The sequence below is a fragment of the Hydra viridissima genome, unplaced genomic scaffold (genome assembly GCF_058129835.1).
Source record: "Hydra viridissima isolate aposymbiotic clone 2 unplaced genomic scaffold, HvirCarnegie_v1 scaffold_15, whole genome shotgun sequence".
Lineage (NCBI taxonomy): Eukaryota > Metazoa > Cnidaria > Hydrozoa > Anthoathecata > Hydridae > Hydra > Hydra viridissima.
Genome location: NW_028324314.1, coordinates 6,818,474 through 6,890,562, shown reverse-complemented (window position 1 = coordinate 6,890,562; position 72,089 = coordinate 6,818,474). Strand labels below are relative to the sequence as shown.

The 72,089-nt window shown below is 28.3% G+C and overlaps 2 protein-coding genes and 1 pseudogene across 12 annotated transcripts in view; all 3 read left to right on the top strand.

Annotated features, from left to right (window-relative positions):
- Nucleotides 1–5,179, top strand: part of LOC145193303 (PRELI domain containing protein 3A-like) — a 6,466-nt gene extending 1,287 nt beyond the window's left edge. The window contains exons 3-5 of the mRNA XM_090073176.1: nucleotides 2,489–2,815; nucleotides 2,957–3,059; nucleotides 4,758–5,179. Coding sequence (XP_089929302.1) covers nucleotides 2,489–2,815; nucleotides 2,957–3,059; nucleotides 4,758–5,132 — 805 coding nt within the window. The 3' untranslated portion in view covers nucleotides 5,133–5,179. The remainder of the gene's footprint in view (nucleotides 1–2,488; nucleotides 2,816–2,956; nucleotides 3,060–4,757) is intronic.
- Nucleotides 5,180–15,089: 9,910 nt separating this feature from the next.
- On the top strand, nucleotides 15,090–70,773 carry LOC149878407 (GATOR2 complex protein WDR59-like). Of its 11 annotated transcripts, none has more exons than XR_016447505.1 (25): nucleotides 16,613–16,775; nucleotides 20,594–20,643; nucleotides 25,985–26,117; nucleotides 39,393–39,481; nucleotides 40,571–40,651; nucleotides 42,799–42,925; nucleotides 43,391–43,507; nucleotides 45,212–45,289; nucleotides 45,530–45,680; nucleotides 46,129–46,211; nucleotides 48,492–48,771; nucleotides 50,586–50,707; nucleotides 57,566–57,732; nucleotides 57,908–58,018; nucleotides 58,168–58,333; nucleotides 60,496–60,568; nucleotides 63,752–63,818; nucleotides 64,014–64,083; nucleotides 64,206–64,315; nucleotides 68,305–68,505; nucleotides 68,604–68,730; nucleotides 68,859–69,028; nucleotides 69,580–69,722; nucleotides 69,856–69,963; nucleotides 70,078–70,343. XR_016447505.1 is itself a non-coding variant. In XM_090072451.1 (25 exons), exons 1-24 carry the CDS (start codon nucleotides 16,647–16,649, stop codon nucleotides 70,215–70,217), a joined length of 3,015 nt encoding a protein of 1,004 aa, XP_089928577.1. In that variant the 5' UTR covers nucleotides 16,619–16,646; the 3' UTR covers nucleotides 70,218–70,254; nucleotides 70,385–70,503. The 11 variants fall into 11 exon arrangements, 5 of the variants coding, with proteins under 5 accessions (XP_089928578.1, XP_089928577.1, XP_089928576.1 ...); XR_016447504.1 differs by having other exon boundaries at nucleotides 16,616–16,775; nucleotides 57,571–57,732; nucleotides 70,078–70,773; XM_090072451.1 differs by lacking the exon at nucleotides 60,496–60,568 and adding an exon at nucleotides 70,385–70,503 and having other exon boundaries at nucleotides 16,619–16,775; nucleotides 57,571–57,732; nucleotides 70,078–70,254.
- Nucleotides 28,320–31,730, top strand: LOC145184238 (uncharacterized; annotated as a pseudogene).
- Nucleotides 70,774–72,089: the final 1,316 nt, after the last annotated feature.

The following is a 72,089-nucleotide window of genomic DNA, read 5'->3' as shown; positions in this document are numbered from 1 at the left end:
ATTATGAAAGGACACTGCTATTTTGTGAAAGGATACAAATGATAATATTGAATGGACTCTATTGATTAGTGAAAGGCTAAATTACTTTAAAAAGTAAAAAGAGAGTTATGGAACAAGTATACAGTGAAACGTCATTAATGAATTAGGTAGCAATTGAAAAACTCAAAGAAGCATATTTACCTTATAGGAAAATGTTTCTTTATCTAGTTTTTTTCTTTATAAATTTGATTTCACAAATGAAACAAAGTCAGTTGCCAACAAAGAAAACATTCTCCTATTATTGATTATACTATGTAAAAAAATTTTATTTTTGTTTTATCCTTGGGTTGATAGTGTGTTTTTCTACCTCATTTTGCAAAAAAAAAATAGAAAATAAATGTTGTTCCTTAAAAAGAATAATTTGTATTGAATAATCAGTATTCTTCTAGAATATTCCTGATCTATTAGAATTGTCTAGATGAACTAAGAATTTTCCAGATTATTCTAGAACTTTTAAGAACCCTTTAAACCTCAGAGAAATCATACTCCCAATCATCAGAGGAATCCATACTCCCGATCAAGAACATATCAATGAGTTGATCAGAGATCTTGGTATCACAAAGAGCTTTTAATGTAGAGACTCAAGCAACAGAATTTGCTAGATAAAAATGTCCACATATCAGGTCAGAAAAGGCGTCACCAGGATTTTTCAAGCTTTTTCACTTGTCAAGATGAGCTTTGCTTTTGCCAAAATGTGACTGGTCTGTTTGAGGCACTTGGAATTACTCCCAAAGAGTGGCAGTTCTTTATAGACAGCTCATGCAGAAGCCTCAAAGTAGTGCTACTTCGTAACAGGAATAAGTATCTATCTCTCCCCCTCACTCACTCTGTCCAGCTCTATGAAGAATACAAGAGTGTTAAGATCTTGTTAAATGTCTTGGGAGGTTATTGGAGACTTTAAAATGGTGGCTTTGCTGATGGGTCTCCAAGTCAGCTTTAAAAAATATCCTTGTTGTATTTGCCTTTGTGACAGCAGGGGTGCAGAGGCACACTATTTCAAGTGGGACTGGCCACTGTAGACAGAGTTAGTTACGGAACAATAACATCAAATGGGAGCCATTGTTGGACCCCATTAAAGTACTGTTTCCTCCACTCTTGTTAAAACTAGGCCTTGTGAAAGCTGAGCATGGGAGCATACTCGGAGGAGCAAGGGGAGCACTTCCACCAGGATATGTTGAACTTTGAACTCCATTACCAAGGGTCTTATACTGAAAATATGATGGGGGTCTATATTTTGGGGCTGGTTTGTGAAAGTAATCTACAATATAAGTGTAAATCTAGAAAAACTACTCATTTCTAATGTTTTCATTGTATCACTTGTGACATTTCAACTCAAGGACAAAACTTTTTTTACACAGTGTTATAACATGGTAAATATGAATAAAGCATGTTAGTTTCAGGGTGAAAAGTAATTTTCTTTTTTACATCAAATACCTAAAGCATTTGGAAAATAGTGATGTAAGTAGCAGCAAGTGAGACTAGAAATTCAAATTAAGATATGAGAGGATCTCCAACGATAAATTGTTTTGATGGCAAAATTGATGAGTTTATCAAAGGAAGAAAACTACCAAGGGATAGAATAGACAAATAATTTGCTAGGAATACCCCCTTATACAGTATCATTCAAAATTAATCATGTAGTCAGCATGCATTCACCAGACTCTAAATAACTTTGAAATATTTAATAGATTTTCAAATTGTATCATTTGTTACAGCATTAAGTGGAATGTATAATTTGTTTTGATAACTAAAAGCTTTGAGAAATTACAAAAAGACTACAATTCAAAGCATTGTAGAAAAGTATAAAAAAAACTTGAAAATTGAAGCATCTCCCAGGACTAGGGTTTTAAATGATTGTGAAGAAAGGATTTTAAATGATTGTAAAGAAAGGCAAATGTTATAGAAAATAAAGTAACTAATTCTTTAATACAAAAAGCATCAAGATGATTGGTTTAATGTAGAGATTGACAGCTCTCAACTTTTCAAATGCAAATATAAAAATATAGTTTAAACAAACACTTACCAAGTTTAATTCCTGATACAGCTCTCATCCCAAATCTATGATTAATTATTCTAAAAGTTAAAAAATATTAAATATCTGTAAAGTTGTGGTTTTTAGTCACATGACATATAAAAGTTAGTATTATTATTGTAAAAGTAATCATAACTGACTTTACCATAACAAGGCAATGCGGGCATTATATTGCTATAAATTAGAAGAATTTTTCGAAAGTTCGGGGACATTGAAGAACCCCTAAAAATTTTTTAAACATTCCAAATTTTTCTAAAACACCCAGAAAATAATTTTTAACACTTTCTTAAAGATCTATTATTGAAAATTGTTATAATAAATGTTAAAAAATGGAGTTTTATATTATTTTTACTTCTTGTTTATAGTCTTTGATAATTTTAGATATCCTTTTTTTTATCTCCCTTTTCTTTTATACAGCCATCCATGGAAGCAAGTTACTGAAGCTGCATGGCGAAAGTATCCTAATGAGTTGAACCCAAATGTATTGGCAATTGATGTTTTGGATAGAAAAGTTTCTGAAGATGGTAAATTGGTCACAACAAGAATATTTGGAACACAATGGATTTTTCCAAAAGTTATAACTTCATTATTAGGAATGCCTGAAATGTGTTATGCAATAGAGTCTTCAGAAGTTGATATGAAAAAAGAAAAAATGACTTTAAAAATGATCAATTACACATTTTGGGGAATTCTAGCTGTTGAAGAAAAGTTGGTTTATCAGCCTAATAAAGAAAATCCAAATGAGTAGGACTAAAGCTATATAAAGATTTTTGTTAAAATTTAGAATTAGATTTTTATAGAAAACCTCTAGGGAAAATTTTTTTTTTTAAATTGTGGTTTTTTAAGTTGAACTTATAAATTTTTTTTTTTTTTTTTTTGTCTCAGGACTCACTTAACTCAAGGAGCAAAAATTCAAATCAATGGTCTTCAGTTTGCTAATTATTTTGAAGGAATGATTGTGAAAAACTTTGAGGCAACTTCTATCAAAGTGAGTATTTTTTTAAAGAACTTTTAAGCAGAAAGTTCTTTTGATCAAAAGGAAGAAAAATATTTTTTAAATAAGTAGTTTATATACTTTAGTTATCTCTAAATAGACTTATTTTCATATCTAGCTAGTAATTAAATATATTCAAAGGATATTCATATATATCTATGTTAGTTGTACAGTATTTATTTTTGATTGTATAAGATATATGATTTTAAGGTGAACAAAATAATAAGCAAAATTTTAATCTGTTTTCAAATTACAAAGAAAACCTACTAAAAAGTATGTAATTGTAGGAAAATCCCACAATTCTCTTAATGTTAGTTATGTAAAAATTTTAAACAAGTTAAAAATAATCAGACTATAGACATTCTTTTTTGACAATACAGAAAAAATTATAATATATTTAATGAATTTTTAGAGGTTGAAAATTCATATTCAGCTTAAAGCTTTATCAGAATTGATCATTAATTGGGCAGCTTACAGGAAGTGGTACTGTGCCACACCTTAGTATATACTCAAATAATGAAAATGCAGATGTTGTAGAATTCTTTTTCTTAAACTTTTTGTTAATTATCAATATTTCGAAACTATAAATAGCTTTAGCCATGGATCTTGCATGATGGTTTTTTGAATTTCAACCCTCTTAACTCCACAAGAATGGTTATTAGTAATTAACGAAACTATATAATCACCCCTAAGTAAATCTTGAAGCCGCTCATTAGCAAAACTTCCTATAAGCTTTAATGCATTTACAGCTGCTTCATGTGATATACCAGTATTGTACTTAAACATATTTAGCTGTGCACTCACTCAATTTATAAGATTCCAATCTTGCAGCATTTTTGAAACAGCCAATGTCTGAGCCTCCCCTGTGCTTGCAGGTACTTTTGAAACATCTAGAAGTTTTAATTTAATGAATGGTATGTAAATTAGATATAATTAGTCAATTTTATCTAATTTACAAACCATTTTTTAAATTAAACTTATCTGACACGCAAAATTACAAATTCATTTGGTTTTTGAAAGTCCTGAGAACAAATATTTTTACTTCAAATCTGGAAAGTTTTTTATGCAAACAACCTTTTGTTTTTAATTCTTTGTCTGCAGTGAGTTGTAATCATTTTTTTTCTCGTATTAGAGGTTAAAAAAGGATTCAATGGCTGACTTGGATTGACATATGATTTACACTTTTTTCTTAGTTTAATACTGTCGGAATATCAAATATCGGAACTTATTAGTAGTGCCCACTTCTGTCGAAATATCAATCAATTTTCGTTTAACTCATAGTTAGACTTTAGCTTCCTTTTAAATTATTCTCTAAGATCAAACGAAAAGAATCACTGCTCACTTGACCTACTGAAAGTTTGAAACCGGAGTAAACATTATTAACCGGAAGAAACGTTATTAACCATTTCTTAATGCAAAAATATTATGGTAAAAAACATTTATGTAAATATTTAATGTAAATATTTAATGTTATATGTATTACATATAAAATTACATCATATGAATACATACATGTACGCATTATAGATAAATATAATCATATGATTTAATTTTATATTTTTAAATTGCTATAGTTTGTGTGCGTGATTGCGTACGTGTGTGCATAGGTGTATAGTAATACTTATTCAGGTCTAATGTAAAAGTTTTATTGTTGTTGCAATATTTTAAAAAATATGATTTCAATTTTTGAAGGGAAGAACTGCATTGGAACAAGTTTTACAAAAAATAAAAATTGAAAATATCTTCCGAAGTCTGGCGAACGAAATTGAAGAATTATCTTTGGATATTGATAAAGCCGCAAGTTTTATTGATGAAGAGTTAAAAGTTTCAGAACGTATAAAAGAATTAACTGATGATCTTGATAAGGCTTCATCTATTATAAATACTGAAATAAAGCATTTCTCATCTAAAATCCAATTAGATTTGAAGCATCTGTTAAATAACTTAAATGCGGATTTACGTGAAATTCAGAAGACAGTTCTTATTCGTGATAATAAACAACATGGTAGTTTAGTAACTGCTGTTCAACAAGCTGGAATTACTGCAAAGTCAAATAGTAACAATTGATATAACAAGTTCATTTTACTTTTAATATACTGATTGCGTCGTTGTAATCTGTTTCTTTTTTAAATTTATTTATACTGTTTCGGCTGTTTGCCTTTAATTTAATAAAGCAACTAAAACTGCCGTACTATCGTCGTTATTGTCATCATCATCATCATCATCATCATCATCATCATCATCATCATCATCATCGGCTGTTACATTTATAAAAAAAGCTATACTGATACACATTAAGTCACCCAGAAATTTGAGCTCTTCGAAGTTCGTCGACTATTGTATTACGTCAACCTAAACCTGAAAATTTTGAAAGAAGACTATTGTATTACGTTAATCTTGGTACCTGGAAATTTTGAAAGAAGGAGAATCGAAAAAATAACGAGAAAACTTTGTCTTTCTAATGTTACTATATTTATTTATTGATTTCAAAACTGTGAAAGCAATGTACTTAATAAAATAAAGTGTACCGTGAGTCAAACAACAAGGTACTTTTTTAGTCAAAATATCATTCCTATAAGCTAAAGCGGTTTTTCATTTATATTGTATTTTGTGTTTCACTTGTCTTATCAGATGAAGTATCGTTAAAAAATACAAAAATAATTTCCAAATTAAAAGGTCCAAACGATATTTCGACCTTCGTGCTCACTGGGATACTAAGTTACATGTTTTACAAATAAACTCTGAGACGAATGCGAAGTTCATACTGGTAATTCTATATGCCTTTTCTTTATGCCGGATCACTCTATTTTTCCCATACCACAGGAATATGCGGAGAAATCGAACGTAAAATAACCTGATGAAGCAAAAATTAAAGCTAGCTATTGAAAAAACGATAATATCTGGAGACAAGAGGTGTGCATTTTTTTAAACTTGGGTAACTGTACTTAAAATCTTCCCAAACTTATCATAAATAACATTTCAAAAATCCGATAAAGAGATAAACAACAAGTGAATCTTTCAGTAAAATAAAAGAAATGTTGTGCACAGATCAATGCCTTGATTTCTATGATGTTAAGAAACTCGTAACAATCTAACTCAACGCGTGCAAACCAGGTATTGGAGTAATTATAGTTCTTAATGAAAAACTAATAACATTTGCATCAAGATCAATGCGCTTTTGACTTTACATACTATAAAATTGTCAAGTCTATTATTTATATATTTGAGTAGCTTTTCTAATATGAAGCTCACTCTACAATTAGTAAGAATTTTGCTACTACAACTTTGAGGTGAATAAACGAATTTTGTAACATTAAAAATACCAGTATTCGGGATTGGATTCTCTACCCTTAAAAATAGCCAGGTACGAAATACCTCACTATTACAAGTCTGGACTGCAAGCTAGCCACTCCAAAACTTCAGTATTAACATTATTTAAGTATTCAGTAATAATATGTGCTGTATGTGGTCTAGCATTATCCTGCATAAGAAGGAATCCATCTCCAATGTACGGTATAAAAGGTACCACAAGAGGTTCTAAGCCATATATCGTTTAGAAGCCAGACGTCCACCATCAACAATTTATTATTTTTTTTGTCCTAACAATGGTTTTCCTCGCAATATTTGGGATGCCTACTGCGAAATTGTTGCGAATGGGCCATTTTTTTGCATCCAGTGACAATTTCTTGCTCGGCTGTCCCATTGCAGAAATAATATTGAAATTTCGTAAAAGTTTTCTGCTGATCAAGGAAAAAATTAACCATTTTTAGGTCTATACAAACAATGCAGTTGAGTTACAGATATTTAATCAAGTTAAGCACCATTTTAATGTCATGACAAGCCACTAGAAAATGACCAATTTAGACAAAATCGAAAATATTTCCATTATACAAAAGGATCTCCATTCTGTTGCATTATAAATGGAAATACACAGCTATGATAGGAGATCTGAAATATCATAATAGAAAACAAATAAATTAACTTCTTAAGTTAACAAAGGTTTCCCCTATTGTTCTAAAGTAAAAAACTTTTGCGAAGCCGTTAAGAAGGTTCTTTTCCTTTAACCAATAGGCTAATTGTTCTTGTTAAATGTGACAGTAATAATTTAGTTATTGTAAAGGAGCATATCGGAAGTGGCATTTGTTATTTAATTATTGTAAATGAGTTTTGTTAAATAAGGTATAAATTAATTGTTGTCATTATGTTAATGGTTAGTTTATTAGTGCGTGCTCTCCACAGACCTCTTTTTTTATTATATTCTGTTGGTGGAGCAGCTTCGGCACAACTCTTCTATTTTGTACTAGTTTAAATACATAATCTCTCCAAAGTAAAAGGAGCAGTTTCAATCCTATCACTTATCACATTATCACCTTTTCTTTATGCCGGATCACTCTATTTTTCCCATACCACAGAAATCTTTTGTAAATACGGAAAGTTGTAAATATTACGTATTATTTTTTTCTTTACTCATATATATATATATATATATATATATATATATATATATATATATATATATATATATATATATATATATATATATATATATATATATATATATCACGAGTGTAAATGTAAATAATTTTATATTATAAATAAATCAGAATAAAATTAAAAAAAAAAAGGAGCAGTTTTCAATCCTTGAGATTTTACGGTTCGGCTGCTTGCTAAGACAGTCACTAAGGAAAAAAACTTTCACATCTGATAACTTTGTTCTTCTATCAGGCACAATTATATATATATTAACTAGATGTCTAACTTCACAAAAATTCCGTAAGAAAAAGTGAAGCAAGTTTTTAATGCCGGTAGCCGTGTTATTTAAACTGACAATAATACATTTTTGCTTTGATTTATCATTGTGTAATTTTAGGCTGGCAAAAAAAACATGGGCTGGCAAAAAATTTGCTTCACTGTGGAAGCGCGAGTTAGATATCTTGTTAATATATATAATTGATCTGGCATGATAGTCACCGAAACCTTCAGTGGCTTCCTATTACCATGGCGCACAGTTGTTAGAATGCATAAAAAATGTGTCGAAACTCCAAGAAACTGAGATTTGCAACAGTTTGTAAACTGATGTAAATTTTTTCGTTATGATTAGAAAAGCCAAGGAAAACCTTTTTTTTTAAAAAATGACCAAAAAAAATTTTATATTCGCGAATATAATGTATAATTTCGGAATGCTTTTTTCGAAAAATTTACAAAAATCTGAAAAAACTTATATAGTAATTTAAGAATAGTTTGTCCGAAAAATCCATTTAGCCGCTAATGAATTTTTTAAATCAAAATCAATTTCAAGTTATGATGACAAATCTTGACATTTTGAAATATACTAGATTTTTGGGAAGACGATGCTTTCATTTGCATGTGTTTGGGAGCATTGAAAATTGGATGTTTTTAATTCCTCTGTTACTTTTCGGAATATTAATAGTGAAATATCCTTTATTTTAACATGCAAGTCAGTTTTTATTATCAATTTTTTAGTTTTTTGAATCATTTGATTGCTTATATTTTGCGCGTTTTGGTCATTTTGTAAGCACTGATATCAGCACTAAAGCTAGGAATTTTCGTGCCATTGTTTAATAAAATCTTTCGGTCATTTTTTTTTAAAAAAGGTTCTTATTATTAAATTATTTAAAAAAAAATTTATATTATCAAAATATGAAGTGATGATATTTCTTGAATGTAACATATTAAAAAAATTTGTAAACGTTTTTATACAAAATTAAATGTTTATGCAATACAGAAACCCGGTTTCTCTCCTTTATTATATTACTAATCTCTCCTTTATCGTAATCCAAGGTTAAATACATAATATTATAGATTTTACCAATTATATTTCAAAAGGGAGTTTTCTAATTATGTACACTTTTTAGACCCAATAATGAATGATAAGTATCTTGGTAAATTTTTAAATTTGTGTGAAAGAAAGGGTGAACACACCGCTTGCGTAAAAGACTAAATAATAATAATAATAGTATTAACAATAATAATAATAACTAGCAATAAGCAACCCGTAATACGGGTTATGGTCGGTCTGTTAATTTTTAGTGGCTGTTTTCCAAAATTTAAAGTTGCGAAATCTTAACTAATAACCTTTTAGAAAAACCCCTTCAAATTAAAAAAAAAGTCTATATGTAAGAATAAAATGAAAAGGAAGGAGGAAGTTAAATAAGTTACAATTATTTAACATGTTAATTTATAGTGGCCGTTTTAACAAATTAATTTGTAGTGGCTGTTTTCCACAATTTAAAGTTGCGAAACCATTACTAATACCCTTTTAGAAAAACGCCTTCATAATTAAAAAATTAAACCATCTGTAAAATTAAAATAAAAAGTATGCGGAGGTAAAATATTTACCAATTATTTAACATTATTTGAGAAATTTAAAACTGACATATGTCATATCAGTGTAAGGCAGAACCATTTTCCTCGACATTACTAAGTGCAAAACTATACGTTTTTAGTTACTGACAGAAAATAATAACACTTCATCATGCTTTAATTTGACGAAAAAAGCTAAATTTTTGTTATATTTTTTATAACATGAACTTTAATTAATAAGAGTAATATAAAGCGAACGTTAATTATACATGAATTATTAATTTTTTGGTATCCCCATGATACATGTTTCTTTAAAAAAGGAAATTGTCTTTAAAACTTTAAATGCACACAACTAAATAAATTAAAAATAACTGAACATTTGACCATTACTATTTATTGCACTAATCTGACCATTTTTATATATGGCCTCTTTGTTTCAACAGTTTTTAATAAACAGTAATTAGCTACCATTTACTAAAAATTCCTTTTGTTACTCGAAATTTAATTCTCTTAAATATTTTGACTCTAATAAAGGACCTCCCTTCCCCGTTTTTGCCTTAATGTTGGTGAAGAGAATAGAGCTATTTTTATTAAGAGTAATCAAGTTTTTGATGAAGACCTTTTACCAGAATAATAAAATGTGAAACAATGATTTAAGAATTTAACATATATAAGAATTTTTCTTTCCTCAAAATTAAGCTAATTAATTAGTTAAACACCTTATAAGATTTAAGTAACTCGATATTTGACAAATGCGCAAAACTGCAATATTCACCCCCCGTTTAAAAAGATCCCCTAAGTTACGTACAACAAATATTATTAGGCATAAAATAGAGAAAATTAAAAAAAAATTGAACTAATTGCATCTATTTATATCATTTTAACTGACAAAAATTTACAATAAAAGGTAATCAGGTTTTCTTTTTATAAATCGTATAAATGCATATAAAAACTGAAAATCGATTTACCTATTTATAGTAACCTATTTTGACATGGCAGTTAATAAAAACATTTATCGAAAATGTAACTATAAAATCTGTTTCGAAGTGCAAAGGATTAACAATACTAAAATAAATTTTTTTAAAAAAAAAAATCAAATTAAGATATAAACTGCATTTTTAGCATAATGTTGTCTTGGCTTTTAGTAAATAAATAAAAGCAGTAAGTTCCATTTATGAAACTTCCTATTATTCATTTTTAACAATAGACACCAACGTGAAGGTAAGCCAAGCAGTCTATCAACACAAAACATCACAACAATAACACATAAAAATAGAATATTTACACCCTTGATCCTAAAATCCAGCGAAAATAACAAACCAAATTAAAATATGAAAGGCAAAAGTAGAAAACCAATTTAAACTTAACTATATATTTATCTTTTTACTAAACATGTAATTACATAAAAGTATATTTGTTTTTATATTCAATATTAGTTATTCAATTACTTCAAATTTAGGACATGAAAACACCCTAGATTTAAAGATCAAGGTTGCATACTCTCCCATACACATTACGATAAACATTAACAGACATTATTATGTTTCCAGAATAATTAAAAAAGGCTAGACAACACAATCTAGCTCTAAAGCAGTAAAACCGCCTGACACTAAATGCTGCCAAGTCACACCTCTCCTATAAGTACACCACTTGGCTGGCAAGGTTATTAATCTTGCTCAATATAATGCCAACTCACACCACTTTGAAAACATGGAAACAACATAATTTAAACATATATACAGCTATAAACAAATATGGTTTCATATAACACATATAAACATATTAAATGACAGGTATATTTATCAAAAACTATGAAAAAAATATTTAAGTAATAAAAAAAATATAACATTATTTGTGTAACACTTTTCACCTACCATACCTTGAATGAGATGTTTATCAATTTTGAAAAACAAACTATTAAATGCCCTAGTTCTTGAACATGCAACATATAGTTGACCATGAGATAACACGGTTTTTTGAGATATACCCCAACTCTATCAAATATTTGACCTTGACTTTTATTAATTGTCATTAAATAAGCCAATCTGACAGGAAACTGACGACGTTTCAGAACAAAAGGTAAATTAGAATCTGATGGAGCCAACTGAATTCGAGGAACAAAAACCCATTTACCACCAGAAACACCTGTCAAAACCTCTGCATCAATATAATTATTTTGAAGAGCAAACTTTCATTCGAGTACCATTACATAACCCAGCTTTGAGATCTAAATTTCTAAGTGGTAAAATTACACAACCAATTTTCAATTTTTAATAATGAGGTAGCATACCTGAAGGAGTTAAGCTGTTCAAAAACTCAACAGGAAAATTATTTCTTTCATTAAGGTCATCAGTATCAATTTGATCAGCACTTAAATAAATTTTGACCTCACCCGGCAGACATTCAAGCACTTCTTCATTGATAATGAATCAACATTAGTTGGTGTTAAAATCACGCGTTTAGAATAATCATTTTGACCAGCATCTCCAAAACTCTTTTCAACAATTGATTCATTATCTCTAATAATGCACTGATTTGGTATTTCAATGCATCCTTTAAAAGGATCCTCCTCTTTGACAGGTATTGTTCCATTCCCAAGTTTTAGTAGCCATTGGGAAAATTCACCTTCCCCATCTTGTACTCTCATATTTTCAGTTAATGCAAACTTCTGCACCCATTGCCAATGCAAAGATAATTTTACACACAATTCTACTATTTCAGTTGGTTGTGTTTATACACAATTCTACTATTTCAGTTGTTGAACATTTTCATCAAAATTTTTTAGATTTAAGCAAATAAACTCATCAATAACAGGCAGATTGTAATCAGTCAGCATTTTACCACTTTGATTAACAATCTTTTCAATTTGATGAAGAGTAGCTTGTTCAGCTATTAGAAGTGGGATTGAGCGGTGAATGAAATCTTCCATCATAAAAGCTTTGCATGTATTCCAGAGATGTAAAGGATTGTCAGATTCACAAAAGTTCAAAATAATTGAAAACAACTGTCTAATTTGCTTTGGCGTACGTGTTAAAACCGCCTCAGAAAGAGTATTCTGCCATTCAGTGTCATCTTACAACAATTCTTTCAAAACACATGCTTCACGAAACGTTTCAAGGACAATACCATTAACAGTACGCACATCCATCCTCCCAAGATGTTGCTCCTTTTGCTTGCAAAAGTAACAGTTTAAGAAAAAACAATTCTCCAGCTGGATTAACTTTATTCATTCTTACTATCACCTTATTACCACCCCTTTGTCTAACCTTCCATTTACAATGTTTATCATCAAATATAAAGTGAAAAGGAATGTCTACATAAGAAAAGCAATGTGCTCTTTCATTTTCAGTATTTAACTTAAACCATACCGTTAAGTGCGTATCACGTTGAGCTGCTCGATCTAAAGCCATTTGTTCTGCTTCTTCTCTAAAATACAATAATTGATTTTCAGGTAGATGTTTACCAAGTCACAGCACTTTGAAAACACAGAAACAACATAATATAAACATATGTACCAACTATAAACACAATAAATGTGTTTAAATATGTATATAAGGTTAAATATATTCCTTATATACATATTTAAACACATTTTTAAAACAATTATATAACACATATTAACAGATACACAAACAGTAAAAAAACACTTTACATTATTATAAAAACATTATTATAAAAACACATTGATAAAACAACTATAAAGCACTTATTACCACATACACATACATATCAGAAAAGCATATATACAAACAATAAACGTGTGCAAACAAAAATTTTAAAAATGATGCGAGAAAATTTAAAAAGATACAAAATATATATTTACAAACAATAATCGGCGCTACTCGACTTTCTCCCCCCCCCCCCCCCCTAATTTTATGATTGATTCTGATAGAGAATTTTATGCTGATTCATAAAAATATAAAAACATAGACCTGAAAATCAACGGAAAGTGCTCTAATTCGAAGTCAAAGTTGTAAAAAATCCCATTAAAAACCCTAATATTCGCCATTTTGAAAATAATAACTTAATGAACTTAATAATAATAATAACTTAATAATAACTTAATGAAACAAAAGCAATACATTAATAGCATGGTTTTTACGTTAAAAAAGTTGTTAAAGTATGTTTATCTAGCGCAATTTTTTGTGGCAATGAAAATAGCCGTTTTTTAATTATTAGAGAATAAACTATTTTGCAAGTAATTTACTTTTGTAATAAATTTTAAAAAAGAATTCAACAGATTTTTTTCCTAAAAGAAGAACTTTTGAAACTCAGTTGTTCTATCACATGTAAAATTTAGAAAATGTAACCTTCAAACCGTTTTTTTTAATAAAAAAAAACCAGCGTACGATACAATAATAATTATTCATCAATTTTTCTACATTCTCAAATTCTACGTTCAAACTTTATTTGAAATCTTCTATTAATTTCATTTCCTTATAACACTTTCGTTACCATACATTAAAATAATAATGCAAAGGCTTATGGAAACCAGGTTTGTTTATTGCGCAATGTAACGGTAATTAATTTTTGTTGAAAATGAAAGCGTTTAAAAAAAAAATGGCGATTATTAGGGTTTTTAATGGGATTTTTTACAACTTTGACTTCGAATTAGAGCACTTTAATAATAATAATAATAATAATAATAATAATAATAATAATAATAATAATAATAATAATAATAATAATAATAATAATAATAATAATAATAATAATAATAATAATAATAATAATAATAATAATAATAATAATAATAATAATAACAATAATAATAATAATGATAATAATAATAATAATAATAATAATAATAATAATAATAATAATAATAATAATAATAATAATAATAATAATAATAATAATAATAATAATAATAATAATAATAATAATAATAATAATAATAAAACCGTTTGATTTTTCCATTAAAAACGAATAGTAAAGAACAAAGTACAAACCTCTTTATCCGTTTCAAAATAAATTTTCTGAAATTTATTAAAATAGAACTCTTTATGCGTTCAAAACAGCAAAGCCTTTGGTGTGTTTAGTTTGCATTCGAACATAATTTTTTTTTTTTTTAAAAAAAATGTATTTTTCCTTTGAAATAAGATACTATGTTATCAGCAAGTTTTCTTAATGTTAATCTAGCTACACTTTCATGTTTAGTATCACAATTATAAATTTTGTTTACTATTGATTACTATTTTACCAAAATAGTTAGCATAAAAACTTATTCAAACTTTTTACAGAAATTTTACTTCAACTTTCAATTATTCTATCAAAGTAAATCTCAGCTTTTATCTGATCAATCTGAAGCTTTTTAACAATTTCAATTGTTTTATCACCATAAATTGAGCTTTCTTGTTGCAAGACACTTTTTTTAATAGTGAGAACAAGATCTAAAAAACATATTCAAAAAGAGCCGCATGCGGTGAGCTAGCCACAATGGCATTCCAAGAGCGACTCCTCCTCACCCTGACACAACTATGTCAACAGAAAAACTAACCCATCAAACTATATTAATTAACGCGTTTAATTTAGGAAGTTATTGAAATAATTGATCTATGTTTCCTGAAAATATATAATTTAACATAATATTTCAATAACTCTAAGATAATATTAACTTATTTGAGTTGTGTAGAAACGAACATTTTAATCAAATTAGTTAAACATGTTCAATTATACCAAATCATTGTTTGTAATAGAGTCCACTTTTCCAGATGTTTTTTAGAGGGAATTTAAGTGTCCGTGGATAGATTGTGAAGCTTGCTGGCTGAACCTATTGAGAGCTGAGTTATAGAAAGTGAAGAAAATAATCAAATGATTAAATGTACATGGATTTGAAGTGCTCACACTTTTTTCCAAGTTTAGATAAGGTTATATGAATGCTTAGTCTGAAAGTCAAGCAAGTATATAAACCAAAACAAACATCACGTACATCATTTTCCCAAATTGCTGCAATAAATGCATAGTGACCAATCACTCTCCTTTAGAGAGAACAGTCCTCCTTTTATATGTTTCCTAAAAGTGTTAGCAAAGTTTTCTTAAAAAAGTTTAAAAATATTTTTATTATCCATATGTTATATTATAGGTATTATTAGTATTATTGTTGTAATGCTTCTTTTATATGCTTTTTTTTTTAAATTTTTTTGTTCTCCTTATATAAAAAAATAGACACCTTAACAAATGGGATTAGCCTATATTCATTTTCTTCCATTTGTTATTCTAACTTATCAATATGATTTAGCAACTGTTTCCATATAATGCTGATAAATTATCCTGAATGTAGTTTTGGGCACTTAACTTTACCTTCTCTATTCCATTTTCTATAATTAGCAGTAATTTTATTTGTTCACTTTTACATCTCTATAAATAGCTTTTTTATTGACTCAGAGAAACATAAAATTTTTTAGGAAGAGCAAATCAGATTAAACTATCAATATCATTAAAGTTTAATACCTTTAAATAAAAGTTTAAGAACAATTATTTAAAAATTTCTAGCTACAAACTAAGTTCCCAAACTTAGTTGCAAACTGAAAATGTAAGCATTTTTTCAAATTGAACCCATGATTGAATATAAGTTTCGTGGATTAAGGATAAAATTTAACTTTGGAGCATTCATACTATAAACATGGGAAGGCTATGAATAATGCTTGCAAGTTTTATACATACTGTAAAAAATTCCATATCAAGTTTCTAGATTGATTAATTAAATTACATTTCCCTTAATATCATGATAAAAGTTCTTTTCGCATGTTTTAACATATTTATTAAGGTATAGATGTGTGACATTTGTAAATATCCAAATAGATTTTGTGCAATTAACTACCTGTTTTTTCAAAAGTGTATTTTTAACATTTATATACAATAAATTTGTGAGATCATGCTTTATCCAAAAGTTTTGATATAAAATAATTGTGTGTGTTTATATATATATATATATATATATATATATATATATATATATATATATATATATATATATATATATATATATATATATATATATATATATATATATATATTTATATAAATATAAAATATCTATGTATTTTTTTTTGCACAATGAAATCAGAAGAACTTTTTTGGTGCTTTCATAGCTTTTTTAATGTTGCTTTATCCATAATTTATATATAGCATTAGTTGTAATATGTGTTTATACTTTTTTTAAGTTTAATTTTATAATGTTTTTATTTGATATATTAGTTCCAAACCTTAACAATGTTTTAAACTTACTCATAGCATCAGGAAATAATTATAGTAATGTCATTGAATAGAGATTTTGAGGATTCAATTGATTTGGCTTCAAGAACTAGTGATAGAAATAAGATGTTTTCTGTTGAGGGAATTAATTCAAGAAGGTTTACATCTTTAAATTATGAGGATTGGAATGTAAGTGTACTATTCAAGCATTACTACATTAAATACATCGGGTGGTCCTAAAAATTTTTTTTTAGTAACTTTCTGCAATTTGAACTCAGTTATTTGGCTAACTTTATAAATGCATCTTTTGGACAAATTTTGATGCAAATTTATTCATATTTAGAGGTTGCACAACACTCTTGACTAAATAAATTCTGTATTAAAATAGTGCACATATGCAACAACTGAACTGAATAGTCTATATACAAAAACTGAACTGAATAGTCTATAACACAATCAGTTGTGATACAATTCCTAACAAAATACAAAATCTATTACAAGAATATTTTTCATTTAAAAATTAACACAGTCATTGCAGTGAGGTGGTAAAACAGGGCAAAAATAAGGAAAAACAGTTTCTGCTATTTCATGATTGTCTATCATCAAGTCAACTAACTTTTAAATTCCCTGATTACGTAAAAAGCTGGACTAAAGTCTGTCAGACTACAGTAACAATTTTTTTTGAAATCATTTTGAGAGATTTCTGAAATAATAGCTCATTTTTCTGGAACTTATATAGAATGTTCTTGTAAGAATACTCTTTGCTCCTCATCATTGGTGGCGAAGGCATTGAAATCCTAAAATAGTTTGACTCCACTTAAGCTGTGTCACTCATTCATCACAAAAAGCAAAGCTAGCATCCAAAGAAGTCACAATTTATTTCACTGTTATGAATTCTTGTATCAACTTTGGGTACTATTTGTTCCATATATCTATTGGCTGAGAAGATACACATCAGGTAAGTCAAGAATACTGGTAGTCATAAAAAGCTCAGTGATTTGTCTGCATAAATGAACTTCTTATTCATTTGCTGTGGTAGGCCTTCTCAACCTACCTTTTACTGTAATTTTGTAACTGTCAGCATTTATTTTCGCACTTTAACATTTGAATTAAAGAAGATAATACAAACTGTCACTTAACTTAGGTACTAATAATAACAACTGAATTCTAATATATTTAAAACAAACAAGTAAGTTGCAAGTCATTTTTTAGAGTTGTGATAGATACAAGAGTTTCAAACCAAGCATAGATGTAGATGTACAACACAAACAACATCTTATCAACATTGTTTCCCTGAGCTTGTGCTGCAGCTGCTGGATAGCATTTCAGTTAGTTACCTGTGACATCTTTAGTCAGGATGACTTGTTTTTTACTGTTACTGAAAATATTTTCCATTTGGTTTTCTTTATATGACCGTTTGGTTTTATTTCCTTTTGGTTCTCTTTATATGAACAATGTATCACCTTTATATGACTCTGCATCACATTTCTCAGTGTATGCTTCATCCATGTTTTCTTTACTGAAGAACAAATACATCAGTTTATCATTTTTGATTTGGCTTTTTATCTTTGTTTTTCTTTAGTTGCAGTTTATTAGTTTTTTGTTCTTATCACTTTATGCTTTCTTTGTTTATTCTACTCATGAAGCCTTCCTTGCTAGTAACTTTGACAATCAAAATTATCTGTAATTTTTTTTGCATCCTGACAGGATATGTCAAAAACTATTGAACATACAGCTGAACAGAGTTTTGTTTTCAGCTTATTTTTCAGTGCTTTGGTGTATTGCCTTTTTAAGACATTACTACTTAGCATGAAATTTTTTTTATTCTGATATCTTTAACTAGTAAAAGTTGTTCCTCCAGATTTCCTAAATATGTCAATCAATTCTGTAACAGTTTGAAAAAATGAACAGTTTGTATAAGATTTCTTTTCACGTTTTTATGATGAAAGAAGAAAACTGTTTTTTAGTACTTATGTGTATAAAGGCTTAGTTCATTTACCCAATCAGCCTAATTTTTGTTAAAAACCTTATTTTCAAAATTGTATTGTTTTTGTTGTCATAACTTTTATATTCCGTGGCTGAAGCTCATTTAAAGAAACAAATGCAAATAGAGTTAAAGGAGAAATCAGGTTTTTAATCTATTAATCCAGTGGATTAGACTGTCTTCTCTGCACTAATAATCTGGTATATTGTTTAGATACTGACAAAAGACTATTCAAATAATTAGGACCCTATAGCTACTTTGCTGCAATTACAAAGTAAAAAGGTAAACTGGCTCTAGAACTTATCATCAACACTAAATCAATTTTTATATTACAACTTTTTAACTTCTATCTTCAGCAAATCATTAACCTAAAAATATCTTATTCTCATACTTAATTTCAGATGAAAGCATAAGTAAAAAACTAAACATAACTTAAGCATTATGAAAACAGAGCCTACAACATAGACAATATTGTCATGTTAGTAATATTAGGTATTAGCGTCTTTCTTCACACTTATGAATTAACTTCAAGGTGATTGTTTAACCTCTAAATCAATCAAAGTTAATCAAATTTTCACAAAATGTTCTTTCATGTAATAGTTTATATCAATATATATGTAACCTTATTCTTTACCATGCTTATGTGGACCACCCTAAGATGCAGGGCTAAAAAAATATGTCCAATTACCAATCAAATATTGTCCAACATTAAAAATTTAGTAACATAAAACACACAGGCCAACAAAAAATTATTGTGCTAATATTGACAGTTTTTCTTACATGATTTAAATGTACTGAATTTTAATCTTTATTTATTGCAAACTACAGATTTTTTGTGATTTTTTGCAAAGTGTTGGTAATTTACAAACAGTTGTCTAACATCATGTGTTTTTTGGTAATGATCTTTGTCTTAATATCTTCATTAAACCACTCCCCTTGCTGTAAGTTTTATAAAACAGTAAACTTGCTATTTTATAAAAGATATATCTAAAACTCCTGCTTTTTTATCTAATCACAAACCTGGAAATGCTGAAACTATGTTCTTAAAGAAACGCTCTCAGTTCTCAGTGCCTTATTAAATTGTTTCATAGAGCCAATTTTAAAATGGTGTGGTAGAAAAACTTTTTTTTTTTTTGTGAAAAATTGGTTCATTCTCAATTTTTGGCATGCCTACTGCAAGATTGGCATGAATAAACCATTCTTTTTATATCTAGTGCTGATTTCTTGCTCAATTATCTCACACGCAAAGATAACATGGATATTCAGTATATCCATGTTATAACATTGGATATTTAGTATATCCAAGTGGTCAATAATGTGGTTTGGTGATTCTTGCTAAATCACTCCAAAACCTAGACCTTTTCTTTTTCATTTTTTCCAATCACAAAGAATCTTTTCATAAATATGGCATGATGAAGCCAAATATTTGTCTTGATCACCAATCTGAAGATTGAAATAAGAACTATGCACTAGTTTTACAAAGTTGGTAGTGTTTTTTTTTTGTTGGACAAATGTAACAGCTGCAACACATGTAATAGAATAAGTTAGGATTGTGTCTGCACTTATATCTTTTTGAAATGTTATTACTACCTTTTTGTAATTATTATATGGAAATGCCTATAAAAAAAGCTAATTTTTGAAAAATCAACAAATTAAATATTTTAAATATTTAATTTGTTGATTTTTGAATGCCAACAAAAAATCTACTTAGATTTGAAATAAATGTCAAAAAGTACATAAAGTTCAGTTTAAAATATCTCATGCAATGGAAAAAGTTTTTTTTTTTTTGTCCTGTGATATTATATTAATATGATAATATCATATTATTCTAAGATCTTAATATCAATATTAATACAATATCATGATATTGTAAAGTATTTGGTCAGCCTATCTATATACATAAAACATTTTAAACAAAACAGTTATAGTCTTATAGTAAAATCTAAAGTCTAAGTTGTATAACATTTTTTAGACTTTTTCGATGGTTTGTAGCTAATTTTTTTTATTCTATTTTTTTATCTAGGCTAGCTGTATGGGTGTGAACAGAAGTGGGAAATTAGCTGTCTTAGCAGCGTATTCCTTTTTTAAACTTTTTTATGCATTTTGATGTGTTTGAATGTGTTTTTCTTAAACTATTGATTTCTTGGATACATTTACTTGTAAATCTGAATTTAGATAGTCTGAAAGGTTGTTCATACAAAATCATTAGGAAAAACCATTCTTATTCAAATTACATGAATTGTTTTGATAATAATAAATATATTTAACAAATATATTTAACTAATTATTTTTACAAATGTGAAAACCTGTTCTTGTAGAGTTTATAAAGGCTTATGAACTGATTTTAAAAATGGAAAAGTCCATTTTATTAATTTATTGTACTCAGTAGCAGTCTGGGCCTTTCATACGTAAATGAGCATTTACTTTCTTATTATAATATTACACGATATGGTTTACTTTATAATATCTTAAAGCTTAAAATAGATAACTTTTGTGATGCCGTAAAAAAGTCAACAGAATGCGGACCAAAGGAAGCTATAAATATAGACGTGACGTTTTTTGGACATTATAAAAAGATATATAAATGTAAAGGGCTGATGTTAAGAGACAGAATATATTTTGTATCAGAAAATCTGAGTATTCGTTAACGACACAACAATGGCGCTACGAGTAGGATCTGATTTAACTTTAGATGATCCAGACAATGCAGAAGCCTGGATTAGATGCTTTTCAGCTACTGCACGATCAAAAAAACTAACAGATGAGGCAAACGGTAATCGCGATATAACTGATTTATTTCTGTCAAAAGCAGGTATTGATGCAATTAAAAAGATTTCGCTTATGGTATATCCGGAAGAATTAGAAAGGATGATGTTTACTGACATTAAAAATGTTATTATGTCCTATTTAAGACCTCAAAAAAGACTAATCATTGCTGAAAGAGTCCGATTTTTAGCTCTAAAACAGCAAAGCAATGAAAACATTGTATCATATGCACAAAGATTACGCGAAGCATCACGTTTTTGTAACTTTGAAAAATTAGGAAAAGATGGCCAGACTGCAGAAGATGATCTTATTCAAATGAGACTAATTGATGGGTTGCATTCTTCTGATCAGAGAATTAAAGCTCTTGAAATGTTACAAAATGGTGAATATCCTAAACTAGGATCTTGTGTTGATTTCATCAGGCAGCTAGAACAAATATCCTCTTTTAGTGCACAGAACAACATTGATGATGTAGAACCCCTTTCAGTCAACCATATGGATAAAAATAAAGATAAACCAAATCAATGTAAATACTGTGGTCTTCAACACTTACCACGAAAATGCCCAGCATTTGGAAAAAACTGTAAAAAATGTGGGAAACTAAACCATTTTCAAAATGTATGCAAATCAAGTAATAAATATGAAAGAAAAGTAGATGAGATAGAGAATGATGATGTAAGTGTTTATTCTATTTTCACCAATGACTCGAACTCAGAAACTTATGTCAAAATAAATGACTTTAATATAAAAATGCAAGTGGATACCGGAAGTCAAGTCACAATTATACCAAGAAATTTTTGGGAGCTAATGTCTAAACCTAAGTTAGAAAAATGCCACCTTCGCTTAAAACAATTTGATGGCACAATTATTAAAGTTTTAGGAGAATTTGAGGCAACACTGGAAACAAAATCTAAAATAAATATTGTAAAAATTATTGTTGCAGACTGTATAAAGAATCATGGTTTAATTGGTATGGACATAATAAAAGTAAAGGCGACAAGTTTGGTTAACAGTGTGGAACCTAGTGTTACAGGACGATTATTAAATTACAAAGCAAATATATTAATAAAAAGTGGCATGCAACCGTCTTATTTTGAGTCTCGACCTCTTCCTATTCATGTACGACCATTAGTGATAAAAAAGCTCAATGAAATGATTCAACAAGGATTGCTCCAAAGAGTTCCACCTGGTGGAAGCAAATGGGCCTCACCACTTGTTATTGTCAGAAAACAAGATGGAGATTTACGCATATGTGCAGACTACAAAATAGGGGTTAACCAAAAAATTTGTTCAGACTCATATCCTATTCCAAATATTGAAAATGTATTCCATAAGATGGCAGGAATGAAGTATTTTGCTAAAATTGACCTCAAGGGGGCATATCACCAAATTGAGATGGATAAGGATGCACAGGAAATAACAACAGTTAATACCCCTATTGGATTGTTAAGATGGACATGCTTGCCATTTGGAATAAAAACTGCAAGTGCAATATTTCAGAGAGCAATAGAATCGGTTGTTGGCGATATTATTCCTAATATGATTATATTTCAAGATGATATCTGTGTAGGTGGTAAAAATGCTGAAGAACTGAAATTCAATTTAGAAAAAATCTTGAGCAAATTAAAAGAGTCAGGAATGATTATAAATAAAAGTAAATCAGTGATGGAAACAAAAACTCTTTCATTTTTAGGATACGAACTGTCAGAAAAGGGGGTGACTCCAGATCGTAATTTGGTCAGCAAAATACTTAAAATTAGTTCTCCTAAGGATAAAAAGGAACTTGAGTCTTTCATAGGATTAGTAAACTTTTATGGTCGACACATTGAAAAGTATGCTGAAAAAATTCTACCGTTAAATAATTTAAGGAAGAAAGGAGTTATGTTCGAATGGAAGAAAGAACATCAATATGCATTCGAGTTACTAAAGAAGAACCTTTGTGAAGACCCTGTGGTAAAAGTATATGACATCAATAAAGATCTAGAATTAACAACTGATGCCAGTGAAAAAGCAATATCTGGTATACTATCACAAGATGGTCACCCTGTACTATTTCTCTCACGGTCTTTAACAGATGCTGAAACAAGATACTCTAATATAGAGAGAGAAGCACTGGCTATTGTCTGGTCCACTCACAGAGCCAGGCAATTTTTGTTAGGTAGAAAATTCAAGCTTATATCTGATCATAAACCATTAGAATTCATATTTGATTGTACTAAGGAACTTCCAAAAGTGGCATCTGCGAGAATTTTAAGGTGGGCACTGCAAATGATGGCATTTGACTATGATATCAGTTATAAAAAGGGAGAAACTATTCCCCATGCAGATGCACTATCACGACTGTCTTTTCATTCGCAATGTGAAGAAAATAGCCAAGAAACCTTTATACACTTAGTTGAATCAGACATCGTGAACCTTGAGCAGATTAGGAGAGAGACAGAAAATGATAGACTGTTGATGGATATTAAAGCCAGAATTGATAAAAATAATTGGAGCAGATGCTCCGTTGCAGAAAAGCCTTTTAAATCTAACAAAGACAAATTGACTATTGAAAAAGGAATTGTTTGCAATGGTGACCTAATTGTACCTCCTAAGACAATGAGAAGAAGATTTATCAAATCGGTCCATGATGACATACACTGTGGAATAATGCAAACTCGATGTAGATTAAAGTTGGAAGCATGGTGGCCAGGTTATTGTCAAGATGTGGAAGAGTATGTTAAAAGTTGTGAAAGGTGTGCAGAGATAAAAGTGAAGAATGAAACGACAGTACATACATGGCCCAGTGAAGATAAGCCATGGTGCAGAGTGCATATGGACCATGCCTCTATACAGGGTGTTGGATTATTTTTGATTCTAGTAGATGCCTTCTCTGGATGGCCGGAGGTCATTAAGGTAAACAATCGTGAAGCTTCCACAATTAAGACAGTTCTTCAAAGTGTGTTTTCAAGAAATGGAGTTCCAGAAGTTTTGGTGTCAGATAATGCTGCAGAATTTCATGACACCACTTTATGCCAGTGGCTGAAGAAAATAGGGTGCTTACCGTATAAGACCCCACCATATCATCCTCAATCTAATGGAGCAGCTGAAAGAATGGTGAAGACTGTTAAAATGGGTTTGAAAGCCTATTCACCAGATAAAGGCTTATTAAGTGGATATTTAAGTAGAATGTTACTGAGTTACAGGTCAATACCTCATGCAGGAAAGTCAAGAAGTCCCTCTGAGATGATGGGTAGACAGTTGAGATCTCCTCTCACTATGAGCTTTGAGAGTGGATCACCATTATGGTATCGTCAAAGACCAGATTCAAAACCAGAACCAGCAGCCTTTATTTCCCAAGCCGGTCAAAACACTGCCATTATAATAAGAAAAAATTTGGGGACGTTGGCGCATTGTGACCAAATTAATAAACGTCTAATCGAGACTAGTACATCAGAGGATAATGAAGGTTGTAGTCATGATCCCGTAAATAATGAATACAATAGTGAGAAACTTGATACATGCAGAGTACTTTTGCCCAAGGAAGAATGTATTGAAAATCGAAGAAGCACTCGATCAACGAGAGGGCAAAAGCCAATACGTTTCAGGGATGTGATGCCGTAAAAAAGTCAACAGAATGCGGACCAAAGGAAGCTATAAATATAGACGTGACGTTTTTTGGACATTATAAAAAGATATATAAATGTAAAGGGCTGATGTTAAGAGACAGAATATATTTTGTATCAGAAAATCTGAGTATTCGTTAACGACACAACAACTTTCTCTTTTTAATAATCTTTTGTTAAATGTGAGATAAATTTTAAATTATACATTGAAGTCATTACACAAAATCCTTGTAAAATTAGTTCTTTCCTTGTTTAATTTAAAACTGCGAACCTCTTTGTTGTGTTAAAATAACTGTTGTTCAACGCATTTAAGAGCCATCTATGTTTTTAATTCTTTCTTCTTAACCAACCGCTCAAAATAAAAATTGTTGGCTATATATATATATATATATATATATATATATATATATATATATATATATATATATATATATATATATATATATATATATATATATATATATATATATATATATATATATATATATATATATATATATTCTTAAAATGCAACTTGCGACTCTTGTTGATAGTTAATCATGCTATTACAAAAAAAAAGTGTTCTCATAATAATCAAAAAAGCAACATGTGACATTTGTCAGTAATTTGCAAGAATGGCGCACATTAAAACCACAACAATAACAAAATGTTTTAACATTTTTAAAACTTTTGTTTTTTTGAGCTCTTTTAGTCACTTGATTTATGCTTTTTATGGGCATTTGTAAAAGATAGTTTTGACCAGTAATAGTAATGTATTTTTGGCATCATAGTTGAAAACACGAGAGGAAAAATAGCAGTCTCAGTTATAATGAATATCATTTTTTTCATTTAAAACAGTAGAACTTCCTATACTAGATTAAATATCTGGTACTCTTTTCAGGGGCAATAAGTAAAACTTTAAAAATGTGCTGTTTTTCCATGTGGTTTTCAATTAAAAAACCTTTCATTGAAAGTTGTTTTTTTTTTAAGTATTTTTACATATTTTTATTTAACTCAAAATAACATGACTAATAAATTAAAGTAATATCTGGCATTCTCCATAGGAGGCGGGGCTTTCTTGTTGTGGACTTAGATAATCCTGGAATTTCAAGAAAGCATGTCTACAGTAACAAGTGGGAACCAGGTGTTTTGGAATGGAATCCTCATGTTGCCAATGATGAGTTATTTGCATCTGTGGTAAATATGTTATATTTTATCTTTCTGGACTCAAACTATATTTCAAATTTACATAAGTTCTCTATCTTTGCTATTCTATAAACCCTATGTGTTTGTCATAGCATTAATGACCATATATTTCACTTCACTTTTCTGATATTCAGAAGGTAAACAATTTGGGTGAGATGAGTATAGAAAATAATAAAAGTAATAATAAAAGTAAGTAGAAATAAAAGAGAAAGGTTTTAAAACTTTCTGTGTGATATGTCTTTAGTTTTTTAAAAAGTAAAGCGTATTTTTAAAAAATATTATAGAGATTTGAATATAAGAGATTTTGGTGGTATTGGCTTTGAATAAATTTGTGGTGGTTGGTTGTTAGAAAATTTTATACTAATGAAAGAGTTTTTGTTTATTTTTATAAATGTTTTACAACATTCTTTCAGCTTTTCAAGGACAAGATTCCGAATAAGAAATAAAACTATGTGTTCTTAACAATGCATTCATCTATGGGAATAATAAAATATCAGTGGTTCAATTTTTACATTGTTTTTTTTTTAGTTATTTCTATTTTCCTTTAAATATATTTTACTAGCTATTTTAAAAATTTGAAAGATTTTTAAATCAATATTTCAAAATGTTACATATTGATTTTAATTCATTCATAAAGCTAAGGAGTAAAAACAAATTTTTACTCCTTAGCTTTATGAATGTCCTCCATTTATTGCAAATTTTCTTTGACCTCCCTATTCCATGTTGCATAGTTGTCATCAGTTGGAAGGGTCTTTCTCAGAATGCAATGTTGTTAGCCTTTAAGTAACAAAAAAAATTTCTGTTTCCTGTTAGCAAATGGGAATCATAACTGTTTCACTGACGAAATAAACTAAAAAAACCCTGATTAATCAATCTAAAAGCACCTGAAAAGCCATTTAAAAATGAGAATTGAAGTTGTGATTGTCTACAAAATATTTTCAGTTTTTAGCCTGCACTAAATTGGCTTTAATATTTACAATATATCCTCAAATTTAATCATGCACAATCATAGTTTTGTTAACAGAAATTGTTTAAAAAAGGTATTTATTATTATACAATAGTTATACAAATGTTATACATATACTTACTACATGTTAAAAACTTGATTTTTTTAAAATTTTGACAGTTTAAAATTACTCATTAATGCATACACAGTTTTTATCTAAAAGATTTTAATTTTTTTTCCTTCTCTAAATTATACTTTTGCTCAAATATAAATTTTTGGTTTTCTAAAATAGAGAAAGTGGTGTTTTGTTCAATTTCAATTGTTTGTGGAATACCTTGCACAGAAATTCTAGATAAAAGTAATGACAAATAGTACAATATGATGAGTCAATATATGGCTGAAATGCTTATCACATACTGTCACCTAAACAGAAAAGCTAATTTTAGAAAGTGAACTCTGACTTTTTTGGGCTAATCAATTATGCACATACTATTTAAAAATGAGTTAAAATATAAACTTATAAAATTAAAAGATTTGCTCTAGGCAAGAGACCTATTCCTATCAAATAAAAAGGTTGAACTTGGTATAGAAAAAACTTTTGCAAATCTTAGATAGTCCTCATACATATTTTTAAGACCAAGCTTGAGTTTACAAAAGATCATAGGAAATTACTTGCAAATGATACTAAAAGCAAAAGTACCATAATTTGTCTTAAGACAGATGTAGGGTAAGGTTGCTAATATTGTGCCGATGCCTATATTGTACTTTTTACAAAACTCGTTATTTTTACAACCCACAAGAAATTTATTAATTTTTTTTTTTATCTTAGCTGAATGAAATTAAGGAGTCAGCTGTTTTTTTTTTGTCATCCAACTGTATTAAGGCCAAAGTAAGCTCTTGTTGGTTTGTTATTGGAGATTTCTTTTTTTAGGGATTTATGGCTAAGTGTATTTCACTAAAGAAAGTAGAAGATATGATTTGTTCAGTGTGTTTATGCTAAAGCATAATTTATCTAAATTCGAAATAACTACCTGGAATTTAAAATACCTTATTATTAGTTGTCAAATTTTCTAAATAACCAAATGTCAGATTAGTTGCACAAATTGTACCTTAAGGCAGATCCTAAATTGTACCGACGCCACCATTTTGAGCGCTAAAAAATGCGTGTTAAGTTTAACAAATTCCCTTTAACAAAAAAAAAATTTTTAATGTCAAAACAGAGATATGGATCATGAAGAGAAGAGGATATGGAAAAAGCTATTTTTGCTTATCATAATAGTGATATTGGATTAAATGCTGTTTGTTTAAAATACAGAATTCCTAAACCAATCTTTAAAAGGCATGTGGAACATAAAAATGTATTTGCAAATGACTCAACTAAGCATTTTGGTAGGTGTAGTAATTTACCTCCTAAAATTGAGAAAGAGTTAGTTGAACATGTCTTGAAACTTGAATCATGTATGTTTGGAATTAATACTAAAGACCTAAGATAATTGGCATTTGAAATTGCTGAAAAGAATAAAATACCTCATCAGTTCAACAAAGACTGGAAATCAGTTCAACAATGGCTGGAAAGAAGTGGTATTACCAATTCATGAAACGTCACCCCTGCCTCAGTTTGAGGTTACCTGAACCAACATCTATGGCAAGAGCCACCGGTTTCTGTAGAGAAAAGGTTGAACTATTTTTCAATAAACTTACAGAACTTGTTGATAACTACAATATTACTGTTGATTTGATCTACAATGTAGATAAAACTGGAATAAGTACAGTTCAGAAACTAATGAAAGTTTTAGTTCTGAAAGGAAACATCAGGTAGGAGGTATAATAAGTAGTGAGAGAGGTTCAAATACCACTGGAGTATGTTGCATGAATGCTGCTGGACCTTTTGTACCTCCTATGCTAATTTTTAAACGTAAAGATTAAAAAATGAGCTCAAAGATGGAGCACCACCATTAACAATTTTTGGATGTTCTGATAGTGGTTGGATAACCATAGATTTGTTTACTTTGTAGATTAGGCATTTTATAAACTATCTTTGTTTTAAACTTTTAACAGAACATCCAGAACAAAAGAAAGTACTTCTTATCCTTGATGGTCGTTCAATACATACAAAAAAATCTAGAAGTATTAGTTTTAGCTCAAGATCATGGAATAGTAATGCTATCTTTGCCATCACATACTACTCATACTCATGTAGTTTAAGGCCAGTCTCCGTAAATTTCGGGTTTGTTTTGTTTATCTGAGGGTGACGTAAAATTGTACCGTTCACATCCCGCGGGATTTTTCTAAATGTTTATAATAAAGCGGTAACTAAAAAAGTCCGACAAGAAAGATTTCTAATTTTTTGAGTATATATCATGAGTTCATAACATTTTATGAATTAGTATATAATATAAAGTTTTATAACAAATCACATTTATTATTCAAATCTTGAATACTTATTATTTGCAATAGATTTTTTAAATTGGATGTAAATTGTGTTAGTGTATTTTACTAAATTAGTGTTCAATGTTCAAAACAGAACATAGAAAATAGAAAGTGCTCAATGTTCTTAAAGAACAAGAAAATAGAAAGACTTCTTGAGAATTCTGAAAAAAGAGAAACTGGCAGCGTGTATATATATATATATATATATATATATATATATATATATATATATATATATATATATATATATATATATATAAAATATCTAAACAATATCTAGATAATCTAGATAATATCTAAACAAACAAAAAATTAATAAATCAATTGACTGGATGATTATTGTTAAAACAAAATGAATAAAAAATTATGATAAATTAGATAATGATAATCAATATAAATCATATCCTATTTAACAAAAATTTATTACTAGAATATAAACTATTACTCCAATAATATCACAAAGGATGTTTTTAAAACCAATCTTAAAGGTTTTTCCTATTCATTTTGATGTATATAAACATTCGACAATTGCCATAATCTGTAAACTTATTTAGCTGCTTTTAACAAATTTATGTAAATTACTTGTTAATTTAACTAATGACCATGCATTTGTTGTCATTGATTTATAATGTATTTCGAATAATAATAATTTTACTACAAAAGAATTTAATAAATCGATTTCTATTTCTTCCAAACAAATCGGTTAAATTCGTTGTGTCAACAGTCTACTAAAGACTACTGCTGATTTTATTAACTTATTTATTTTCAATCTAGATCTTTTTCTTTCTTGCAATATTTTCATTCTTCTTAAATAAACATTTTCTTTTTCTTTATTTTCTCCAGTTTTATTTATCTTTACTATACAAATTAAACATGCTATCAGTCAAATTTCAATGTGTTGTATTTAAGCAGGATCCATCCTCCTATAGTAAAATAAATCACATTTCTATATAATTATAAAATATACTTTTAAATATTTTTTTTTTAGTTATATAGTAAGTATTGTAAAATAGTAATTGATTTCTTTGACCAGGAAGTTCCATCAACTACATTAAAAAATAAAAAAAATCATAAAAAGTACTCAAAAGAGACTATGCTGTCAAAATATATTTGGCAACTAAAAGAAAAAAATATCAACTTTAAATTAAACTGGTCTATTCTAAAAACTGCCCCTACCTATTATAACATATCTCAAAAATGTATGTTTTGTTAACAAAAAGGTTTGAAATTATTACTTATTTAGATCAAGAAAATTTACTTAATAAAAAAAACTGAACTTATTTCTAAATGCAGACATGAAAATAAGTACCTTTTAAAAAATTATAAAAACAAATGACCAAACTTTTAACGAAATTTATTTAATTTAAATACCAATTAAAAATAATAAAGTTATATATATATACATATATATATATATATATATATATATATATTTATTTATATGTATATATAATGACCACACGCTCTATTTTGTTTATTATGAATAACTTCCACCTACAGAACCCATTCTGTTTATGCGGTCATCAAAAAGCCTTTCAAAACAAAATCGCCTAGTATTACCAAGTTCTCTACACTGCAGTGTGTGTTGTTGAAAAAAATAATTTAATGTCGGATTTTCTACCCTACCTTCTGAATCAAAGTATGAAAAAACAATAAAATTCAATATCGATATCTTTTAGCTTTTAGATAACTAGAAAAGTTGTGCTTAACAATTTAAACCCTTAATTTTTGAAACAATCATCTTTAAGTTTAAGGACAATATGCGTCATCCACCATATTTTTGTCAATAATATTTTTTTCAACTTAGCCCAACTTTTGCTAAGTATTATTCAGCTTAGACAACAAATTTTCAAAAACAGTTTTTTTTAAAAAGAAGTTATAGAAGGTAGGACGAACTACCATAAAAGTTTGGACTGGCCTTAAATCACCTGAGTAGGCTACAACCTTTAGATAGATTGTTTTTCAAAGCTTTGAATTCTAAATATAGCATTTCCTGTGATAAATGGATGCGAAGCCATCCAGGCAGATTTATTACTCAATTTCAAGTGTCTCAACTTTTTGGAGAGGCTTATGCAAAGGTTGTTGGTATGGAAATAGCTATTAATGGATTTAGAGACACTGGGATATGGCCAGTAAACAACTCAGTGTTTTAGGAAGAAAACTTAGCAACTTCCAAATTACTCATAGGAGAGTTGAGTTCAAATAAGCAACAATCAAAAACTTTCTAAACAGTAAGTAGTTATTTTCTAGCTTTATATACAAATTGTTTTAATTAAATTTATCCAGTTGTTGTTGATTATTCAAATTTAACAATTTTTAAGTTTTTTTTATGTTAACATATTTTTTTAATTTTGAGATTCCAATTGAAAAAATATCCATACTTCTAATACGAACTTCACTACTTAAACAACAACAAAAAAAATTCCAGTACTACTCTTGTATTGACAAGTAGTCCTAATCTTTTTAGTTGATATTGGTAAAACTGAGTTAGAGATGCACTCAGTTTTACAAATATCAACTAAAAAGATAGAACAGGGCAGGAATGGTGTAAAAAGGTTCAAGCATGCAAATACATATCTTCATAGCAAAAGCTGGTTTTGTTACCTTTGTGAAGAAAATATAGAAAAAAATATGATAAAATGTCTTGCTTGTCTAGGCTGGTGTCATGTTGACTGTGCACGTGTTAATCAAAAACAGAAACAATATATCTGCAACTTTTGCCAAAAATAAAGTCTTTATGTATTTTACTTTACATTATTTATTATAATTGTTTTTAAAACAGATATAGTGTATATTATTTTACATTATTTAGCATAACTATCTTTAATACCTGTCTTCCTCTTCTATTCCAATCCTAGCTAACCAATTGGGAAACATATAATTTAAATAAAAATTATACCATATGTGGTGATACCTGTTTTCGCCGTTTTCCAGAAGAAAAAAAAATTCAATTTGCATAGAGTTTGTTAAATTAAAAACTTCAGTTCATTATATTATGGGAAGTTAGGTGTTATGTTATGTTATATCAGAATATTTCCAATTTATGATTTTATAAAAACCATTCATTTTAATCCCTTAAGCTTAAAATCGTAAAATGTTTGCGAAGTTGTAAAGTATTTGAAATCAAGAAAGTGGTACAATATTGGACTATAATGGTACAATTAAGGATCTAGTTTCCTTAATTGTACTCTTAGCGCTATTTTTTTAATTTGATTCTTCGAGACTTAACACTTTTTAAATTTTGAGTTTTTTTAACATCTTTACAACAAACAATCCCTAAATTATGAAAAACAATTGAAAATCCATGTTTCTACTCAGTAGATTGCCTACATTTTTAAATTTGGTCTTAGTGGCTACAATATCAGCAACCTTACCCTACAATATTTATTTACATAAAGAACTATTGAACAATCAATGTGTTTGAACAATCATACCAGGGTACTTAAGTAAAGTATTAGCTTTACTTAAGTGTGAGATAATACAGCACTGTAGTATCAACATTCTTCAAGACATGGTAAAAACAAAAGCCTTAAATATTGAACTGTCTTACTTTGCATTAAATCTTAAAATGTCTTTCCCCAAATGTTACTAATTCAATGACAGATTTAGGTAAGACTAATGGAATTATTTGGACTTTTATAAGATATTGTTTCTAATCCTCATGTATGTTACATATTAAAGAGTTGCCCTTAAGAAAAATTGATACAAACAAGGATCATTTTTATGAGAAGCTTATGGCATAAATAGATCATTGTTAAGAAAATTCAAATTTTTTAGTTATTGGGTGGATTAAGATTTAATATATACCAGTGTGTAATCAAACCAGTATATAAGAAAACTAACCACATATAACTACTTTCTTTTAATTTTGAATTGGTGTGTAAGTCAATATGGTGTTTAAGTCCATCTGAAGAGCCTAAAGTCTTGTCTTAAATACCTGCATACACTGTACTTTTAATTAAGGGTGGTTCTTTGTTTATATTCATATTGAAAACCTGTGATTCCACTATTTGGTTTTAGAAGACTTGAGATTTATTAAAATGCCTTCATAAAGTTTTTGCCATTTTATTGTTGAAGAGTTCTGCCACAGGTTAATATCAATCTTAGTTTTCTTTAATATTTATAGTTTTTAATATTACCAAAAAGCATTTTCTCTTGAATCAAGATTTCTTTCCTTACATCAGAGCTCCGAAAAAATTTCTATCTTTTCATTTTTTGAAATCTCTTATTTTGTATAATTGTCTTTTGTATAAATCTCTTATATCATACAATTGCTGTATATCTAATCTGTATTGTATAATTACAAAATTAGTGAATGTAACTCTTAGTGTGTAAAAACAGTAAAAAAAAACATTTACAAAAGGTACCAATAAGTTTACCTATTTGAAAAAATTATTCAATATTAAATGGAGGTTTTACAAGGTACACTTACATTTTAAAAAAGTTGTCTCAATTTTCAAACATTTTGCTATTAAATGGTACTCTCATAAATTGTCTAACTTGTCATAAACTATTTGGATAAACTCTGCTAAGGTAAAGTTGCTGGGGCTAAACAGAGAGTCATTCCATATCAGATGTTCATGTATATTTGAAATGTACATTGGAAGTTTTTTTTTTCACTGATAAAAACTCACTTCATTAATATTCGTCAATCAAATTCTTATGTAATACTTCAAAATTAATTTTGTTCTTACATTAATGTAAGAACAAAATTAATCACACAATCTCTATTTTCAGTGTTGCAAACCATAGCTTTCAATAATGTTTTATATTCTAATACCCCTGATAATTGCTTACAAGTAGCCTTACATTCTGATGATACTCATAAACACAGACTCAATTAAGACAAGAAGCACTACCAACAGGTATGCACCACTTGTGTCTTAAATCACAAAATTTTAAAAATCTTTTTAGGTCATTTTTTAAAAAACCTTATATATTTAGCATCATTTAAAAGAAATTGCTAGAAATGTTTTTTACACCATCAACTTTGACAGACACAAGCTCTTTATTGCCAGGACACATCCTTTAGCACCCATAACCAGGCTTGCAGAGCCGGAGCCAGAGCCGGAGTCAGAAGCCGAGGATCCGATAGTTTTTGCAGGAGCCGGAGCCGGAGCCGAGAAAAATTAGTAGATCCCGGCTCTCAAAAAAGTTTTGAACTAAACAAATTTTTTTTTTTTTTTTAATTTTAGATTAATTTTTGACACATTTTTTTAGCGAACACTCTGCACTTCATTCAAAAAACTCAAAACTTAAAATTCTCTAAGTCTCTAACAAATTAATTCATATACAATAAAATGACTTACAAGTTTAGTCTAAAAATAAATCTCAAAAAAATGGCTGCCACCATATATTTGCTTATATTGTTTTTTTAAATTCTTATTCTTGTGAAATGAATGAAGTGCCATATTTATTCTTATCTTCTGTCATTTTTTTTTCATTTCAAAATTATTCAATGACCCAAAAATAATCTTGTATTTTTCTTTTCTTCTCTTGCAATATTTATATAAAGTTGAATATATATTTGGAATTTTTCCGCGATTTCTGTTATTTGTAAATTGCAACCATGAGTGATAAAGTAGAAGACGAGAGGTTATATGATGAACTGAAATGGTTTGCTTATCGCGAAGAGGACAAAGTGTTTTTTTGTCAAGTTGAGATTAGTGTAGGAGAGGAAGTCAGCAAACTTTGCGGTGCAACATGCAAATGCAGTACGAGGGAAAAGAGTAACGGAAAAAAAAACCCACCGCCATCATGAAACGCCATTTTGTCAATAAACATTCAAAACATTTGACAAAAAGTGTTGAGGCAAGAGAGCAGAAACTGAAGAAAGAGAAGGCCGAAAAGGAAAAGAAACGCACCTCATCCGTTTTCGGAGGAAATCAGGGTTCGACTAGTGAAACAAGAAAAGTACAAGCACCCATCGATCGCTTTCTCAACAAAGTTACCATCACAATTTCGAAAGAGGACTTCAAGAAAGGCATGAAGATGACGATTCTTAAAAACGGCGCTCCCTTTAACCTATTCAGCAGTGAAGGAATCAAGATTTTGACTGGCGATTCGGCAAAACATTTTGGCTTGAAAGTCAACCGGGAATCTGCTCGAAGTCAAATCATGCCTTTGGCTCAACAAAAGCGGGCTAAGTTAAAAACCAATCTACAGGGAAAGCTGGTTTTTCTGAAAGTCGACGGAGCTTCAAGACATAATTGAAGCTTTCTTGGCGTCAATGTGCAGTTCTTCATGTATAGCAAAATCAAGAATCTCTTGAAGGCCTGCTGGAATCGTATGGCATCAGGAAAGAAAATGTCCTCGGAATTACGACTGATAACAGATCGAACATGGTGAAAATGGTTGGAGACTTTGGAAAGACAGATGAAGAAGGTGACGTCACTGACGAGTCTGCTGAAGAACTTGCTGGCGTCGAAATCGAAGAAGAACTTGAGGTTGAAATTGAAGGTGATCTACCGGATGCTTATATCACTGACGACGACGTGTTTGAACAGCAGAGGCCTTACTTTAACGAAATATCGGAAAACATGAGCACCGTTAATCTGCAACGTTGTGGTGCTCACACCTTGCAGCTGGCTGTTAAAGACGGTTTGGAAAAACGAGGCATTAAGTCTCTGGTTGGCAAAGCTTGAGATGTAGCAAAAGCTTGTCGAACGTCGAAAGCAAATGAATTTTACAAACAACACAAAACTAAAAAGGTACATACAATATAATCGCAAATCGCAATAAATGAAAGTGTTTAAATGAATATTAATAAGAATCTGAAATGAGTTTGAATTTAACATTTGCCAATTATGCGTTTTCGAATGTTGAAAACAATCAAATTTAAAAAAAGTTACTCAAATTTCTCAAATTTACAGGTTGCAATAATCGACAATGCAACCAGATGGTCCAGTACATTCAACATGCTCAACCAACTTCTTAAGATGCGTGATGTCCTGAATGCACTGGAAGCGGAATTTAAAACCCGGGACTTTACGCTTCTAAATTACGAGTGGAAGCAAATAGAGGAACTTGCAAAAATCCTCGAGAAACCGGCAGTCGCAACTCAATAATTCCAGAGTCAGGATCTCACGCCTGGGAACTTTATTTACATTCAGGAAATTCTGAAGGAGGAGCTAGTTTCTGGTGAATTCAAAATGTCTAATTTTGGGAAGAATATCAGGGATTCAATGGTGCATCGGGAATCACTTTATTTTGATAATCCCTTTTTTTGTGCTGCTGTCTTTGTAGATGTGAATATCAATGCCTTCTTGGAGAAGAGCAACAGATTTTTATCTCAGTTTTCAATCTATTATTTTTTTAAACGAAAATTGGAATTTGAAGTTACGTACTTTTAATGAAATTCAAAATACTGTTTCATTTAACTTTACTTTTTGACATTCTACTTTTCTCACTGCAAGAATATGATAGATTATAATTTGTTTGAAATTTAAAAACATTAAAAATGCTTTACAATATTTCAATTGATTGTTGAAGACCCTCTGTGGAAGATCCAGAAAAAGCTCAATGAGCAAAAGAAGTTCGAAATCGAGGGGAGTGGAATTGGTCTTCATGGAAATGACTCTAGCGAGAGTACTGGAAGCGGTTTGGAAAATGAAGAGGAATCCGAGGAAATGAGTCCCAGAAAAAGGATGCGAATTCGAATGGAATGTGCTCGGAAGCAAAAAAGCGAGCAGTCCAGCCAAGACGTTGTTAGTCATAAACGATTTGAGGAAAAAGAATTCCGAGAGGCTATTCAAAGTTTGCCAAAGCTTGCTCAACAGATCATGAAGAAAAAGTATGATGGAAATTCGAAGTGCGAAACTGTTTTGGACGGAATAAAGCTGTTTCCCGAGTTGATCCAGAAAGCATGCCAGATTGCTTCTGCTCTTCATATGACGCAAGTCAGCGTGGAGCGGGTGTTTTCTGGCCTAAAATTTCTGACTCCAGACCGAAGAAGTCATATGGAATTGGATTTGATTGATAGCATGGTTTTTCTTCGAATGAATAAAGAGTACAGTTGACTTTTGAGTGTGTATTGACAGAAAAAAAAAAGAGAAAACGTTTTGAATTTGGAATTTGATGCGAAATAAGTCAGTTGAAAAAATTTTGTAGAAATGACCAGGCAATGGCATAAATTTGCAAGTATGAAATGAAAGGGTATATGAAAGGGACTGATTCTTCAAAAAAATGTAATAGTTTATTTTTCATTCATTAAAAAATTTATGAATAGACGGCAAGGTATACTTTTAAATCTTATTCTTCTATTGACGTTATGAGGAGCTGGAGCCGGAGCCGGAGCCGAGTTTTTGCCAGGAGCCGTGAAAAAAATTGGGCGGCTCCGCAAGCCTGCTCATAACGCTTATAGAACTCAATAGCCTTTGTTAATATCTTCTCTATTATTTTTCTACTAGGCTTTTAAATAGGTGTTGACAATACACGGTTTATTTACAATTCTTTAGCTTACTTTACAGATCTGGGGCATAAGCATGATGATTTAATCTGGTTTTTAAAGATATTTTGGCAAATTTTAGCTAGATTTGAGTCAAAATAATGTCTAAAACTTGTTTGCTTGTGCAGCAAATGATTAAAGATTTTCACTTTCACACACCTAACTTAGTTGTAACTTAGTCTCTAATTTCTAGAGAGAAGGAAGAATCTTTTTTTTAAGATTTGAGTTTCAAGAAGATATCTAATTAAGGGTGTAATGAATGAGTTCCCACTCATTTTTTTGCTTCTTCTAATAGATTGAAGTATGCAAAAAAAGTTCAAGAAAATTAATTCATGAGATCATAAGTAGCGGACCTTTTGAATTAGAGATTTTTTAAAGAACTGAGTGGGGTACTTTTATGACTCAAAAATTTTGAGTAAAGAATTTGAATTTATCCAAACTTTCTATCCAGCCTTGGTAGATCAATATCCAATTTGATTTTTAGCATTTTAAAATACAGTTTTTTAAGAATAACCTTTTCAAAATTAAGCAAGAAAAAATTCAAGTTTAGTCTGGTATTATGAAAGTTTTTATAAATTTTTTACATTTCTGAAAGAGTTATGTAAACAATTAGTTCAAAAGCTTTTAACATATTAAATTGGAAAACATTTCACACAAAATGGCCCATTTTAAAATTAGCCATTTTTAAAAACCATTTTAAGATATTGAGCTAAAAGTCTGTTTAGGGTCATTATATTTCTAAATGTATTTTCCCATTTTCATCTAATTTTAACTTAGTCCAAACATATTTTATCAGAAAGTGATAGATTTCTGATTAAGTTAAAATTATGATGTGACCTAATAGTCAGCTTTTATATTCAGAAAAATGAAATCTTGAGATAAAGTAAGGTTGCCTGCAATAATCTTGGGATCCATGAGCTTTATTAGCCTTGGTATTAGAATATAATCAGACATAATAAAGTTTTCAAATAAATGTTTTTGATCAAATTTTCTGTTTCTAATACCATATTAAAAAAAGTTAATATATAGATCAACACTTATCTATTTTAATCAATACCATTGATTCTAATTTATGCCACCAATAATTTTTTAAATTTTTAAAAGGAACTTTTGGAAATTTATCTTTAATTTTTTTTGTCAACAGCTTTTTCACAGGAGTTGAAATTAAAATCAAAATTAAAATTATTTTTTTGATATTTATTCTAATTAATGATTTTTTGTTCTATATGCCAATAGTTGTATTTTATCTACTTTATCTTAAGTGCAATTAACTTATCCAAATAAAACTTTAATTCAATATGTCATGGAAACCACAGGAAATGTATATTTTAATAAATAGGGTGTTAGGTTGAATATGTTTTAAAACCTATTAGACCTATTTAACTATTTTCTTAAAGCATCCTTTTTTTTTCTACTAATATGCAAAAAAAATTTAATTACATAGATGAATCAAAAAATTGAAGTATGGAATGTAGAAGAACTGAACAATGGATCTCCAAGAACAGTTTTATCTGGTCACACTAGAGCTATAAGGTAAATGACATCAAATGAAAAATATTTTTGGGCATACCCATTATAAATTTGTTCAAAAAATTTAAAAAAATCAAGGAAATTAAATTCCTTATTTGTTAATGTTTAAAATATTTTAAAATTTTTTAAAATTAAATAATATTTGAAAAATACGATTTCAACTTTAAAAACAAGTTGTTTTTAGAGTTGAAATTGTATTTTTTTCTTGAAAGTTTTATGATAATATATATGTTCAAATTTAATAAAAAACTTATTTTTTATCTAAAACATTTTGAAAAATAAACTTTTAGAAAAAGCCAGGAATTAAAAGTGACCTTATCAATTTAGTACTTGTCAGTTTTATGGTTAAAAGGACTATCGCCTTTTGTCAAATTTTTTTCAGCTTTTCACATATCCAAACAAGTTGTTTTTAGAGTTGAAATTGTATTTTTTTGTTGAATTTAGTAAATTTGTATTCTCAACAATTGCTTTCAGTCTTAGAAAAAATTTAGTATGTGTGCATTTTAGAAGGTTGGGTATTCTCCGTTATTACAAAAGCTTTGTAAAGATTTAAACAATTTAATCTTAAGTTTATATCTTTTAACAATTCTATTAAATCTCCTCAAAAAAAAACAAAGCGCTGGTTTATTTTATGTTTGTTTAAGACAAATAAGTCAAAAAGAAGAATAAAGTTAAAAAGAAAATAAGAAAATTTACAAAAAGTTCAAATGTAAAAAATATTGATATAATATCATTAAATGATCTTCGTAATTATGAAAAATTATGATTGTGAGGTTTCAACTTTTTAAATGCTTAATGTTTAAAATTTTTTTTATAAAAAATGATACTTTCTCTACCACATATTTAAAAAATAGAAGTTACTAAATAAAATTGTTGGATAAAAATGAAAAGTAGTATATGAAACTAATCTCAGTAAAACTGTTTCCAAATAAAGTAAAAGTAGAAGTAATTTTAAAAAATGTAGTGAATAGTTAATACAAGTTTACAAAAATCTGTCAACAATTTTCTCCAAATATTTTTTAGAATATTGCATTTAGAGATTTTATTGATCACTTGTTATACTTGACTCATTAAAAATTAACTTGTTTTTAGTGATATAAATTGGAATTATTTTGAACCACATACTTTGTTAACATGTTCCATGGACACATATATAAACCTATGGGATGTGAGGTAAATTTTTTTGTATTTACACAGGCCAACTCCTAATTTATCCCTTGAGCTTTTATAGTTCTTTCTAAATTGTTTTGTAACAATGATTTTGAAAGTCCAATTCCTTTTTCTCTATACTTTTTTCTTTTATTGAAAATATACCTAATAGGTATGATATAATAATTTAATATAATAATTTTAAATTTAAATATTCAAATTACTTTTTGAAATATGTTTACTGAATAATTAAAGTCATAATGCTTTTTTAGAACTCTTTCAGTAACTATTCAAATCTCTTTTCAAAAATATCTTATCTTTCAAAAAATATCATGGATCAGTAATGATGATGTATTAATAATACATCAATTCTGTTTTATTGTTTGCTAAAAGCACAGATACTTTACTGAACTGGTAAAAAAGGATTTTGATAAGCTTCTTACAAATTTTAAGTAACAAATTTGAGAGGATGGTCAAGTGGAAATAGGAAGTCAATAACTTTTGGAGTATTAATGGTTTGAAGGACTAAAAAAACACATTTCTTTTTTTCTTTAAGTTGGTGCATTAAAACTTACAGTGTACATACACCAAATTTGCCATTCTTTATGATAATTCTGACATCAAGCAGATTCAAAAATGCATTCTGCTGCATTATAGACTACTTTATACTTGCTGCCTTTCATCTAAGACAAATTGTAACTTTAAAATTTATTTCTCTATTTGTAAAAAAGTTTTTGAATATTTGAAAATTGTTTTTGTATCTTTCTTTAAACTATAAGCAGCTCAAAAATTAAGACTAATAATGACTCTTGCAATAATTGGTTAAGTAATGTGTACCATGTAACCCTTTTCCATAGTATATTGTTTTGGTAAGCTGACCGTGCATTTTCCCTAAAGATAATCAGAATTTTCTAAACAGAGAAAAAATGTTCTAGCTTTTGTTTATTCTTTCCATAGATCAGATATATTTTTGAAGAATTTATTAAAATTTAGTGAAATCATATCTGTAAAATCCAGTAATCACTATTGAATATAAAGAAAGGTTAAGCACTATCATTTCAAAAACTGGTTTGTTATAACTCATATTTGAGCACTGAAGTAAACCTTTGTAAATATATAAATTTTTCAAGTTAAAAGCTTTAAAAAGATGTGAAGTATAAGAAAGTTATGTCAAGTTTTTAAAGAAAAGAAAGAAGATAAAGCTTGGCAAGCTGAAGAACTTTACTTTTCCAACCAACAAGAACCTAGGGATATATAGTTAGATATAGGTAAGTATTTAAACCTTTTGAATAGTTTTACTGTATTTATTCTTTCAGAATAACAAAATAGAGTACAATTGGTAACAAATGTTTGAACAAGACATAAATTCTATGTTCAGTACTTTACAGCTGAAATGTACTAGCATGTTAATTTAAAAAAAACCGAGCATGTAAATTCATGTAAATATGCAGTACTATCATTCTCTATCAGTAAAACCAGCTAAAATACACTGTATATTTTCATATTTCTGTTATAATTAGACATACTGAAGTGATTTTCTAAGAAAAAAGCGAATATTAGTCTTGAAACATCAAAGCTTCAAAAACAGAACTTTCATAAAAATTTTCTGAAAATGGTTTCTTGAACAGCAATTAAAATGCAAACATCTGTATTTATTGTATTTATGGGTTAATTGAACATATTATGATAACTGGCTAAGATAGTGGTGGTTAATCAGAGATAAAATGAATATTGGAGAAAAGAATGTCAAAGTTTCTTATCTAATTTTTCTGAACTCATCTTCTGGTTTTTTACTCAATGAGATATTGATATTTTTATCATAAATAGTGTTTATCAAATTTATATCAAGTTCAGGTTCTTTAACTGTGGTATATATATCTAATTGAGATGGGGAAACTTTGTTATGGTATTTCAACTTCAAATTATTGTTTTTTCTGTAAATCCATGTAATTCAGGAATATTTAAACATGATTCCAAATTTTTTTTTTCTTTTTACAGTTTAAAGCTTCTGAAATTGTCAAAAAAATTAAAATGATCTAAACAGTCTCAGTGCCATTTGAAGACTCCTATTTAAATTTCTTTGACCTCTGCAGAACATATACCATGATTAAATTTAAAGCTATTTAACTTTACTAGATCTACCATATTTAATAACTTGATTTTTTTTACAGACAGACCCGTAAACCCTCTTCATTATTTACCACAGTAGCTGGATCATCACAAGTGAAATGGAATAGAAAAAATAAAAATTTATTTGCTAGTGCTCATGATGGAGATGTGAGGATTTGGGATGTTAGGGTAAAATTATTAAAATTTTACTTAATACAGTATTTACTAAAATAATAGTAAAACATTTAGTTGAACAAAGTTCAAGTTTAAGTTTAAATATAATTTTAGTTTAATTTATATTTTAGTTAATTATTTAATTAAATAAATGTAAATTTAACTAAAATTAATTTCTAAAGATAATTTTATTTTGATTGAATAAAAAAAAAATATAACAAATCATAAATTAATTTTTTAAAAATATACTTCCTGTTTTTGAGAAAAGTTTTAATAAAGAAATTGATAAAATGTGTTAATCACTTAGAAAGTATAGTAAGTTAATGTCACAATTTGGCATGATAAATGTTTTAACATAGTAAATGCTTCAATAACTCAAATGATATGTAAAGGTATGTTAGTTTTATCAATTAAGAAAAAATGTTTAAAAAAATATTTTAAGACTTTTTTTAGTATTTCCTGTTAAAAATCTTTTTTTAGAATGGAAATATCCCTTTAGTTTATATTGCTGGTCACTTATCCAAAATTCATGGTATAGATTGGTCACCACAGAGTGAGTCTCAATTTGTGACAGCTAGCAATGATTCTACTGTTAAAGTATTAGTTTAATTATTTATTTTGCTTCACAACACATGTACTAGAAATTCCATTGATTAGATCCTAATAATTCAAAATAATTAAGGAATTTTGATTTAAAATTTAATTAAAACTGTAAAACTGGTAAATGTCTTGTCAAGAAAAAACAAGAATAACCTATGCACCATAGTATAGTGCAATATCTTTTTAATTACCTCTGGACTGACAGTATCAATAAAATTGTTATCATTTTCAGGCTCTTTTCACAGCTCTGTATTTTAATTGTATTCTAAATAAATTTTTTTTTCTAATTTGATAAATAATACAAATTTTTCCTGGGTCTGCATTAATAATCTTTTGCTAGGAATAAAACTTGGGACATGATTTCATGACTGGCTTATACTTTCAACTTATTGCAAAATATGATTTATCAAGATCAGATTTGATTTATCAAGATTCAGTTTCTGCAAGTGTATTCTTCACTTAATTTACAGAAAATGTAGCTTTTTAATTGTCATTTCATGGTGGAAAAAAGTTTAATATATTCTTTTTCTATTAATGATATAGAGAAGTAGTATTTGATTAGCCTTTATATACTTAACCATTGAAAATGAAATTTATTACTAGCATACTTGATTCACTTTTCCCAGAAATTTTTTTAGTGCTTCAGTTTATCATTACATTTGACAGATTATTCTAATGAATATTCTGTCAAATGCTCTAATATACTGAAAAATTCCAAATTTGAGAAAAAATTCTACTGGTAATGGAATTAATCTTAATTCTAATGCAATTGAAAAAATGTATTATTTGATGATGGAAATCTATAAACAATAAGTTTTTAAATTTTAACTTATAGATATTATACAACTAGTAATAATAAAAAAGTTCTATGCAAATATTGCTATGTAAAATTAAAAAAATTAAAAAAATGCCTGATGAACAATTAAATGGCTCCTTGATGGTTTATTTTGAAGAGTTAAGTTATGTTTTAGGTATTTGTATCAAGACTCCTATAATGTAATAGGTCTGATACAAATGCAACATTTTATTTTTTAAGGCAAATGACAAAAAGTTGTTTGTAATATGCCCAAAATACTAGTTGATTTTATACTATAACAGGTAATGTCATAAAAATTATAAAATGAGATATTTAAAAAAAGTTAATTTCCATGTTTTTTTTTTTATTGGTTAAATCTAAATCATAAGATATATCTCAAGATGAAATTATTTTGTTAAAAGATGTTGTACAAAAACTAAATTTTTTATTCAACAAAAATAAATGATTAGAGCTAAGATTCACTTGTTTTTGTTCAAATAAAACTTTGAACAATTTAGTTCAGAATATTGTTACATCATACATCAGCTCTTCTGCATGGCCATACTGATATTGTTCTAAAAACTATGCTTTGGCTTTATCTGTCCTCTAAACATTTCCTTTAACACCAGTAAACAACTTTTCTCAGTTCCTAGAATAATGAGTCATTAAGCAAACAAAAAATTTAATTGCAATTTTTGTAAATAAACCTTGTTAACAGTACAGAATTAAAATTGGCAGCAAATACTTCAACTGCAATCTAGACTCTATAAATAAGCAGCAACTACTTCAATATTTAAGAAGACTACAATGTAGACTGTATAAATAAGCAGCAAATAATACTTGTTCTAGTTCTGAGCAAAATATTTATATCAATAAGAAAGATAGATAAAGTTTATTATTTATAGTTTTGGAATATCAATTCTCCGTTGCAGTCTCAAGGCTCAATAAACACTGGCTCCCCTGTTTGGAAGGCTCGATTCACTGTAAGTATTATATATTAGTAAAGAATATTTTTATGATTAAAAGTACTAGTTCAGTTTATGAAACTATTTACTTTCTATTTTATCTTGTTAAATAATTTTATAATTTAGTAAAAGCAATCAGCAAGATTAAAGTAATTGGTGAAAGATAATTTCCTTAGCTAATATAAGAACAGTCTAAATTAAAAAGATTTCTTTTATTTTAAGAATAAACTATTAATCTACCTAAGATATATCTTATAGCCTTTTGGCATTGGGCTTGTAACTGTTCAACTACGTCGTGGTGATAATAGTATCTTTTTGTGGAAAACTTCAGAATTGAAAAACTATGTTCACAAGTTTGATGGTCATGCTGATGTGATTCTTGAGTTTCAGTGGAGATCTCAGATTCTTGGTTTGTCATGTTTTTTTTTAAAGTATTTCTCTATCTGTTTTTGTACAACATAGCTAAAACATCTCCCCATCATATTGTCTTAAGAAATTTATAGAAAAAAGATTTTAGCAATAAACTTCATCTTTTGATTGAAAGATTCTATCTGGCTTTCAATGAAATATAAGTTTGCTAGTTTGCTAATTGCTAGTTCTCATGAAAGTTGGACATAAAGTGCCTACTTTGAAGCTTATGTGATAAGTTGCATATTTTTCAATGATATTATACTTTATTAAATTATAGTTATGAGTTTGCTTTAATCATTTAATCTACATCAAAGTTTTCTATGAAATATGCATTTTATTTGAAAATAAATTTTCATACCCATTATTTATTTAAGTAATTACCAAATAAAGTTTAAAATGAAATAAAGTTTGATTAAATATTAGTAACTTAATTTTTTAAAAAACAGGTGATGTAGAAGACTATCAGTTAGTATCATGGTCTAAAGATCAGACATTAAAAATCTGGCGTATTGAAAAGAAAACAATTCAGGTTCGTTCAAACAATTTGTTTAGATCTAAACAAAGTTTTAGATGACTTTCTTAAGGTAAAGTATCAAGATTCACCTCTTTTGCATTCGTTATTCTTAAAGCAGCTTTGTAAACTTGAATTTTTTAAAATCAAGTTACATGTGTTTAGCTACATATGAAAGATGTGATAATAGATCTGTAATTTTTTGTTATTTTTGACTAATTACACTGGACAAGCAAAAAAAATTTTTTTTTTTTTTGTATACAACTTTTTTATTCCAATTTTGACTGAGAAAAAAAAATGACAGTAAAAATTTTTTATCAGCTCTAGTTTCTGAGATATACAAAAGCAATAAATTTGTATTTTAGTTGATTTGCAACAAAGCAATATGAAATATAATTTACATATTCTAATAGTATTTAAAGTGTATTTGGTTTTTTCATTACAGATATATTCTAATAATTTTAAATAAAGAAATCATGATCATCAGGCTAATATGTATAAAGAAGATTATAGGGCGTTTTTTGCTTTTCTTTTGTATGCGAGTTCTGTAGCATCCCTATGCACAAACCAACAATAATCTACAAGCATAGCTTCATTCCAACAACTCTGATATCTTTATTCTATTGCAGAAATATCTTGGTGGAACCTTTCCCCATTGTTCATCACTAACGGCTCCACAGATGGGGGGGGGGGGAGAAATCTAAATGTGAGTGGAGGAAATGAATCTTGAGGAGCATGTTACATTTAAGTTGATGGTATTTTTGCAGAAGTATTGTTACCAATTGAATATAGTTATCATCTCTTTTGTTGCCTAAAAATCCACAAATCACTCCCTTGAGAGTTTTACTAGTTTCGTTTCCTTGCCTCTTCAAAACTTTGTCAGTTGATGTAATTGTGGTCCAACAAAAATACCCTCTAGCTTTTGCATTTTTTTTTAAATTTGTTTCTGAAATACCTAAAGCCTGTCCTTCTTTGTTCATACCTTTGACAAAAATTTTCATTAAAACCAACTTAATATGTAAGGGTTGAAAAAGAACACCTTTTGGATGAGTTGTTCAGTAACAACATTTTTTTCATCGGTGTTGAAATTTCTTGCAGGCCAGCCTTCTTTTATGTAATGTGAACTACTCTATTATCTCTATTATCTTTTATATCTCACAAAATCAAAATCATTTGATGTGGAAGCCTTGTTTTCTTCTTTTTCTTTTATTTCTACCTCATTTCTGCTTTCATTTTTTGTTTCTAATTAATAAATTTATGGTGGAGTAGGAACTGATAAACTATCCAAATGTGGAATAGGTCAAATGACAGATGGAAGATGCAAGTATTTAACTGTTTCTATTTTCTTCATTGAAAAGCCTGTTCTAGTAGGTGCAGTCAATTATAAATAGTAGTTATATGTATGGTTTTTAGGCTCCCTCCATACAAATGGAACAGCAAAAGCCAAAGATCTTTTTTTACTTTTTAACTATTCTTGTAGTGTAACCAAACAAGAAATACTGTATATATGTTAAGCCCTTATCCTGGTCCCCTACCTTCATACCAAAGTAATGCTGGTAAGCAGTCTTCGCAAAGTGGTGTCTTAGTTCTTTTCTTTGATGAAGATATTATTTCATCACAAACGTAACAAAAATTGTTCACTAAATTTACACATTTCCTTGACATGTTATTTTTTCAAATTTTACACTAGTAAATAAAGATAAAACTATGAATAGATCAGGTCAGAAACTTTAGCTTAAACACATAACTCATATCACAAGTTTTAAACATGAATAAAGCATTATGAATAGTCAAAAACAAAAAAAATGAAAATTTATACCCTTGAGAGAAAATTTTGCTTTTATTTCTTAAACAAGAACTAATATGTAATCTTAATGTCATTTTTGAATTCAGTAGGTGGAAATACATAAAAATACAAAATTTTGGTTCTAAAACCAAATCACATTTGGGCAATGTTATCATTTCTCTGATTGAGGCTCAACTGTCAAATCTTACTCCATATACACATTAAATCTATATTTAACATATTTTAGATGCACACAGGAAATACTTTTACCATTGCATGTCGGTCATACAATCCATGTGTGGAATTAGTTTCGAAGCATTGTTTGGAAAAACACCTTTTTTTTTTTCTGAAAGAAAAACTGTTCTTCCCAATCATATATATTTTAAACCACCATTGCTGTTAGATATTTGATAAATGGTTACATTATAGTTTTTTTTTAAAAAAGTTGACTGATAATCAGTGTCCAGTTACAGAAAGTTCATGATATTGATGATGCTTTTCTTTTTCTTCAGGCTATAACTGGGAAGTATAGCAAGTCATCAAAACCTCCAATTTTAGTTGAATCACCTGTCAGTCTTATTTCTTCATTCACAGACAGCACAGAAAAATTAAATAGCTCTTCTCTGAATAACTCATTGACTGCCTATCCAACTCTTGATGGATCACAATTTCAGAGAGAAAGAAGATTTTCTACTGATCGACCAGATAAATTGGATCTTTTACCCCGGCATGATTCATATGTAGAAAAGTCTAATGATAGTTTTAACATAACTGAAAAAACATCTGAAAAGAGTAAGAATTTTTATTTTACATTTATTTCACTATCCTAATAAAAAAAACACTTTTCTAAAATTTAGGTTTACTTTGTGTTTGACTATTTATATATATTTATGTGTGTCTGTAGTTCCTTCATATTGCTTTATTTTTTCTTTAAGATAGTAATTAATTTCTTTAATACAACAAAGAACATATACATAATTATAGATTATATCCATAATTATAGATTATATCCATAATAAATCTATTACAGATAATGAAAAGAAAATCCTATGCAGTAGGATTTGTAATTTTAACATTTGAAGGACCTACTTTATCTTTTATGCAAGCTCTCACTCCACTCTAAATTAATCAAGTTATTCTATGGCTTCATAAATACTTGTTTCAAAATTGTAACCAGTTCTAAAGTTAAGTAATCTGCAGATTGTTGTTAATTAACAATCTTTTTTAGCCCTAATATTTTCTAGTGGAATTCAAACCAAGTAATCTTGTAAGGCACAATGTAAATTAAAAACCACATCTGCTCACACTGCAAAAGCTTTTATGCTTTTTAAAGTATGATTAGAAACTCCATCATACTGATTTTGCCACCAATCATTTCTATCAATTATCAAATCAAAAAACAGAAGCAAGTAGATTCAACCAATTTGTCATAGATATATTGATTTCTATCCAGTTTATATTTGATATGAACAATATTTGCCAGAGGGTTATTGGTCTATAGGACCAACTTAAAATGAGTAATAAAAGGAAGTAATAAAAGTAATAAAAGGAAGGGTGCATAAGAAATGATATAGCAAGACATAATGAGTAGGGAAGCGTTCAATTAAGAAGTTAATCTGTAATATCAAAAAAGAAAAATGGTTGTTAAAATGATGTTATTGATTTTTAAGGTGTCTAATCTCAGTACTAGTGATTTCTAAGTTATTGATCTATTGGTATAAAAGTTTTGGTTTTTACCAACAATCTTAAAAAGAGGCAAATTAAGGAATGTTAGAAACTTTTTTTAACCTTAAAATCCATAGAAACTGGGAAATTGTTTAATGTCAAACCATAGAACAAAAAACATGAACCTTTTTTTACCAAGGTTTAAGTCAAGAACTGAACCTTTAATCTTATTTCTTAGTTGAAAAGAAACATTTTCCTTAGAAAGTAGAAGTGTTGTTAAAAATGAAATGTTTGAGCCATAAAAATGTGGAGCTGGAGAAACCATGATGTTTCCTCCAAAATTTAAATGTAGCCTGAAATAAAATCTCTTAAAATCAAACTGCATCCTGAGTATTTTTTAGTATTAAGGTCTCATTAACACAGAGGTTTAATTTTGTAGCATTGCCTGTTTTGATTATTTTATTTGGGAAAGATGTTATTTAGTTTTAGATTTAGTTTAGGTAGCTTTTTTAATGGTTGAATAAATATTTTAACTGCTTGTTATTGCAAGGAAATAGCTGACTGGTTATTAGCTACTTTTAATTAGAAATATCAGGTCTGACAAGAAATGTGAGTGTGTCCTTATGTATTATAGAGAACTTTATTAAAAGAATTTTTAAATTTCTAGTCCTAATATGATTGTGAGTAATAGTAATAACAAATACTTAGACTAATAATAATAGTAAATACTTCGAATTATAAACTGTGTGTATTCCTAACTAACATTTTCCTTAAATGTTACTTAAAACGAAATTGAAGTGTTTGTTTCTTCATTTCTTGTTTTTATATGAGCTCACTCAAAATAATTGAGGAGTTACATAATGCATAAACCTTTTCTTTACAACACTAATTTTGAAATATTTATCATGTTTTTACCTCTTTACACATTTCTCTTTTCAAAGCTCCCAAAAATGTAATCAAACTTGAAGTCAGAAATGAAGCTAATGATGATTACTCCCATCTACAAACATTGAATCAAGAGTTTGCATTGATTAATCTAATTAGCCCTCTTTATAAAGTAAATGTAAGTGCTATTATTGTGGTATGATTTGTTTTGTTTCTAAATTGCTTTAAATTAGTATTTAATATAATTAGATATAATTTAATATTATATTAAATAAATATATATATTAATTTAATATATATATATATTAGTATTAAATATAATTAGAATGAATATATATATATATATATATATATATATATATATATATATATATATATATATTCATTCTAATTATATTAACTGTGTATATATATATATATATATATATATATATATATATATATATATATATATATATATATATATATATATATATATATACAGGGTGTTAACTAGCCTGATGGCACCGCGTATAACGCGGAATTCCCAAATTTTCCAAATTTCCCAAAAGTACATAAAATCATTTAAATAAAACGACCTTTAATTAACAGACTTAGATTTTAAGTGTTACGCAAGAAACGTAGAAATACTTAGAAAACGAAGAAAATAATTTAGTTGATCAAAAACAATTACTTTCTTTACAAAAGAAAAAGCGTAGTAAATCATTCAATTCAAAGCCATTTAAAAAGCGTAGCAATTTATTTAAAAAGAAATAAAATGCGTTATTTTTTAATTGACGTCAGTTGTTCTTTAGATTTTTCATTTTGCTTGTTTTTTTATTTGTTTTTTTATTTTAGACTTTTTATTTTCACTAAACCAAAAAATGAAGGACCTTTTTTTTTTTTTTGCTCGACAGCCGAAAGAAAATTCCCAATATTATGATAACGCTGTATAAATTTTATTCCTGGGTAACACACTGATATATATATATATATATACAGTGGTTTTCATAAATTTAGACGCACTCATATTTGAGAATTTAAATTTTTAGTTTTTTAACAATAAAACAATAACGAAAAAAGATTTCGGATTAGTTTTTTTTCTATTTATTAGATAAATACATACAGAATACAAAATTTAAAAAAATTTACAAAAAAAAATACAAACACTAAGTAATACTTAGGTACAACTACATGATATTAAAAAAATAAGACAAAAAAAATTGTTCATAAATTTAGACGCACGATACATTAGGAGGCGTAATTTATAAACCAATCACTATTTTGTGTATCCGCCTTTTGCTTTAATACAACTAAGAACTCTTCTAGGCATAGACTCAACAAGATTTTTGCACATCGCTTCTGGGACCCTATACCAGGTCTCCTTAAGGATGTCCTTCAGCTTGTCAATGTGGAAATTTGAACCTTTGCCAATTCACGGTCAATCCAAGCCCAAATGTTTTCAATTGGGTTCAAATCAGGTGAGTATGGAGGCCACGGTGTTGTCTTGATATTATTAACGTTGAACCACTTCTTTGTATAGTATGCAGTATGTGCAGTAGCGCCATCTTGTTGAAGTTTCCATGGTTTATCATTGAGCATAAACAGGTCAATTGGTGGAGTTTGTTTTCCAGTACTTCTACGTATATTATGGAGTTGATTCTTCCGGTTTATGTTTGGCACATACCAACACCTTTGTAATTGAAGCATGACCAGATTCCTATCGAGCCTCCTCCACTTTGTACAGTCGGTCTAATGTACCTGGCGTAATACTTTTCGCGAGCCATTCTTTTGACTGTTATGTTAGATTTGCGATTGATCAGCTCAAAGTTACTCTCATTACTCCACGTAATGTTTTTACATTGTTCTATTGTCCAATACCTTCTTTCACAACACCATTTTAGTCTCCTTTGTTTATTATATGGACACAAGAGCGGTTTCTTCAAAGCAGAGTAGACTCCAATCTTGTATTTGATAAGTATTCGACGGACTGTGCTTTTAAAAATAGATGTATTTCGCGTTGTATTGAATTCTATGTTCAATTCTTTATAGCTAATTCTTGGATTAGTTCTGACAGCTCTAAAAAGGGCACTATCGTCCTTTCTGGTGGTTGACAAGGGTCTACCTGGCTTCGTTTTCTCGCTGGCACCACCAGTGAAGAAAGTTTTGCTTCGTTGTCCGAACGCATTTCTCAGAGACTCCAATTAACCTGGCGATTTCTCTATTACTTTTGGTTCCTTCTTTGATGTGAGCAATAATTTGCCATCTTTCAGCTTGAGTGATACGTCTTTTGCCCATTTTTTGCGTCTTTTTAGTGCAAAACTAACTTAACTTTTGTTTATTTATTAAATAATGATTTACTAATTCCAGGTAAGTTATATTTATATAAGGTTTTTTGACAAAATCAATTAATTTAGGCCTATTAATGAGAAATATGGGAAAAAAACTAATTAACTATCAACTAACAAGGTATAAGACTTTTCTGATTGTGCGTCTAAATTTATGAATAAAATAAAATCAAGCTTATCAATTAACTTTTTTGTGTTAATTTGTATAAAATGAGTAATAAACATCCTGTAAAAAAAGTTAAGGTACTTTATAACAGAGTTTCACTTCCTCTACTAATTTATATATCAAACATAGCGGTAGCACTTTTATTTTAATTTTATTTTAAGCATTTTCTTACATATATGTAAAAAAAAATGAGTGCGTCTAAATTTATGAAAACCACTGTATATATATATATATATATATATACATACATACATACATACATACATACATACATACATACATACATACATACATACATACATACATACATACATACATACATACATACACAGTGGTGGAAAAAATAATAAATACACTATCTAAACATTTAGAAAAATGCTTTTTATTCACAGCAATTAATGTTAACTGATATTAATTTATGTTTTTATAAACTTCATTGTTAAAAATCATATTTTTAAAACAATTATGAAGTTTTTTTCAATTTTTCTAATGTTACTAACAATTTTGTTTAAAGTAGGCGGAAATTTGCTGGAAAAAATAATAAATACAGAAATGGTTAATTTGATCGTATATTTGAAAAAATCAAGAAAATTCAATGTTTATAAAACAAGTATTTAACAAAAATAATTAAAAACAATTAAGAACAAAAACAAAATTTTTTCTTTTTCTGAAAAAGGTTTATCAATCACTTAATATAATATTTACAAAAATTGCCTAATATTTTGATGCATGTTCTTTATTTTTTTTAACTTCCATTAGTCTTTTGGGCATGCTGTTGACCAATTTATGGCATGTTGATAGTGGAATAGCGTACCATGATGTTTTCACAGACTCCCACAGATCCCTTTTGTTCCAAGGCTTTTGTTTTGCAACCTCATCCTTTACAATTTTTCATAAATTTTCTATTGGATTTAAATCTGGCGATTGTGGTGGCCAGTCCAATTGTCTTATACCATTATTTTGGAACCATCTCTTTGTGATAGAAGCTGTATGCTTTGGATCGTTATCTTGTTGAATTATCCAGAGCAGCCGCATGTTATCCTCAGCATAAGGAAGCATTATTTCTTCAAGTATATTAGTATAAATATCAGCTGTTATAGTGTCTGTTATCAAATAGATAGGGCCAATACCAGATGACCAGAAACATCTCCTCACCATAATGCTTCCACCACCAAATTTAAGTGTTTTTTTAGTGTAATGTGGGTCAAACTCTTTATTTGGTGGCCTGCGGACAAACTGCTTACCATCTGATCCAAAGATATTAAATTTAGATTCATCTGTCCACAAAACTGTGCCCCATTTCTTATTTGTCCATGCAGAATATTTATGACAAAACTCTTTTCTAGCTTTTATGTCGTTTTTTCAATAAAGGCACACTTCTAGGTGATCTTGAAAACAAATTAGCTTCAGCTAAACGTTCTCTAATTGTTAGTGCTGTTGCATTTAACTCTAAGTTTTTTTTAATGGTGTTGCTGGAGATAAATGGATCTTTTTTAGCTTCACGAATAATTAATTTATCTTCTCTGTAATTTGTTTTTCTTTTGCGACCTCTAGTTTCCACATGTATTTTTGGTTTAAGAGCGTTTTGAACCATTCCAACAGAACGCTTAGTTATTTTTGAAATCTCTCTATAAGACTTTCCACTGTTTTTAAGCCGTTGAATTACTAAGAGCTCAGCTGAGGTGCAATGTGACTTTCTACCCATAATATCTTAAGGGGAAAGAAGCTGTTGTATGAATTAATTACTAATATTACTTACTAATACCACCATATCATATTTTTAAATATTGAAAATACTTACAGATTAAAAGTAAGAGGCAATACCTTCAACTTCAGCAATGTTTTTTACTCTAATTGTAATTAATTAATTGAAATGATATTAATATAATGTATTAGTAAACTGTAAATAATTAACTGAACATACATAAAAAACTTATTAAACATGCTATATTTCAAAATATAAAGTAAAATATTATTCAGTTGTGTAGGAAGTCATATCAGTTTGAGGGGGAGTGACTAAAACTGCCAGGGTTGGAGATTTGAAGGAGAAGGGTGAGGGAAGTGACCCTAATCTTAAATAAATATGGGGAAAGAGGCTATTACCCCCTCCAAATCCTCTTCCCACAAGGTATTAATAATAACCGGAGTCAAACACGTATTTGAAAAGTAATAACAGTTGAAAATTAAAGAACACAAGAAGATTAATCATTACTGTATTTATTATTTTTTCCAGCAAATTTCTGGCTACTTTAAACAAAATTGTTAGTAACATTAGAAAAATTTAAAAAAACTTCATAATTGTTTTAAAAATATGATTTTTAACAATGAAGTTTATAAAAACATAAAAATTAATATCAGTTAACATTAATTGCTGTGAATAAAAAGCATTTTTCTAAATGTTTAGATAGTGTATTTATTATTTTTTCCACCACTGTATATATATATATATATATATATATATATATATATATATATATATATATATATATATATATATATATATATATATATATATATATATATATATATATATATATATATATATATATATTAGGGTTATAAAGTTCATCCAGTCATTGAAAAATCAATTTTGACTATTATGTATTCAAATGTATTTAGAATGTCATAGTCATGGAATACAATAAATTTTCAATCCAAGAATTACTCAAACCATTGACCTTGCTCTTGCTCTAACTCTTGCTTGTTGCGTAGAAGGAATAGAAAGTGCAATTTGTTTTTATTTTTGCATGACAAATACATTTCCTCCTCCTTTGACTGTGTGCTCTATGCATTGATTACTTCTGGGGATTTGTAGTATGGATGGCTCTCGCTTCCAGTGATTTTTCAAAAAGCTTAAAGCCTTTTTGTATGGGTTCAGTACTTCAGCCAAGTTATTAAAGTCATTTTCATTGTACAATTGGTTTGTAAACCAATGGTCTGCTCAGCCATATGATATAAATTGACATACTCTCTGCAAAACTGTCCTTGTTGAAGGAAATAAAATGAAGGCCAGGATTGCTAGCTCTGGAATTTCACCTCACATTGCAGATGTTGGGTAATTTCTGAAACCTGATCGAATAGTTTTTCCCCTGCCATCTACAAGTCCAGGACATCCAATTTGATTTCTCTTCTTTCATTTTTAAGGGCAACCACTTGATAATCGATTCCATCAATGTGCTTGCCATCAAAGGGTAAGGACCATCTTTCCGTATGCATCTTTTTAATCATTTCTTTTTTCAACTTGATTGCCTCATTGATTGTTGACTTGTAAATAACTGGTTGACATGGAGTTGGGATGTCAATGCCTTCATGAGCCAATTGCTTGCATGTGTTAGCAGCTTTATTTGTTGATACTCTTGTGTAGGTCACCAAGTTGACTGCAATTTTATGTTTATGATGTTTTCTGCTTGGTGTAGGAGTAGTCTCGTCTTTTTTTTCTTCATTGTTTTCATATTCACTGTTGTCAGTCTCAGAGTCAAAATCACTAAAACCAGGATAGTAAGATGATGAGTTGAATGACCATTAAAAAGTTTTTGTCTTTTAGAGCGATGGATCGTTTCTTTACTTGCTGCTTGGCTTGTAGAGCATCCCACTGTTCCTTTGCTTTCGACTTGAAGGTGGTACAATCGTTTGTCCTCGGAAGATAAGCATGTTCCATCGACTTTAGTAATATCAAAAGTTTCATCAAGGGGTTTGTAGCTTCCCTGCTTGACAGATTCATCATAACATTTCAGTATTTTATCAAGCTTTTCTTGCATAACTTGATCAGATACATGAGGAAAATTCAGTCTTTTCTTCCACAATTTGGTGGTTTCTTTGGAAATTTCTGCTATTTGCTCCTTTGATTTTTGGTCCAAGGAAATGGTAGTGTCCAATAATTTGCTTTTGGAGAGGCATTCTGGACTTTTCTTCCAGTAAATATTCTTCCAAAGGGACCATTCTTCTTTTATGAGAGTCTTCAAATGTTACCAGATTATTGGTCCAGACATCCTTGCTCTTCTGAATGCTACTATCGCTATGCTTGTATGTGGTCATGTGTTGCTTCTGTAATAACTGTAAAATTAGATAAGGAGCTATATACACAGTCTAAGTTGTTCTAGAATGTTCTAAATTGTTCTAGAATATTCTAAATTGTTCTAGAGTATTTTAAATTGTTCTAGAATGTTCTAAATTGTTCTAGAATATTCTTAATTTTTCCAGAATGTTCTAAATTGTTCCAGAATTTTCTAAAGTCGTCTAAAATATTCTGGAATTTTCCAAAATATTATAAAGTTCTAAACACTTCTAATCTATACAAGTTTTAAATGATTTGCTGCAAAGCCATACGTATTTGTAGTAGCAGTAACAAGCTTAAATAAATGACGAGTTGTGATTATAATTGCGGAGTGACCTTTTTTTACAAACAAGAAGAATTGAACATGTTTTCAATGTTTTCCAATGAAAGTTCAATTTATGATCAATTTATGACACAAGAAAAAAAACCTTGATTTCTTTAAAATTTCACTAGTGATTTCTGCACTAAGTTTTAATGTTTTTATTTAAGTATAGATGAATTCAGAACATCGAAGATGTTCAGTGGCAACAAATCTGGATGGCCCAATTAAGCTTGAAATTTGTTTCCCTGTTTCATATCCTGTTAAAGTTGCACCAAACTTCCAGTTTTCAAAAAGTTCTAAAACTAGCGTAGAGTGGCAGAATAAAATATTAAAAGTATGTGTAACTACTTATAAATATGTTTAACTACTTATAAATATGTGTTATCATTCCATAGAACTCTTTAAATAATATGATTTTTAAACAATTTTATTTTTAAGGAATTTTGACTAATTCGTTGAAGATATTTCTGTTTTGCTGCTTTTGTAACACTTTATTTTTATCTCTTTAGGGCCTTGAGGATTTGTCATTACAGCATGTAAAGTTTAATCGTCCCTGTTTGGAACCTTGTTTGCGCTACTTAAAGCAGCAAATTGAGGATTTTAAGTTTCAGAACTCAGTGGTATACTTATAATTTGTTTGGTTTTACTTAAAAGTTTAATTCGTACATTTTTCAAATAAAATTACCTTTTATTTCAAAGTTAATATTTGTAATAAAAGTAATTACAGAAAGTTAATCTTAGTTCTCAGAAACTTATTTGTTTAAAATAGATAAATGATGAGAATAGTACACCAATGACACCACCAGCAGATATCTTACCATCATCATCATCATCATTTACATTCAGAAAAGGGGATAGTTGTTCAGACTACAGCTCCTTGGATTACACAGTACCTTTTCCAAGGACTTGTGGAGCAAGGTTTTGTGGTGTTGGTGGTAAGAGTTTTTAATACCATTAGTTAATAAAAATAAAGTTTTACCTATTTAATGTATCTAAGGTGTCCCATTTGTAGGCTTATCTTTCAAACTTTTCTCAGTTTGTTTTTAAAGAGTAATGATGGTACAAAAGCAATTTTTAAAATTTAAAATTTAACTTTTAATGCATTTAAAGTTTAAACTTTTTTCATAATTCTGATATTCAATCAATATTCCTCTGGGATTAGTGTTGAAGAGCTAAAGTATTGTAAATTCAACTAAGTTCTGAGAATTTTATATACCGGCTTTTTATGGAAAATTAAGTCTTTGGCTCCATCACTCCCACTTAAATTTAAGTTTCTCTTGGTTTTAATTCAATATAACTCTTTCCTTTTTTTTCTTTTTTCTTTTTTGGCATCATGAAAAATGTTCTATCAGTTTCTCTAATTCTCATTTTTTATGACAATAAGATTCTTAAATAACAAAAATTGAGGAAGAATATGTCCTTGTTTATATCTCTTGGTAATCAGAATGCATGAGCTTAAAAGTCTCTGCTCTTATTACTTATATATTCCTCTTCAAGATTTTGAATCTTGAAGAGGAATATATAAGTAATAAGAACAGAGACTTTTAAGCTCATTTTTCTGATTCTAGGGATCTTGATTAGTATTGTTACAACTTTGAAATTATTTGACTGTCAACTAAATTGATTTTATTTTTCAAAGTTGACCAAAATTGACTAATGCACTTTTAAAATCAACTAAGTTGACTAAAAGTTGATTCAGTTGAAATACTTAAATAAAAATTTTTATTATAATCATATATTTTAATGTTACTTGCCAATTTTTTTTTTAGATGCTAAGAAAAAAATAGAACTTTAAGAGAGTAAACAAAAAGTCTAAGTGGTATGTAATACTATTTTAATAGTACATGCTGTTGTTATATCAAGAGCATTTTCTTTGTTCAATTTTAATTCATTTAATCAATTAGATGAATTAAAATAGAATAAACAAACTAAATAAAACAGAAATTACTATCACAAAGTAAAGAAAAAAAAAACAACAGATGGGCACTTTATATCATTTTTCTCAACAATTAAAACAAAAAATTAACAAAAATTTAGTTAACAAAAAACGGCGGCATAGATAGGTGGGGACAGATGGGGCGGCTAAAATTTTTTTGGAGTGGCAGGTTTATAAAACTTTTTTGCATCCTTATTTGATTACCATAACACATTACTTAACATTTTGTTTTAAAAAGCATCAACTGGTTACTTTATTGAGAAAAAGGAAACATATTAATAAAGTGGTGGTACATACAGTAAGCTAAGAGATAAGTTTGTGTGATACAGCAAATTAGTTTCAATGGTCAGATATTTTGGTTGACTTAAAAAAACCGCTATGAAGGATATTCTTGAGCATGGCTCAATCTTTATAAGTAACTTGTCTTTACAAGATAAACCACTTAATAAAGTCTCTTTACTAATTGGTCAACATTGTAACACTATTGAAGGTTGAAAAAATAAACCAAGTGAAAAAATAGAAATAAGGATGTTAGGATGATTAACCGACTAAATTGACTTTTAGTCAGTAAATAGGAAACCCATAGTCGATTAGATTGAATACTTGATTTTTCAAAACCGACTAATTTTGACCTTTGACTAGTCAACTTTTAGTCGATTTAGTTGAAGTTGATAACAACACTAATCTTGATAATAGATAAATAAAACACAAACTTTAGCAAAAAGAGAATGTGTTTTTAAAATACAAATATAGTCACTACAACTGTCACTACTACAGTCTTTATTGGTAATTCTACATGCAGTTAAACAAAAGTTGCTACTGTTTAATTTACTGTTTTTCATTTAAATAAAAATACAAATTTGATTATTGGATTTGCACATTTTGTATTGTCAAAGAGAGAGAAATGAGAAATGAGTTTTTAAATTTGACTTAAATATAATGTACTAAATTATGTATAAAATCTATATCACTATGAAAATAGCTATTCACTAATTTGATGCAAAAAAGTATTAGGCCAACTGTCAATTAATGACATCCCAATGTTGATTTTACAGCAATTTGATAACATTGCAGATAAAATGTATTTGTGATTTACAACTACAAATACTATGAAATATCTTTTGTATAAACTATATTTACACTAAAAATTATTATTTTTAGGTAAATATCCTCAAAAAATGGCACAAAGAAACTATGCTCAAAGAATGAAATATCATCATAAAATTACATCAAGGTAATAAAAAGTGAATGTAAAATAGCTAAGATGTTTCCAAACCATTTCAACTTGCTTAACACTCCATAAAGCAAGATTAGGCTGGGTATCAAAGATAAACAACTGGTTAAGGTTTAAGAAGTTTAAGTAAACCTGAAAATTTCTATATGCAAATGTTAAAGGATATTTTGATGCTTGATTATCAACTCAAACCATTTGAAATGTTCTGAATGTTTTGGAATATATAAGTCAAATAAATTAGAAGATTGAGCAATATAAAGAAGTTCAACAAAATATTGAATATTTATTTTTTCCAAATTTGATTTTTTAATGTTAAACTGAGCAAAAAATACTCATATTAACAGTTGGCAGAACTAATTTTTTTGCATCATATTGCTGGCTCAAAATGTCATAGTGATTAAACCAGTAATCATACATATGGACCATTTATTTTGAAAGTGATGTAAGTCCATTTTTTCTGCTTTCGAGATATTTAAAGGTTAGCATTTTAGTTGATTAAAAAATATGCATAAATTGTACTAAGTTTGGCATTGTCTCTACTAATTTAGAAATGTGTAATTTGATTACATAAATGACTTGCATGTGAATTTAACTAAAATAACATTTTCTTTCAGGGTTGTAAATGGACTTACACCACTTTCATAATTATTGAATTGTAAAAATCAATAAATTTCAATGATCAAAAATTAATTTTCACTTGAAATACATTGTTTTGTTCTGATTTTCTTTATAAAAAAAATAATAACAAGAAGTAAAATAGGTTTTTTTTTTAATTCTCAATGTTAAACGAGCTTAACATTAGTTACTGGTTTTTATGTAGACTCATTATGTGGAAGTGTTTTGAAATTATTTTGATGCACAGGAGGTATATAAGGCAATAACTGCATCATATCCTCATATTTTTTGTGTCTAATGGGTGTGGCATTTATATACAAAGACTTTAACGCGATTCTTTCAAATTTTGGTAGTCTCCTTCGAATGGTTGGTGATAAGTCTAAAATTCCATATCCTCCATCGATGTTTTATATAAAATAGTATATGGTGCATTTTTATAAAACCACAGCCAACATATTTTCAGCCAGTTTACCTTTTCTCCTTCAGTATTTTTTTTTCTTTTTTGAATTACATTTTCTAGATATTTTATTGAAATAAAATTCTCACGTTTCATTTTGTACAAATTAAAATTATTATTTTGTTGACATTGTTTTATTATCTCATAATAATCCTCAGGAGTGTACAAGAAATTCTTTTTTCGTAATGCCATTTCTATAACACCAAAATCTGCATCGTTTGGTAAATACAAATGCCCAGAAAGCAAAATTTTATGGTTGATGATTTCAATTTTATTTTCTGAGGACTGATAAACTCTTAACCACATCAATGCCATTTGAATATTTCGATTTTGCTCAGTGCACATATCACTGTAAGCTATAACATGATTTTGGGTCGTTATATTTTGTAAATGTCTCAGGCAACAAGATGCAATTTCCTGTAATCCCCTAGAAGCAGTAATTTCGTCCCACACATACATAAACCATCCATTCTCCCACGCATGTCTTTTGGATTATCTTTTGCTTTTAAGATGCGATCAATTCGTCCCGTAGATATATTGAAAGTATTTATAAAAAATTTCTTATATACTAAAATGTTTTCATGAGGAGTGCTCAAGTGAAATTTATGCACATTAGTCCTCAAAGAGAAATAAGTTTTGTTTATCAAAGTCGCTCATATTCCAAAATTGTTGAAAAATTTTTTTATGTTCTGCTTCATTAATACGCTTCACATTTTTTAAACAGTTACAATTTTTTTTTCAAATTTTTTTTTTCTGAAATAATTTTGCCGTTTTTTGTACAATATTCTTGTCCAGAATTTCGCTTAATTTTACTTATTCTTTGGACATATTGCCCTTCATTTTCTTTTGCAGAATCGAAGTTTTGGCTATATGAAACATCCTCATCTGATGAACATTCTAGCTCTATAATTCTTCTTCTTTTTGTAATTTTCTTTAAACATGTGTTTTTATTAGTTGAATTATCCTAATCCTCCAATCGTAAGACTCTTCTTTTGTTTATATTCATGGGCTTTATTTCTGTGTGATTTTTTATTTACAATAGAATAAAATAGATATCTTAAAATATAGTAAAATAATAATTTATTATTACTTCCTACCTGTATCACTATCTGATATTAACATGAAATTATCCATTTTTTATAAAATAAAAGTAAATAATTGTAAAAAATGTTATAAATTTAGATACCGGGACTACAGTTCGATACTGTCAAATCAATACTGATAACAATGCGTTTTAGACAAATATTTTGCTGATTTGCAACTACACAAATTCTTGGGACATGTTAAACCATGCAATTTTAAGCACTTCTGTGGCTAACGGTTTTTTCATTCTATCCTATCCGTCAAATTATGCTTTTGCGTAATTTGACTGATAAACTTTTTATAAGTTCTTAATGAGTAATTCTAAAGAAAATGGACTTACACCATTTTCATAATCAATTGTTATGCAATTTCATTTATTAACAAATTTTAAATTGATCAAAGCATATGTTTATGTTTAAATACTTACTGTAAATTGTTTATAAATAAAAAGTACACACTAAGTTAAATGTAAATTATGTGATTTCTAGCTTTTTTTGAAAAACGGGCTTACAAAATAAATGGCTCATATAACTGTAGACTTTAAAGAAAATATTTAGGACTAATGATAATAATAATATGGTCTTTTTAATTAAAAAAAAGAGAAGGAAAAAACAAAAAACATCAGAAATCCTCTTATGTACTTACTATTTGCCTTATATATATATATATATATATATATATATATATATATATATATATATATATATATATATATATATATATATATATATATATATATATATATATATATATATATATCTATATATATATATATATATATATATATGTATGTATGTATGTATGTATGTATGTATGTATGTATGTATGTATGTATGTATGTATGTATGTATGTATGTATGTATGTATGTATGTATGTATGTATGTATGTATGTTTGTTTGTTTGTATGTATGTATGTATGTATGTATGTATGTATGTATGTATGTATATATGTATGTATGTATGTATGTATGTATGTTTGTATGTATATACACACAAACACATACATGCAAAAAGTTGTTTTTTTCAGATCGCTTAGTTGTGTTTGCAAGACCAGCAAAGTTTAGTAATATTATATCTGCTGAAAGAACATTACGGTTTGTTAATTTCTTTTTTTAATTTTTTATTTAGATGCATACATTTATATATTTACATATATTTTGTATTTAATTACAAATAAAATGCTTTAAAAGGTCTTAATAGACCTTTTAAATGTTTTTTTTGTTGATAATATGACAGTCAAAAAAATTTAAATCTAAATGTAGATTTACTTATTTGTTGTTAATTATCAGGTCACTATCTGCGCTTCATGCTTATTATCAGAAAATATCTGATGATGGTCCATTTGACTCTTCAGTTTATGTATGTTGATAGTTTATTAATTTTTTATAAATAGATTCTTGAAAAGACTTAGATATATTATTGTTTTTTTTCCTAACTTTTCCATTTTTGTCTCACTATATTTTATGTAACCTTTGAAAAAGAATGAAAATGGAACTGGTTCATATAAACAATTAAAGTCAGTCGGTCTGGTATATGTTACAGATACATCATCACTTTTGCCTGTTTCCAAAGAACTTGCACAAACATACAGGTTTATAATTTTATACCTTTTCCATTAATGTTTCTAACTCTTTTTTTGTTACCAAAACTTAGTTCAATGCTGTTGATAGATATCATAAAGATTGTCCCAAATGATAATGACCTAGAGATTTTTCAAATACTTCCAGAACCATTTAATCAATTTTGATAATTTTTTTTTCATTGTTTTAAAGCAAGTTTGAGAAGCTTTTTTTTCATTTGTTTATTTTTGATAATTTTTTTTTCATTTTCTCAAATTTGAGAAGTTTTGGTACATGAGTACTTTGGATTTGCATCAATCCCTCTGATCACTTTTTCATCAAGACTTAAACTTGATGGACCTCTTTGCTGGTTTCTCAACTTACTTTCCAATTTGTTATTTTCAATCAACAATTTGATGATATGACTGACAGTTTTCCTTTGAACTTTGTACTTTTTGCTAGCAAGTTAATTGGATTATTACAATTTTAAGCCATATGTTTAAAATGAATTTTCTCATTTCTACTTGCAAAAGTGGTTCTTGAAATATTTCACATACCTCAAATTCTATTTTCATTCTGGACAGTCTTTATTTGACCTTTTACTACATGCTTAGTGTCACATTTACAGAATGCTTAGTGAAGTATCACTTAGGTAATTATTTTGGTAGTAAAATATAAAATATAAAAAAGATAATAAAATAATATAAGATGAGAGGTTTTTAAATGTTTAAAATTTTTCATAAATGTTAAATATTCTTAATTGTTATTTGATATACAGTGGATTGATATACAGTTGATTGATTTAGTAAGTTTTTAAAATGATGAAGAAAATTATAACAATAAGAAAATTATTTGTATTTTAGAATGTAGCATTAATAGCTATAGAATATTAAGTCTAGTTTTTAAACTGGATAATTCTACCTCAATTGAGATTTTTTTATATTATTTCTAAATATTTGTTAGATAGTATAGTTCTCAAGTGTATTATTTTTTTGTTTTTTATTTATTAGCATAGTTCTCAATTGTATTGAATCAAACAGATTTCTTTTTAAAATAAATTTTTTAGAATATGAAGAATCAAAGAACTATAAATTCTTAACTTTTGCAATCATGGTTTTAATTTAGATCACATTAAATCAAGAACTTAAGTGTAGACCACTTAAAATCTCAGTTAAGACCACCAATTTAATGACTTTTGTCAGTAAACGTGTCAATATTATAATAAAATTTTGTTAAATTAACTTTTATATAAATGGTTTTATATTTTTTACATACTTGGTTACATTTTCGCTAAGTTTCTAACTATAAGAAGATACTTACCTCCTCATCTAACTGCAAAAGGTTAGACAGTCAGTTCTCTTGAAATCCATTCCATCATGGTTTAATGTTAATTTTTCTCAACCAAAATTACTCATACTTGATTGATATGGCTGACAATTTTATCAAACTTATTGAGCTAGCAAATGTAAGTCAAATTTCAGTTGAAGAGCTTCCTGCTCATTCATGAAGAGCATATGGGGTTCCCATTCATAATTTTGCAAACTTTGTATCTAAAGATCTTAAGATCATTAGATACAAAGATAATATGCAGGATATACCACTATATTTAACACTAGATTTTTTATTGCCCACTATTAACAAATCACAGTAAAAGGAATCCAATTATGACAATAGTATTTGATTGGCAGACGAGGTTTAAAAATCATGGAAGTTCCCTAGACATGTCATTATTTACACCTACAGAATTACTCCAAACTTATTAAAAATTGAAAATTTGATATTTCTTAAAAAGTTTCCTTTCAACAATTCATCAACCCTGACAATTCAAAGCCAGACAAAGCGGTGACCATTCAAAAAAAGTTTGAAAAGGTTTCCAGATTCTTCAAAACTCAGTTTTTTGAAAGTAACAATATTTATTGAAAATATTTAGGGTGTTCGAAAAGTAATGCACAGATTTAACATAAGAAAAAATAATCAAGAAAAGAAAAAATAATCAAGCTACAATAAATTTTATTTCAAAAACTTAAATTAGAATTTTTTTTTTTGTAGTTTAAAATAGATGCTTGAAATGACCTCCATTTTCTTGCACAACAGTTTCCAAACAGGCCACTAAGTTGTTGATGACTGTAGCTGTCTTTTCTTTTGAATTGTTTTCTGTTGCTTGCTCATTGCAATTAACTAATTTCTTTTTTAGACCAATAATGTAGTTCTTTGCATTTATTTTGCCATTGATATAGAGTCCTAAAGTTCCTTGTTTTTAAGCAGTTAACTAGTAAAATGGAGTCAAAATGGTAAGTCTGTTGCTTTCAACTCCTGTAGCATAATCAACTTGTAAGAAAATAGTTAAAGCTTTTTGCAGAGGATATGATAAATGGATGTTTTAGGGAATTTTATATCATCTGCAATTTGTTGAGTGGAGCATCAACCTATCTTCAAAGCAACATGATGCAGTGATTCCATCACAACTGGTATTCATGCTGGTTGAGAACACTGCTTGTTTCTTCAAATTTATCAGTTAATCTTTTGATCCCTGTGTGTGTTGAATGAGTCTTCTATTAAACCATATGCTTGTTTGAACTTTCATAGTGTTGCTGTTGCACTTTCAGCCCCACTTCCATAATAGCGTTTGATGATGAAAATTCTGTCTTCCATAGAAAAATTTTTCATGACTGTATTCTCAAAAATAACAATCTACAACATAATATTCCTTCCTTATGTATGTTTAAAAAAGAACATTCTAGAAGTATTGTCATTGGCTAATTAGTAACAGAGAAATGAAATTGTGCTTTACTTATTGAACACCCTGTATATATAATAACAGAAAAACAGTTAGACCTCAAAGATATTTCCATTTCTTTTTGGTATGCATTAAGATACACGGTGAATGACTTCTCAGTGGTACAGAACTAGGAGACATCAAGATCATCCAATGGTTTGATCAATTTCTTCTTCAATTAATTAATATATAAGTATGGTTTAAAGAACGCTTCATACTGAATTATCCATTGGGTTGAGATCTAAACTTGAGGGAGGCCATGCATTAAAAGTAATCAAGTTTGGGAATATCTGTGCATACCAATCTTGAATATGCTAGCATTGTGAGTCAAAGCCTTATTTCATCTTGATGAAAATCCAAAATGAGGTTGTTTTGAAGGTAAAAAACAAGTCTTTAGGATGTCCAGATATTCGTTAAAAAAAATTAGAATTTCTATTGATAATTCTTTTAAAAGTTTTTTTGATATTAAATTTTTTTAGTGAATTTGAAATTTTTTTTTTATTTTATTGAAAATCTTATAATCAGGTTATATAGAGCTTTTTACAAAAGGGCTTCCACATTAAATTTGATAATTTTGAACATCTGCTTATGTAATTGAATATGATTTTTAGCAAAATTCCTACTTAAAAATGTCATGCTAGTTATCTTCAGAATTAGATATGTAAAACTTAAATAAACCATGTAAAACCATGTAAAAGTGTAGCGGGTTAAATTAGATTATAATGTTCTGAATACAGTTATTTTGATGTCTATTGTTTCTAAGGGTAAATACTGTTTATTAAGTTAATCACAATTAAAAATTAAATTGTGATTAACTTAATAAACATGACTTTTTTAAACTTTTGGTTCAGTTGCCTAAATGGATAATATTTGCATCAGATTTAATTGAAATATTATAGAGTATTATTACTGTTTAACACTTAAATAAAATTTTATATATACTGGTAATAGAGCAATAAATTGTTCACACATAAGATTTGTGTTTATTCACCTTGAATATAAGAAATTAAGCAAAACTTTTATAGGCATTATTTCAAAAATCTAAGGTGCTGCAGTTTAACTAATTTCAGATTTGTAAATAGCAAAAAAAACTTACCTAAATCGAAATTTTATCCAAGTCTAGAAAAGATTTGATTTTTTTTAAAGTTTTGTAGACCAGTATATTTTGTATACCAGTGTATACATTTGCTAAAATCAATCTTTAAATTTTAAAGTTAATTAACATGATAAAAAATCATTTTTCAGATTATCAGGTGATGATCCTTCAAATCTTTGTTTACGAAATGCAAAATTTGCTGAATCTGTTTGTCGCCAAGATCTTGTTAAAATGTGGTTACTTCTTGCTAAAGTAATGTCTCCAGATCTAATACCTACAGGTGATTTGAACGCTGTGTTTGGTCCAACTTGGGCATGTCATCCATTCGGCAGAAAGCTTGTAGATTCATTGTGAGTTCAAAATTCTGATAAAACTAAGTAATTGCTAATAATTTTTTTTTTCATTCATCTTTTTGATAGACAGGATTTTAGGGATGAGTTTTTTGTAGATTCAATTATTACGAGAGTGTTAAAGATGTACAGACTTTAGCCATGATGTCTTGTATCCTATCTCAACAAGAGTTACCTGAAGATGTTAAAAGCATTATTTTAAGATCAAATGTTGAGGAAAACAAGGTATATATTCCATAGTAAGATTTTCCTTTAAATTGATATTTCCTGATCTTCTGAGAAAGAACCTGACCTTTGGCATTTTACTTTTTTTTTTTTTTTTTTTTGTTAAAGTACTGAAATTTTTTAATTAGAATATGAAACGATGCTACTCTGACGGTTTTCAAGTATCTCCAGAGTTTCCTTTCAATGTTTATAATAAAGTTTCAGTTGGTGAAGGAAGTTGGTCACCTCCTACTTTTGTTGAAGAAAAATCTATAGATAAACTGAGTGAGCTTTTAAAACAGCACAGTCAAAATTGCCGGTAGGTGTGTTTTTATCAGGTGAAAGAAGCAAGAAATGAATCAATCCCTGTAGTTTTGTAAATTATAACGTAGTTTTATAAAGTTTTTTTTTATTGTCTTATTTTAACCTTCATTCTTTCAATGTTTTCTTAAAAGGAATCATGTTGCAATTACACTTATTTGCGGAATATCAATTAACTTATTAACCAGGTCATTTTGAAATATTATTAGGTTAAAAGCCTTATTTTTCTTAGTTTTTGTTGTTGCGATTGAACATGAATATCAAAATCAATTTTTAAATGTTATTTACTTTCTTAGACTAGTGCCACATTTATGTAATGAAATTTATTAAATTATTGCTTATAGTTTTATGACATTTTTTCTCTTTAAAAACACACAGTTTAACTAAAAGACATTGATTCATCAAGAAATCAATAAAGAATCTTTAAGAAAAGAAATCAAAATAGTTGTTATATTAGTTAAATTATTTAAACTTAAGTTTGCTTTTAGCGCTTTAAAAATTTCCGTTTTTTGAGTTCAGAGATAAATACTTCGTTAATATTCTTCGTAGACTTTTGAACGTCTCAGAAAATTTTCGTTATGATCAATTCAAAAGATATTATGGAGAACTTCTTTATCGTTGGAAATTTAACATACAACGCACGGAAGTCATGAAATATGTTACAGAGTTTCCGAAAGAAATGAGAACGTTAGGTATCTTTTTTTTTAATTTTTTTTTTTTTTTTATTTGAATCCTAATTTTTATTAGACAAGTTTGAAATTTTTATTTGAGTCTTTAAAATAGATTTGTGTTTGGAATTTTTATTTATTTGAATCTTTAAAATAGATTTGTGTTTGGAATGCAATACCTGTAAATCTTCTCAGAGAGAGTCTTTTTGTAACAAATGCCGCTCTATCATCATTAAATGTTCTGTCTGTCAATTGTCTGTGAGAGGTTATATTTTTCTTTATTTTGCAATTTTAATAAGAAAATAAAATTTTTTACACCTTTTATCTATATTAACTTTTTTTAAAAAAAAGAATTCCAACTTTAATATTTATATTTTAGGTCTTTTGAGTTTTTGTATGGTGTGTGGTCACGGTGGTCACATGTTTCATTTAATGGGTTGGTTCAGACTTCACGATTGGTGCGCATCAGGTTGCGGTTGTTATTGTTTACGTATAGGAAAATTTACCTCTTCCGAGTGAACTAAAAATGAGAAGAAAGTTATGCTACGTCATTAATGTATATTATTCGGTTTTATTGACTTAAAGAGGTTTTAAAAGTAAATGCAATTGCTATGTATTAGTTTTCACAAATAACATGTAACATGATTTCTGTCTTAGTATCTTATTTCAAATGTTTATGTCTAAAGATTATAGAAAATTATCAATATTGTGAGGAGGGAGAGTTAAATTAAAATCAACGATCGGAAAAGACGTATAGAAGATGACTCATCAACTTTTTATGTAAATAAATGATAAAGCGAAAAGAATTAAGTTAAAAACAACTGAGAAAAGACCTACACACAGAGGCTTATTCAACCTGCCACATAATTAAATGATGAAGCGAAAGGAAGAAAAGTTAAAAACAGCGACCGGGAGAAGACTTACACGATGATTCATCAACCTATCACGTAAGTAAATGATAAAATGGAAAGAAGAAAAGTTAAAAACAACTGGGAAAAGACGTAAACACGAACACTGATCAACCTGCCATATAAATAAATGATGAATAGGTATCGAAACGAAAAACAACCAAAAATTGTAAAAAGCTCAAAATAAAATAAGGAGTAGGAGAAGGACAAAAAGAGAAGAAGTTTTAAAGAGTTTTTAAGAAAGTTTTAAGAGGAATTTTAAAGAGAGAGAATGAAAAAATATTTGAATAAGCAAGAAGTTTTATAACAAAAAAGAAAAAGAAGAATAAATTATTGATAATCAGAAGAAGTGAAGAATTGAATAGAAATCAGAAGAAATGTTGATTAAAGAAGAATAACCAGAAGTTTCAAATAAAGAAGACATATTCGTATAAAAAATAGAACAGAAAGAAGTAATATAAGTAATAGAAGTAATTGATAAAAACGGTATCGAACACTACAAGTAGAGTAAGAGAGTGTTATTTGTATTTTATAAACGTAATAAATGAAAGAGTGCTAACCATTACACACTAATAGAACGTTTATTGAGTTATATTTATAATAGAATATACTGAGGACAGAAAACATACCCTTAACCCTTTAACAAATAAACCTCACCCTTTCCTGACCAAGTAATTCCCGCACCATCAATCTCGATCCCAACCTTCTGCATTTACCTTCCATAAAACCCTAAACCCATGCCTCCAAATTCTCTAACCTTATTACGGCTATGTACATACAAGCAAGTAATATTTTTTTAATTATTAAAAATGTCGTTCTCACAATATTCACGAAAAACGTTTGCCTACAGAAGTTTTTTTATTTAAAGAGATAAAACAAACGAATTTTACATTTTTCATTTATACAGTCTGAGAAAGAACAATCAGAGAACAATACAAAGCACAACAGTACAAAGAAAGTCATAAACGCTTAGGATCTAGAAATGAATACTTATATTTCTACATATCGCTATTTTAAACCTTTAACATAGTCCCAGTCGTATTTTCATTACACTGTATTTGGTACCGATGTTCCAAGTCCAGTATATACTGGTGAAACTAATTTCTTTAACCCTTATGATCTTCCTTATCTGTGGTCTGACGAAGATACTAGCCTTGACTTTGAATAAAGATCTTGAATGTATTTGAAAGGTGCTGACTCCTTGTGATTTGATAATTTCATTTCTTGTTTGCTTAATTTTGTTAGGGCGGGGTTTTTTTAAATTGCTTTTATGGTTGAGACAACGGTGATGTGTTTGTGAGAGAAGTGGGGCAGATATGATAGGAGGTGATAGAGTATAAGGTAGGTTTGTCAGTGTGCAGCGCAGATATGGTAGAAGCGCGGTAGGAGCATCAGACTTTTCAATAACAATAAATAACACATAAAGTAATAATAAAAATAATATTATCTTAATCGAAATGGAAACAAAAATAGAAATACTTAT

Coding starts and splice junctions, on each gene's coding strand:
- LOC149878407 (XM_090072450.1), top strand. CDS start 16,647: ATGTCATTGAATAGAGATTTTGAGGATTCAATTGATTTGGCTTCAAGA. Junction 40,652..42,798: donor ATAAACCTATGGGATGTGAG/GTAAATTTTTTT, acceptor TTTTTTTTACAG/ACAGACCCGTAAACCCTCTT. Junction 50,708..57,570: donor GCCCTCTTTATAAAGTAAAT/GTAAGTGCTATT, acceptor ATTTAAGTATAG/ATGAATTCAGAACATCGAAG.